This window comes from Syzygium oleosum, unplaced genomic scaffold (genome assembly GCF_021117445.2).
Source record: "Syzygium oleosum isolate NSW1041296 unplaced genomic scaffold, Sole_v2.1 Sole_v2.01, whole genome shotgun sequence".
NCBI classification, from domain to species: domain Eukaryota; kingdom Viridiplantae; phylum Streptophyta; class Magnoliopsida; order Myrtales; family Myrtaceae; genus Syzygium; species Syzygium oleosum.
In genome coordinates this window covers 1,562,571-1,634,659 of record NW_026607485.1, presented here as the reverse complement: position 1 = coordinate 1,634,659, position 72,089 = coordinate 1,562,571, and the positions used below count along the sequence as shown (strand labels likewise).

The 72,089-nt window shown below is 43.3% G+C and overlaps 2 protein-coding genes across 3 annotated transcripts; one reads left to right on the top strand and one right to left on the bottom strand.

Annotated features, from left to right (window-relative positions):
• Positions 1–45,338: 45,338 nt before the first annotated feature.
• LOC115665510 (protein SRG1-like) lies at positions 45,339–49,366 on the bottom strand. Of its 2 annotated transcripts, none has more exons than XM_056310963.1 (4): positions 48,962–49,366; positions 48,590–48,792; positions 46,099–46,423; positions 45,339–45,752 (listed from the first exon to the last, which is right to left on the bottom strand). In XM_056310963.1, exons 1-4 carry the CDS (start codon positions 49,220–49,222, stop codon positions 45,462–45,464), a joined length of 1,080 nt encoding a protein of 359 aa, XP_056166938.1. In that variant the 5' UTR covers positions 49,223–49,366; the 3' UTR covers positions 45,339–45,461. The 2 variants fall into 2 exon arrangements, with proteins under 2 accessions (XP_056166938.1, XP_056166933.1); XM_056310958.1 differs by having other exon boundaries at positions 48,590–48,837; positions 48,962–49,365.
• Positions 49,367–58,198: 8,832 nt separating this feature from the next.
• On the top strand, positions 58,199–58,702 carry LOC115665240 (uncharacterized). Its single transcript, XM_030587118.2, has one exon. The coding sequence runs from the start codon at positions 58,199–58,201 to the stop codon at positions 58,700–58,702; it is 504 nt and encodes a 167-aa protein (XP_030442978.2).
• The last annotated feature ends 13,387 nt before the right edge of the window (positions 58,703–72,089 follow it).

The window sequence follows — 72,089 nt, the reverse complement described above, 5'->3', positions numbered from 1 at the left end:
GTGCTCACCGTGATAGATGCCCGAGAAGGCCGAGCCTACCACTGGATCACGACGTATGTGATGGTTAATGAGGGCCTAATGAACTTGGTGCCTCACCCGTATGTAGCATGGCATGGCTATACTGATGGAGAATGGGTGGGACCCCTATGTGGGTTCAATGGATCTTTTGGCGGTGTAGGCGAGTTGGCTCCGGGGCATGTCACGGGTGGGGTATAGATCGGCCATGCGGACGGGAAGCGGGGAGGAGATGTAGATGGAGTTAGAAGTGAGAAGATGAAGTAGAGGGGATAGGATCACCCAAGCCGAGTTTTTCTATTCATAGTCGGCTACGAACGGATGAGCCTCTAGAATATGCATGTAAAATATGTGATGTTTGCCATGGTCCAAAGGGCTTGTTAAAATATATTTGCATGCACTGTAAATATAAGGTTTGCTCATGATGATGCTTGTCTAAATTCCGCTGTTATTTTGAATGTGATTGTCCCGAGTTTACGTTTCTGCTTATGCTTATTAAAAAGATAACAATGAATGGGACGTCATGTTAATGACCCCTAGGTGGGGGCTTACACCATGCCCCCTAGTCTACTCTCCCAATTAAGCACTCCCTGCACTTTTAAGGCAAAAACACATTAGTTGTTTGCAAAAACTTGGGCTAGGACAAGGAACGAGATACATCCTTTTAGTATTTCATCATGCTTCGTTCGAGATGTCCCAACATTTGTGCTCTATCTGGCTCGCTAGCACGTCAGAGTCTAGCATGCTCCTCAGTTCGTCCCTTGAAAAAGAAAAGGGATAGAATGTCATTTCCAAAATTTATTAAGGAATAAGAGATACCTTTTTCTTTTAAAAGGGGTAATCTCTTCTTAGTTTGCCCCCGACTTTCTTGTACAAAATGATGTTCCGCTCATCATGGAGTCAAGGAATGCTCAACACTCCCTCTGACTCTCTAGGAGTGATATCTCACACTAGTAGTAATGAGATTTGCGCCACATTTTATCTTGAAGGTTGGATGATTTTCACCTAGATTGCCCCTATCGAATTAGTCGGTCCGCTATCACCACCAGGGTCTGATGTGCTCTTTAGTTTATTATCATTATTGGGACTTGATGTGTCATTTCCAAATGTGCCTTCATAATAACAAATCAAAGGGGAGTATACTCTGAGACACGAAGTGAGCAAGTTAGAAAAACAAACAAGGCTATAAGCATGCACGTCTTTCTACCATCATTCTTTCTTCAGTCCTTTTGAAAAATGATAAAACGTTCGTTTCATTTTTCTTTTTAAGTTTAGAAACGAGGAAGCATGAGAAAGCCTGGGCCTCAGAATACTTTCTTTTACATAGCTATATATCATTAATGGGCCGGTTTGGGATACCACCTCATGCCTTCAAAATACAATCATTATTAACTTTTTACAAGAAGTGGATTTACAGCCTCATGGGAGGAGGGGATTTCAAAAAGTCTATTCCTCTAATGGGAATGACATCCAAAACAGGAACGACCAGTTCAAGAAACAAAAAGTGAAACACAAAAAACGGTTCCATCACGGGAGAGTTGGTGAGAAATGGAAGCTCATTTATCAGGGGCTTCATGCTCGAGCTTTGAGTGTGTTCAACATGGACATCCATATTACCCCCATGGTCGGGCGAATGATTTAGTTGTTCGCTGGGAGACAAGCTCTGAAGAGTAAGTGCTCCTCTATCTAATTGGTTTTGGATTTTGTGCTTGAGGGGGAGGCAATCATTAGTCGAATGGCCAACTTCACCTATACGATACTAGCAGCTTTTCAGGGGATTATACCATGGGCAGTAATCGAGATTTTAGCGTGGAGGGACCTTGGCCACCAAACCTCATTTCTACATAGTGATCTAAAGCCTTGACAATGGTACCAGTAATGGCATGAATTGACGACGTGGCCTTCACTCCTGAGGCCCAAGGTCGTGCTAGCAACTTAGCCAAGGATGTAAAATATAGACATTACCTGGCCCTGCTAAGTTCCTGATGCGTTCAGTGGTGGGCACCGGCCTAAATCGTTTATGTTTCCATTTTTTTTAGCATGGCACCAATCTTTCAAATAAAGACTTCCGTTTCGTCAACTTGAGGTCGTCAAGAGGACAAAGGGGCAATGAACCCTTACTTTCTGGATTGATGGGGGTTAGTTCTATTTGGGTCTCAATCTCTACGGTAGAATTGAGAGGCAGTATCACTAATCTTCTGTCTAGAATAGGCTGTGTAATATTGCCCTTGTCAGCATGTTCTTCGTCCCTCACAGTGGGAAACTTTTCAACAATAGAGTCATGCTCGGTGGTCTCTCCGTCACGTAAGGCTACCTCGATACTTTCGCCCATAAGGACGAGTTGATCAAAAGATTTAGCGGCTAAGCCCAACATTTGGCCCTGATACTCGCATGGAAAGGCTTTCATGAACAAATCCACCAATTCTTTCTCTGTTGGCTCTGGGCTAATCTGGGCAGCCAAACCCCTCCATCTCGTGGCATATGCCTCGAAGGACTCACCCTCCTTCATCACTGTATGGACCAGATTGTCACGGGATGGAGTGACATTGATGTCATTCTCATGTAGTTTGTGGAAAGCGTCCGCCAATTCTTTCCAAGTCCTAAAGAGATTAATCTTCTTCACAATGTACCACCGTAAGGTAGGCCCAGTTAGACTCGCTCGGTACAATTTAATCATCATTTGGGCCAGGTAGGCCTACAAACGGATCTTTAGACAAGAAACATCGGCATATTTTTTGCATTCGGGCATTTGGAGATCTTTTGGGATTTTGATAGTGGCACGGCTGGAAAGATCAATGGGGCCTTGATTTTATGAACCTTGCAACTAGCTAAGCTTCTCCATGATCTTTGCAAGGTGTTCATCTTGCTCACCTCGCTCAATTTTTGGCACACCTATGGATATCACAAGAGTGTCTTTTACAATAGTGATTTGAGGGGGAGCGCTGACCACATCAGTAGTCTCACCCTCAATAGCTATGTCCATGTTGGGTGGCAGCACTATTTTGTCTTGTGATAGAGTGGCTGCGGAGTTAGGCTTGGCTTGAAGAGACTCCATTTGCTTTGAGAGTTGTTGAAGGACAGTGAAGACTTGCTTCATGTCATTCTCAATGTTAGCAAGATGATTCGGCGCTTCACTTTAATCAATCACTTTTGCTTGAGGCCACGTACGGACGACTGGTGGTCGATGACTCATGATTGCCTGGTTTGAGTACATTCATAAGTACCTGTCGAGAAGTGGCAATAAATGAGTATAAGACCTCATAAGGGATTAGTCCATGACTTAGTCTAGTACTGTATTTTCATACTCTGTTTAGTCAAGTACTTTTCCCGTTCTTGCAAAAATAACAGATGCGATTTTTTTTTTATGTTATTTTTTTTACAACGGCAACAAGGTTGCCGTCTTCGGGGGTCAAACCTTGGTTGCTCCGGACCGATTCATTCCCCCATACCACCAAGCTGAGGCGTTGGTAGTGTTAACGAGGTATGTTCCTTTTTTATTTATTCACAATTTTTCTCTTTTCTTTTTTTTGAAAACAACGAGAAATTGCATGGTAAAATAATGATTTATAACATGTTTATAAAAATAAGGGCATGAATTGGAAGTAAATATTCAGAAAGAGTTTTAGCGACTATTTCTTCCAAAATGACCACGGTATTAAATCCACAACTAACCTAGACTAATTATGGACTGACTGGGACATACGAAAATAAGTAAATTGCAAAGTGCAGGAATAGAAAACTTACTTTACCATGAACTATGGCAATCACAGAAACATATACATGGAATGTGAAGTTCGATTTCTGTCTAGACGGCTTTAGCAAAGTGAAGTTAAAAGGATGTCTGACCATCGCAGTCTCGCATTAGTGTCAGGTCCTTCTAACATCGGCTCAGTCAAACGGAATACCTTATAGTCATGCAGATAGCGGCTAAAGATAGACACTTTACAACACCTAGAAAGAAATTTTAGAGAAAAGAAAGGCAACCTCTACATTGCGGTCTCGCGTTCAAGGTCGTATCTTTCTTAACACCGTCCTAAAATGCCCTATCGCAGCCCAGGTCTGACAACATAGTTATGTGTACAACAGTGTAGAGCTAAATTATTAAGGTACGTACCACAATTTATAAACAATCACCATTTCAAAGGTTTGAGAAATAAACATTCATTTCCAAACTCTGGACCTACAAAACAAGGGGTTAACAATCATTCCACCCCTTATTATTCCAAATGTGCAAGAACATTTAACACTTTAAAAGTTAGGAACATACTTGGAATCCTTGCTGCTGAATAAAAAATGTTTTTGAACAGGGTAAAATTTCTAGCCTAAGTCCACTTAGCCAAAAGCATGATAATAAGATCCCTAGCGGAGTCACCAGTCTGTCGCAACCCACCAAATTTTCTTCGGAGAGGAAAAATGGTGTAGCCTAGTACGCGCTAAGTCTAGGTCTAGGACTTAATTTGGACTCTCCCAAGCCCTTACCATATCGCGACTTATGGTTTAGGTTTTTAACCTGCAAGTGATTTTTATCTAGGAGACGCCACTAATCAATTTAGGTGGGTCGATTAAAAACCCAAGTAAGGTGACGGGAGAATCACCCTACTCCTACGAACCAAGGATTAAATGAGTTCGAGGACTTAGTTACACTAGTTGAGTAACTAGTGCCTTTTCAGTACCTTTCATTTTGTTCATTTCAGAAAATATTTATTAGGCAGTTTGGATTGATTTTATGACCTATCTCCTAACATGTGAGGTGACCAAGCGAGTACACAATCATTAAAGATTAGCAGTCGAACTAGATATGCAGTCTAGAGTTCTAACCCTAACTAGGATACAACATTAAACACTTGGTAATTTATGCAATTATATGCTAATTAGAAATAACAAGCATAATGATAATACAACAGTTGTAAATATAACATACAAAATCCTACCGTATAGCCCTATAGGCTTATCCAATTTAAACATGATTATTAATCAAATAATTCACATAATTTAGAGAAATATTAAAAAATACTAATTTCTCAACTATTTTCTAATTTTAAAAGAAATAAAAATATATGTTTTTATTTTTATATATATTTTTAAAAAATATTTTTTATAAAAAATAATATATTATTAATATAATATTCAATAGGTTGGTCGGGGGATCCGGATTAGGTCAGAACTGACTCGGGTCAACGGACCCGACCCATATGCGTTAACCTGGGTTGGATCTCCGGATCCGGACTGGGTTGAGGTCAACTTAGGTCTTGAACCAGATCGGGACCGGTCCAATGGAAAAAGACAAAATAGGACCAGTTCGACCCGGTTGAATCGGCCCTGTTTGGTTTGTAAAATCCGACCGGAGTCGCCTCCTGCGTGCAGAGGCAAACGAGGGCATCGGCCGAGCGAGATCCCGCGATTGACCGTCCATTTCGCCCAACCGTTGGCCTTGGCTACCTCGGCACCTAAGGCCGGGGCGGCCCCCTTTTGATCTACCAAGGTGACCAGCTACAGTGGGAGCTGGCTAAGCTCTAACTAGGGCTCCTCAAGCCCAAATGTTGGTTGGAGCTTGGCCGACAGACCCTGGCCAATTTTTGGTCACCCTCAGCCTCCCACGACCACCATAAGGCTATCCATGAGCACCACAGGTTGTCGGACACCTCGTGCGTCGCCGATTGAGGATCGGCGCAAATCGACTTCATTTGGGCATTACGTCAAACACGTGGAGCGTGTAACTAAAACAGGGGAACTTTGACCTCTCTCGAGATCAGGGCCTGCTCCGGCGACCACGACTTGTCTCCAATGGCGAGTATGGATCGGTAGCAGGATCGTATGGGCCGGGATTCACTCGAAACGACCAACGAGAGTCCCGACCAACCTGCACATAAAAATAGGGTAAAATAGGGCACAAAAGGGGCAGAGAAAGCTTACCGGTCAGGGGCATCGGCTCGATGGATTGCCGCCGGCTTTGGCTCGACGGAGAGGCTCCTATAGCTTCATCTTTCTACTTGCCAACGAAAGTCTCAATCTTTCTCGCTCAATCTCTCTATGTTTCTTCTTTCTCTCTCTGCTCTGTTTTTTCTTTTTACTATGGCCGGCCTGCTCTCTCTCCATCTCTGGTCTTTTTGTGGTCGATGACCACTTGCTCCTGCTCCATTAATCACCCTGTAGCAGCTTGCACCGGCCTACTCTGCGTCCTTGACTTTTGTGGGCGTTTTAGGCCGGTGCAGAGAGGGGTGCTATGCTCCTCTGCTTCTTGGTGCCCATGGAAATGAGGAGGGGAAGAGGAGAGAGAGAGAGGGGTTGGGCTAAGCACAGGTGAGAGAAGAAGATGGCTGGGCTTTGCGCGGGCAAAGGGAACGGCTGTGGCCGTTGGTCGCGCGGGGGGAGAGAGAGGAAGGGTTCGGCTTGCGCGAGGAAGGACGAGGAAGAAGGAGTGGCTTGGGCCGGCTTTTGCGCGAAAGGGAGGAAGGGCTGGGCCGGGCCCAGTCCCGCACAGAAGTGGGGAAGAAAGGAAGGTCGGGTCGGGCAGGCCTTGGCCAGGCCCGATCTGATTTTTTTGATATATTTTTTAAAAATATATATTCTAATAATGAAAAAATACACCTAAAGTCTACATGTCATGCAATTAATGAAAATAATTTTGTTTTAGGAATCAAAAATTTAATTCCTAATTTTGTGTAATTTAATTGGACAATTAAAAATAGGTGTCAACAATTACGAATAGTTAAGTTCAGCTTTACTTTGTTGCGAAAGAAACGATACACATTTCATGATGGAAAGAAGAACAGAGATTCATAGAAATCCGAGAATGTTGAACTGATACTTTCTATGTGGAAAAGTTACACTGGTTTATTTATTATGAATGTTCACTTGCCTTCCCAAGAAAAAGAAAATGTATGCCAATGCAAGGGGGGAGCAAAAGGAATATGGATAATCAACTTGCTCGAGGTACATGGAGAGTGTCAACATAAAGATATGATTTCAGCTAGCATAGTCTACGGTAAAAGAAAAAAGCTAGTTTGCTTTCTCAATGGGCAAATTTAATTTCCTTTTTCTCACCTTTAGTATTCCTCATAACATCAAGATATGACTTCCCTCGAAGCTCACGAGAGAAGCATCCCTTGAAGAAATCGGCAACGCCTATATTTTTTAATAATGCTGGTTTGTCTGGTGTGGTAAGGCTTGGTGCGCCCCCATTTCACCGTCCAATTTCGGGCCATAAAATGTGGCAAATGAGAGCCTTTCCTTCATCGAGTTAATTGTTGCTCGGTGCTGAATGCTACAATAAGTACTATTCATCATAATCTGTGTTCATCATCAAATACACAGACTATCAAGTCACGTTTCTGATGCATTTTGTTCATAAAATTCTATATCTGTACTCATTTTATGAAACTTATTAGCTTAGTGCATGTGAATAAACAGTGATGCCCACATAAGAATTTTCCTGAACTCCATAGTTGGTTTAGTTCACCATATTAATCAAGATTATATTGCACTCGCAAGTGCAAACAATTTCATTTCAATAGATTAATCCAAGGTTTTTCTTTGCATAATGCATAAATAAAAAGTTATACATATTGGGAATGAAATAACACTCTTGTCATCAATAGCACATGAATCTAGGAATACTGGCTCGCATATCAAACAAAATTAGGTGGAACTCCACATCAAAACAATAGATATAGGGTCAATCGAAATAACATTTTTGTTGTCAATAGCACATAAATCGTCATCAATAAATGATGTTTCTCATTACGGGGCTAGAATGTTATCGTTCACATGTACCAGACCATGAAGAAGAAGACAAGACAATTGCCTTATGGAGCCCTCATTACTCTTATTCTATGCGTTAAACGTATCAACATCACTGGTGATCTCAAGGTCGAGAAGATGATCAACCTTGACATAGGTAAGGGTAAGGGGACCCTCAAGAAAATGATGCTGCGTTTGACACCCGATGGCTGAGTAAATGTGTGCAATAAGATTGTCCGAATCGGACACGGTGATGACGAGGCACTAAAGGAAGTCTTGAAGGAAAGACTCAAAGAAGGCTTTGAGAAAGCCATGCAGCGAAAAGGGAAAGCACCAGTGATAATTCCAAGGCCATCCATTGCTTGCCCTCGTCCTAAAAGGTCAACGCCTCGAGGGGAACCTGTGCCGAGGAAAGCCAAGATAGATGCACCTGATAATACTTTGCTCTATGAGGAGATTGAGGAACTGGAGAGTAGTGTCAATTCAATTGGCAAATACCTCGTTCATTTGGAGTAGGCTATCATATCCTTTTAATGCTATAACCCTATGCGGTCGTTCCCTGAGCCATCCGCAACAACGAAATTCACTCCCTCCTCAGAGAAATGATCTCGTAGATCTTATGGACCTATGTTCTGACATCTTCGTAGCTATTTTTGTTTACTTGTTGATATTAGCTGGGTAAATTATGTATTTCCATGCCGATTAAATGAATGGATCATTTGTTCTCTTGTCATGTGCCTTACATCTTATTATCTCTAATGTTGACAGAAAAAGGGGAGATTTACGCGATGTGATGATTATGAATCTTGTGGAGAGTTACACTGTGTGAGTTACACAATGTGAAGATTATAAGTTTTGTCGAGAGTTGCACGATGTGATATTTTATGTGCATGATTGGAGATTATTGTGATTAACTGAGACGTTAGAGAACTACCTTTGAGCGACGCTGTGATAATGCTTAAGCTCATATGCAGTGCACAATCATATTTTTACTGCAGATTCTTATGTTGCCTTATTGAGTTGACTATTTGAGAATATGTTATTTCTCAATGCTTGCCTCATATTGATTTGAATCTTATAACATCTATCTCACTATGTCATTGAAGATATCAAGAGATGCATACAATTGCGTTTGGACCTTATGAAGGAAAATCTACTAAAAAGTAGCTTTTTAACTTTAACTGCAAATATCTTCATTCCCTATTTATTACACATGCGAAATAGTTTTGTTATCATCAAAAGGGGAAGATTGTTGGTGTTATAATGTGTCTCGAGTTTGAATCCGTGAACGAAACCCGACCAAATTGGATATTTTAATGGATGCCTGAAACCGAGCAATAAGTAAACCCTTCTTGGTTGTGAAATAAAAAAAAAAACAAGGAGGGGCACACAATTAATTTAGTTACTGGAGTCAGAGTCGGCCAAGGCAAACAAAAAGGGCAAGTTGACCTTGGACTCTTGAAATATACAGATCCCCTTATTCCTGTAGTAGTCACGGCCAAAGAAAATTGGAAAAGGAAAGAGAAATTTTGACTTGTTGACCGATTCTCACTGGAATTTGGTTTCCTTCTCTTGTGCGCATAGTGGCTATCTTTGATGATTTGTGGCACTCCTTCAAACGGTGAAAATAGGAGTATATATATATAGAATAATGTTATGCCCTTAATATAAAGAACTTTTTATGCAAAGAGTTTTCTAAAGAACGGATTGCAACCAACCTTTTTGGAAAGAAAATTTTCTTGCTGGATTACCAAAACTCATAGGAGAACAAGTTCGCAATAAGATAAGAGAAGAATGTGGAGATCAAATTCCTTATAACCACCTTTCTTATGGATTATTAACTTCCTATGTCTATAAAATAGGAACACAAATGTGCACCAATATCCGACTTCAAAAACAGATTAAAAAGGAACAAAAACTCTCTAAAAAAGGATTAGGAGAATTTTGTACTTAATATGACCCCTCTTTCGAATCTTTTGAAAGAATCAAAATCTAAGTGTACGGGAAATTGCTCACTTAAACAAAGTGACAAGAAGAAATTTCATAAAAAGAAATTTAAAAGGAAATCTTATGGGAAAAAGAATGAAAAGAAAGAATTCGAAAAACCAAAAAATCCTAAGAAAATTTTTCGTAATATTACATGCTATAATTGCGGAAAGTAAGGACACACTTCCAGATATTGCAAAATCAGCAAAAAATTAAATGAATTAGACTTAGACGAAGAAACTCTCAATCAACTTAGCCAAATTATGGTTGAGACTGATACCAATTCTTCTAATGAATCTAAAAACGGTCTTCAAGTTTATGATATTGAAACCTCTTCATCTTCTACATCAAAAAATGAAGATGAGAAAACTGCCAATTTTGAAATAAATGTTTTAATAAACGAAGAAGAAATTATTTTGCAAACCATTGATCAAATCACTGATCCTAAAACAAAAATTAAATATTTAAATAGTTTTCAACCATCAAAACCTATTTCTCATTCTGACACTCCTTATAATATTTCCACTTTCCTTAGTAAAGGAAAGAAAATAGATTCCAAACCCATTTCTATAAGCGATCTTAACCAAGAAATCAACCATCAAAAACAAGAAATTCAAAACCTCTAACTTACTCAAGCTAAAATGCAACAAGAAATTTTGGATATCAAAATTAAAGTTTTAAAAGAAAAGGATGAAGATATTGAAGAAACTGGTTCTTCTGATCCAAACTTTTTATTAATGTTTTCTGAAATAACATCTAGAAAATGGATAATTAATATTACTATAAAAATCAATAATGAATTTGTTCTAGAAACAACAGCTCTTTTTTATACAGGTGCAAATCTCAACTGTATTAAAGAAGGTCTCATACCTACAAAATATTTTTAGAAAATAACTCAGTCTTTCAAGTCAGCGTCTGGTAATAGGCTAAATATAAGTTATAAAATTCTAGAAGCCGAAATTGTCAAAGATCATTTTTCTTATAAAACTCATTTTCTTCTTGTTAGAGGTATCAAACAAAATGTTATTTTAGGAACACCATTTATAGAATTAATACAACCTTTTAAAGTCACTAATAAAGGAATTGAAACCAAAACCTTGAAAAAGAAAATATGTTTTGAGTTTATAACAAAACCCCAAACCATAAATTTAAACATTCTCCAAGAACATTCTATTTCTGAAATCAATTGTATTATTCAAGACAAGGAAGCCCATCTCTAATTTTTAAAGGAAGATCTTGAGTATAAAAAGATTGAGAAAAATCTTTCTAAAACAAGTCTCCAGAAGAAAATTTCCAATCTTGAAACTCAAATAAAAAATTCTAAATGTTCAACTATTCCTAATGCTATTTGGTCCAGAAAATGTCATATAGTGGATTTATCTTATGAATCAGAATTTTCGGAAAAAAATATTCCTATTAAAGCTGGACCTTTTGGGATGAACCATGAAATCCTAACTTTCTACCAAAAGGAAGTACAAGAACTTCTTGAGAAAAAAACTTATTAGGAAAAGTTAGCCACCCTAGAGTTGCTCAGCTTTTTATGTCAACAAAAATGCCGAACTAGAAAGAGGAGTCTCGGGATTAGTTATAAATTATAAACCATTAAATACTGCCTTAAAATGGATAAGATATCCAATTCCTAACAAAAAAGATCTGTCAAATAGATTACATAATGCAAAAATATTTTCCAAATTTGATATGAATTCAAGATTCTAGCAAATTCAGATTAATGAAAAAGATAGATATAAAACTACTTTCACAGTTCCTTTTGGTCAATATGAATGGAATGTTATGCCCATTGATTTAAAAAATGCCCCTTCTAAATTCCAAAGAATAATGAATGATATTTTTAATCCATATTCTGATTATATCATAGTCTATATAGATGATGTTTTGATATTTTCAACAAACATAGACCAACATTTCAAACATATAAATCATTTCATCAATATTGTAAAAAAGAATGGTTTAGTAGTTTCGACTACTAAAATATCTCTTTTTAAAACAAAAATAAGGTTTCTAGGACATTATATCCATCTAGGAACTATTATACCCATCGAAAAATCAATAGCATTTTCAGAAAAATTTCCTGATGAAATCAGAGATAAAACCCAATTGTAAAGATTTCTTTGAAGTTTAAATTATATTATTGACTTCTTTCCCCATATCAACATTATTTGCAAACTCCTTCACCAAAGACTTAAAAAAGATCCTCTACCTTGGATCCAAGTTCATACTGATATTTGTTGCGACCTCCCCGAACCGATCGGTTAGGCTAAGAGGTATTTTGTCGAAGGATGTAAATGTTAATTGATTCGTTTGAAGGACGAACTAAATAGTTCATTAATCTAAGACTGAGGCACTCCCGAGCCTCATGTCTCGCGCGACGAGAATTGTCTAATTTACTCATTCGATTGGAGTAGCCACTAGCCATAATCAAGGGTTAGCAAGAAACCCTAATCAAGACGTGGGAGTGTCGTCTCGATATGCGCAAAGACCAGAGATTCTAAAGTTTAAGGACTTGATTACACTAGTGATCTAACTAGTGCTCTTTCGCTACCTAAACTTCAATATTCGCAAACTAATGTACTGGGCAGCTTATCGAAAAAAACTAAGATTTGACCTAATCATGCTAGAAAGGGAAAATAACAACCAATGTATTAAAGATGCTGTGACATTCCGAATTTCGGCCCATTTTTTGGATTTATAAAACGTGTATTTCATCAGTGTGCTTATAATAAAATCTCGCCCGGAACTGATTACTCTTGGGTTATTATTTTAAATTAGAGATTTCGCTAGAATCGCACTCGATCGAATTTGGCCGTTATTTAGAGCTCAAACTTTGATGTTGAATTTCTCGAAGTTCCGAGACAAATTTAATTGGACAGTGTCGATATTATTGTGGCCAGCCTCGATATTGCCCGGGATATGTGGAAAGTGAAATTTTGACCAGGTGCGGATTTGGATTAGTAGACCTCCCTCGTAGTGTGTTTTGGGTTATTTTCTTTTGGTCCTTTTTCCTAATAATTAATTAGGATTTTCGTGGACCGTTGGATCGTTTTTGGGTTTGAACGTGGGCCGTTGGATCGCGATTATTACTTAAGATATTCTCTCTCTCTCTCTCTCTCTCTCTCTCTCTCTCTCTCTCTCTCTCTCTCTCTCTCTCTCTCTCCTCTCTGCCGTGCCCCTCCCCTACGCGCGACGTCCCCTCCCCCTGCCCGCGCGTCCTCTCCGTCTCTGCCCCATGCAACGTCCCCTCTCTCTCTCTCTCTCTCTCTCTCTCTCTCTCTCTCTCTCTCTCTCTCACTCTCTCTCTCTCCTCCTTTCTCTTCTTTCTTCTTCTTCCCTTCTTCTCTCTTTCCTTCGCCCACGACTGCTTCAGCTTCTGCATTTGCTTCATTCCGCTCACTCGACCGCCAACCACCTTGCCGTCCGCCTTGCGCCGCCGCATACTCTACCAGCCACCGCCTCTACAGTCACCGCCGCCCAGCCACCAGCTCGCCGTCGCCGTCGCCGTCGCTTGTCCGCGTGCCTGGTAGCTCGCTGGACCAAGCTCGTCGTCGCCTAGCAGCTCGTCTAGTCGAGCTCGTCGCCACCGTCCGCTTCAAGCTGCCGCAAGCCTCACCGGCCCTGCCGTTCCTGCCGTCGACCTTCCTTCCCGTGTATCTCCTTCCCCAAGATCCTCTTCCTCCCTACCTGGCTCCGCCTCGTCCAGTCACCGCGTGCCGCCATTCTGGCCGCCGCCGCTGCTCCTACCACCACCAGCCCAACTCCCCTTAGCCACCATCTTCGCCGCCCAGCTCGCCATCGCCGTCATCGTCGGCTCGCCTAGCAGCTCACCGGTCGCTCCCCGCCTCGCTTACTTGTTGGCCAGCTCGCTCGCCAGCCCGGCAGCACGCCGGCTGCTCTCCCGTCGTGTCACCGTCCGCACAGCCACCCAGCCGAGCCGCTGCCCCGGTCGTGGCCGAAGTCCTGCTCACCTGGCCACTCGCCCGGCCGTGGCCCGTCGCCGTGCCAGTTGTCGCCCGTCGTGCCTGTCGCTGTGCCCGTTGCCCGTCGTCGTGCCCTGCTCTCAGCCCGTGGCCGTGGGCCGCGCCGAGAATTTTGCCCATGGCCGACCATTGTGCCGACCGCCGTGCCGAGCCCGACGCCGATCCGACCGGTCATTTTGCCCATCCTTACTTAGTCCCCTTTAGCTTGGAACCGAAGTAAGTGACTTCCTAAACCCTACTTAGTATAATGGGTATTTTTAGACATGTTTAGGGTGTGATTAGTACCGGATTAGGGATTAAATTAGGCCTGGATTAGTTAAATTGAATGTGCTCAATTTATGGATTATTGTGGTGGTGATTGTGTGGCTAATTTAGTGATTAAATGAGATGGGTGACATGACCGAGTTGTCGTGGCATTTGTGGGTGAAATGGAATATTTGAATGTGCCAGCTTGAATGTTGGATCGGTAGGCCGATGTGGGGAGCATGACTTGATTTGGGTGTTATGGCGTGTCAGATTGACATTGGTGAAAGCTTGGTGATTTGAATGTGAACTGTACGACGTGTTAGATGCCAAATTGTGTTGTGGTGCATGTGCATGAGGAATGTCCTGAGGCGTGGTTACGCGGGACTGAGCCCGGATTGATCGAAGGGCTGCCAACCTGAGGCGTGGCTACGCGGGTGTAGCTAGAAAGGCAAGAAATGACCCGAGGCGTGGTTACGCGGGTCGAGAGAAATGTCCTGAGGCGTGGTTACGCGGGACTGAGCTCTGCTTGATCGGAGGGCTGACCTGAGGCGTGTTTACGCGGGTCGTGTGAATGTGTGAAATATCCAGTGAGGGACGGAGCCCGGCTTGATCTGAGGGCTGGCCTGAGGCGTGTTAATGCGGGCAGTGTGAAAGGACCTGGGAGGTGGTGAGAAAGTTGCTCGGCCACGAATGCGAATTGAGTGTGATTGAATTGATTGAATGTACGTGGTTATGGCGTTTGAATGGCGATGTTATGTTCTTGAATTACTATTGCTTTATGGTGGATATTCTAATATGCAAAGTTGGCACGTAGTTCGAGGCGAGGTAAGTATGTTATGTGAAATTGATTGTGTTGGCTGGTGGATTACGTGTTAGATTGGTCTGGGTACGCATTGGCCTAGGTGGGGTATAGGTAGTCTGCTTATTGAGATTTATTCTCATTGCTTTAGTGCAAACATTTTCAGATCCCTGACCTTGGGTATGTCGCCACCTAGGCGTTTTGGGGTTCCCATGAATACGGTGCATGAGGAGACTGGATATCCGGGACTTAGCCCGGATGAGACGTACATTAAGCATCTTACCACTGTTTGGGTAGACGTGGGACTAGAGGAACTGCAATGCCATACCTATTGGCTTGGCCCCATCAGGGTCGGGTTGGTGACTACTGGGCCTGAACCCGAGCCTGAGCCCGAGCTCGAGGAGGAGCCTATGGTGTCCGAGCATGAGGAGGAGTCGATTGAGATTGACTCGGACACGGAGTCAGAGCCTTCGGGGTCCGATTCAGATTGGGTGCCGTAGGGATGTTTAGGTGTTAGGCCTAGAAGCCTTTTTGGTAGAGTCCCTTTTTGTTCAGTTAGTAGTCTACCCGTCCACCCGTTCCTTTTTGATGACGAAGATGGATTTTAAACCTAGAGGCCTAATGTATGAATATTTGGGATTTCAAGCTAATGTTATGTGTTTATTGATTTGCGTTTGTTCTACCCTGTTGTCATTATTTATTGTCTGGTATGTTTAAATTTCGCTTCCGCCTACATACGACTTTGGGTGTTTCGTTTGGGGTCGGCGACGCGTCCTAGGACGTTGCGATCAATACGACCTTTGGAAGGGTGTCGCGAGGCCGTCGGGGTTCGGGGCGTGACACCCCAGTTGATTTGGTATCAGAGCAAGGTCAGCTCGATTCAAGTTGGTCGAAACCTGGAGTTATAAGGAGCGATGAATTTGGGGTAGCTAGTTAAGGAGACTCGTGTGCCATGCATACCCCAGACTGCGTGATTGTGATTGCTGAGTGGTTTTATGCAATATTATGTGAGGTACAGGTGCGTCAGGACTTGAGGTAAGTGTACGAACTCTGTTGGTTGTGATTGGGTGTTGTTTGTGTTTGGCTACCTGCTTAGTGAATTGTGTTGTGATTTACTGCCTAGGGCTTAGACTGGTATAGTTGGCCTAGGTTTCTAATTCCTGTGTGGAATTTAGCAGGTGAGCATTTATGAGAACTGGTAAGATGAGCAGTCAAGGTCGAGGTAGAGGTCGAGGTCGAGGTCGTGTAGCCCCGCAAGCTGGAGTTGTGGAGGATCCCAGGTTGGATGAAATGTGGAGGGCACTTGAGGAAGCGGGATTATTATCAGGTAGATAGACGGGGGAAAGAAGTGCTACTGTCGCCGCTGCAGCTGCCAGCGAGATTATCGGGAATAATGGAAATCATGGGAATAATGTGATTGGTGAAAATCCTGGTCCAGTGCGAGTAAATGCGAACTGGCCAATGTCCAAGCTAGTCGAACAATTTCTGAGGTTGAAACCCCCGAAGTTTGATGGGAGAGGCGATTTCGAGGCTGCTCCAAGATGGGTAGAAGAGCTAGATAAAGCTTTTGAGGTGCTGGGGTGTACTGAGGAAGAGAAGGTAATATTAGCAGTCTACCAGCTTCAGAATAATGCAAGTGATTGGTGAAGGGCCACCAGAGGTCAAGAATTCCCTGCTGGTACTGCTCCGAACTGGACCATCTTCACCGAGACCTTCAACGGTAAGTATTTCTCAGAAAGTGCCCGAGAATAGAAATTGGCTGAATTCATGAGACTTTGCCAGGGTCAGAGGTCGGTAGATCAGTATGAGGCCGAGTTCGCAAGGTTGTCCAAATTTGCCCCCAGGATGGTGGAGGACCCGGTGGACAAAGCTAGGAGGTTTCGGAATGGGCTGAAACCGAACCTTCGCAATCAGATGATTTCATTGAACTTGAGAGGCTATAATGAGATTTATGAAAGGGCTCAGGCAATTGAGCGAGATCAAACGAAATGGGCTGACGCTTCTGGATCGCGGTGTGCCCCGGCTAGGGACAACTGTCAATTTGGGAAAAGACCCATGGCGGGAAATAGTCGTTTCATCCCTCCCATTCGGAGGAATATCGGGAAGCCAAACCATTACCAGAACGGCCCGTGTAGGCTATGTGGAGGAAGACACGGGAATGGACCTTGCCCAAATAGGCGTGGAGCATGTTTTATATGTGGTGGAAAGGGCCATCAGATGAGGGACTCCCCCAACAACGGACAGGCTAGGGCGCCTGTGCTACCGCCGCCGCCGCCGCCTCGGAATGGAAATCAGTTTAGAGCTATCCAACCGGCCAATCAGAATAGGCCACCGGTCCAAGGACGGGTGTATATAATGGCAAGGAGGGAAGCTAAGGACGCGCCTGGCATGGTCACATGTACGGTCTCTCTCTGTGATCATGCTACATATGCTTTGTTTGATCCGGGGGCGTCGCATTCATTTATATCTGAGCAGTTTGTTAAATTATCTGGGATTGAGCCAAAACCGCTTGATGTTATGCTCTGTGTGACTACTCCGCTGAATGATAAAGTGTTGATTGCGTTTGGATGTCCTGATTGTAAGATAGTGATTGGCGATAGGGAAGGAAGAATAGATTTAGCGATTTTATCTATGCATGACTTTGATATGATTGTCGGTATGGACTAGCTAGTCAAACAGAGAGCTGTTATGGATTGTAGTAGCAGGGTGATCCAATTCAATCCGGTTGGACATCCTAGATTCGAGTTTGTGGGAAACCGAAGAGGAACCTCGATCCCTTGGATTTCGTCGCTTGAGGTAACAAAGTTGCTGGATGAAGGGTGCTAAGGATTTCTGGCAAATGTAGTTGATTCGACGGCTGGAGAGCCGAGGCTAGAAGACATAGCCGTGGTGTGCAATTTTCCCGATGTCTTTCCTCAGGAATTGCGGGGACTGCCACCTGATAGAGAAGTGGAGTTCGTGATTGAGTTAGCCCCAGGGACGGAACCGATCTCGAAAGCACCTTATAGGATGTCACTGTCGAAATTGAAGGAATTGAAAGTCCAAATGCAAGAGTTATTGGATAAAGGCTTCATTCGCCCGAGTGCGGCTCCATGGAGAGCGCCAGTGTTATTCGTGAGGAAAAAAGATGGATCATTGAGGTTGTGCATTGACTACAGACAACTGAACCAAGTAACCATTAAGAATAAGTACCCGTTGCCAAGGATTGATGACCTGTTTGATCAGTTACAAGGGGCGTCAGTGTTTTCTAAGATCGATTTGAGGACTGGCTATCACCAATTGAGGATCAAGAAGGAGGACGTGCCGAAGTCGGCATTTAGGATGAGGTATGGGCACTATGAGTTTACAGTGATGCCGTTTGGACTGACGAATGCCCCTGCAGTTTTTATGGATTTAATGAATCGGGTATTCAAGGAATTTCTGGATCAGTTTGTGATCGTGTTCATAGACGATATTTTGGTGTATTCGAAGAGTTCCGCCGAGCATGAGGTACATTTGGAAAAGGTTCTATGGACCTTGAGTGAACATGCACTCTACGCTAAGTTCAGTAAGTGCGTATTCTGGTTTCATCAAGTGACATTCTTAGGACATGTGATATCCGGATAAGGAATTGCGGTGGACCCGACAAAGATTGAAGCCGTCACGAATTGGCCGAGGCCGACAACAGTAACCGAGATTCGGAGCTTCTTGGGTCTAGCAGGTTATTATAGACGCTTCGTGGAAAGGTTTTCGGCATTAGCGACGCCGTTGATGCGGTAATTAAAGAAGAAGACGAGGTTTGAATGGACGAATAAGTGCGAAAGGAGCTTCCAAGAATTAAAACAGAGGTTGACGACCGCGCCAGTGTTGACGATCCCGTCAGATCCGGGAGGATATGATATTTATAGTGACGCATCGTTAAGAGGATTGGGATGCGTGCTAATGCAACACGAAAGAGTAGTGGCATACGCATCACGACAATTGAGACCGCACGAGTAGAATTATCCAACACACGACTTAAGATTTGAAGACACTACCTGTGTGGAGAGAAATTTCAGATTTATACGGAACATCAAAGTTTAAGGTACTTGTTCTCCCAAAAGGAACTGAACATAAGACAACGTCGTTGGATGGCACTCCTTAAGGACTATGCCTGCGATATTATGTATCACCCTGGAAAGGCTAATAAAGTAGCGGATGCACTGAGCCGGAAATCAAGCATCGCGAATATGATGGTCAAGGAGTGGACTCTGTTGGAGGGAGTTCGGGATTCAGAATTTAAGTTTGAAGTGAGTCATGTCTCGAGTCTGCTTGTAGCATTAAGGATTGAACCAGAAATCTAGACTAAGATTAAGGCTTTACAATCGACGGACCCGGAGATTCAGAAGATTTTGGGTATGGAGGTCACAAAAAGGAAATAGGATTTTCAGGTATCCGAGGATGGGATTCTGAAGTTCCATGGACGGTTATGTGTATCTAGTGATACAGAACTGAAAGAAGAGATTTTGTCTGAAGCACACCGTAGCAATTACAGTATTCACCCAGGTAGTACGAAAATGTATCAGAACTTGTGACAACATTATTGGTAGAATGGCATGAATGTGGATGTAGCCAAGCACGTGGCCAAGTGTTTAACATGTCAGCAAGTGAAGGTGTAATATTGCAAGCCGGGTGGAATGTTGCAGCCATTGAAAATTCCCTAGTGGAAATGGGAACACATCACGATGGACTTTGTAATGGGATTACCGAGAAGTCAAAAGGGTCATGATTCGATTTGGGTGGTAGTCGACCGATTGACAAAATCAGCACATTTTCTGCCAATGCGAAAGGACTTTGCCTTGGAAAGGTATGCCGAGATTTACGTGCGACAAATAGTCCATCTGTACGGAGTGCCAGTGACAATCACTTCAGACCGTGATCCTAAATTTACTGCCGCCTTTTGGAAAAGTCTTCATACAGCATTAGGAACAAAGTTACATTTTAGCACGGCCTATCATCCCCAAACTGATGGCCAGTCTGAAAGGACGATTCAGACTTTGGAAGACATGCTGTGAGCGTGTGTATTGGATTTTAGAGGTAGTTAGGAGGAACAGTTGCATTTGATTGAATTTGCCTACAATAATAGCTACCAGCAGAGTATCAGAATGGCACCATTTGAAGCACTATATGGCAGAGCTTGCAGAACACCGGTTTGTTGGGATGAAATGGGTGAGAGGAGCATCACGGGCCCCGAGTTGGTTCAGCAGTCAATCGAAACAGTCAAGGTGATTCGGGACAGGCTTAAGACTGCTCATAGCCGTCAAAAAAATTATGCGGACCGGAGATGTAGGCCTTTGGAATTTCAAGTGGAGGACCACGTTTTCCTCAAAGTATCACCTATGAGAGGATTGTCACGATTTGGTAAGAAAGGGAAGTTGAGCCCAAGGTACGTGGGCAGATTCGAGGTCTTAGAGAGAATTGGCACCTTGGCCTATCGTCTCGCGCTACCGCCAAATTTATCTCAAGTGCTTAATGTATTCCACTTGTCGATGTTAAGAAAGTATGAATCGGACCCAACCCACGTACTGAATTACGAGAAAATAGACGTGGACGACAGAGTGTCGTACGTGGAAAAGCCAGTACGGATCGAGGACAGAAAGGAGAGAGTGTTGCGGAACAAGACAATTCCGATGGTCAAAGTGATTTGGGAGCATCATGGAACCGAAGGTGCGACATGGGAAAGCGAAGAGTTGATGCGACACCAATACCCCCATTTGTTCGAATAGCTGGGTTGGATTGTAAATTTCGAGGACGAAATTTTTGCAAGGGGGAAAGAGTTGTGACATTCCGAATTTAGGCCCATTTTTGGGATTTATAAAACGTGTATTTCGTCAGTGCGCTTATAATAAAATCTCGCCCGGAACTGATCACTCTTGGGTTATTATTTTAAATTAGAGATTTCGCTAGAATCGCACTCGATCGAACTTTGCCGTTATTTAGAGCCCAAACTTTGATGTCGAATTTCTCAGAGTTCCTGGACAAATTTAATTGGACGGTGTCGATATTATTGTGGCCAGCCTCGAAATTGCCCGGGATATGTGGAAAGTGAAATTTCGACCGGGTGCCGATTTAGACTAGTAGACCTCCCTCGTAGTGTGTTTTGGGTTATTTTCTTTTGGCCCTTTTTCCTAATAATTAATTAGGATTTTCGTGGACCGTTGGATTGTTTTTGGGTTTGAACGTGGGCCGTTGGATCGCGATTATTACTTAAGATATTCTCTCTCTCTCTCTCTCTCTCTCTCTCTCTCTCTCTCTCTCTCTCTCTCTCTCTCTCTCTCTCCTCTCTGCCGCGCCCCTCCCCTACGCGCGACGTCCCCTCCCCCTGCCCCCGCCCGCGTCCTCTCTGTCTCTGCCCCATGCAACGTCCCCCCTCTCTCTCTCTCTCTCTCTCTCTCTCTCTCTCTCTCTCTCTCTCTCTCCTCCTTTCTCTTCTTTCTTCTTTCTTTCCTTCGCCCGCGACTGCTTCAGCTTCTACATCTGCTTCATTCAACTCACTCGACCGCCGACCACCTCGCCGTCCGCCTTGCGTCGCCGCACACTTGACCAGCCACCGCCTCCGCAGTCGCCGCCGTCCAGCCACCAGCTTGCCGTTGCCATTGCCGTCGCCACTCGCTTGTCCGCGCGCCTGGTAGCTCGCCGGACCAAGCTCATCGTCGCCCAGTAGCTCGCCTAGCCGAGCCCATCGCCGCCGTCCGCTACACGCCATCACGAGCCTCGCCGGCCCTGCCATTCCCGCCGCCGACCTTCCTTCCCGTGTTTCTCCTTCCCCAAGCTCCTCTTTCTCCCTGCCCGGCTCCGCCTCGTCCAGTCGCCGCGCGCTGCCGTTCCGGCCGCAGTCGCTGCTCCCACCACCACCAACCCAACTCCCCTCAGCCGCCGTCTTTGCCGCCCAGCTCGCCATCGCCGTCGTCGTCGGCTCGCCTAGCAGCTCGCCGGCTGCTCCTTGCCCTGCTCGCTTACCGACCAGCTCGCTCGCCAGCCCGGCCACGCGTCAGCTGCTCTCCTGCCACGTTCCCATCCGCCCAGCTGAGCTACTGCCCCGGTCGTGGCCGAAAGCCTGCTCACCTGGCCGCTCGCCCGGCCGTGGCTCGTCGCCGTGCCAGCCGTCGGCCGTCGTGCCCGTCGCCCGTCGCCGTGCCCTGCCGAGCCGAGAATTTTGCCCGTGGCCGAGGATCGTGCCAAGCACCGAGCCCGTGGCCGTGGGCCGCGTCGAGAATTTTGCCTGTGGCCGACCGTTGTGTCGACAGCCGCGTCGAGCCCGACTCCGATCCGACCATTCATTTTGCCCATCCTTACTTGGTCCCCTTTGGCTTGGAACCTAGGTAAGTAACTTCCTAAACCTTACTTAGTATAATGGGTATTTTTAGACATGTTTAGGGTGTGATTAGTACCGGATTAGGATTAAATTAGGCTCGGATTAGTTAAATTGAATGGGCTCAATTTATGGATTATTGTGGTGGTGATTGTGTGGCTAATTTAGTGATTGAATGAGATGGGTGACATGACCGAGTTGTCGTGGCGTTTGTGGGTGAAATAGAGTATTTGAATGTGCCGGCTTGAATGTCGGATCGGTAGGCCGATGTGGGGAGCATGACTTGATTTGGGTGTTCTGGCGTGTCAGATTGATATTGGTGAAAGCTTGGTGATTTGAATGTGAACTGTACGACGTGTTAGATGGCAAATTGTGTTGTGGTGCATGTGCACGAGGAATGTCCTGAGGCGTGGTTACGCGGGCCTTAGCCCGGATTGATTGGAGGGCTGTCAACCTGAGGCGTGGTTACGCGGGTGTGGCTAGAAAGCCAAGAAATGGCCTGAGGCGTGGTTACGCGGGTCGAGAGAAATTTCCTAAGGCGTGTTTACGTGGGACTGAGCACGGCTTGATCGGAGGGCTGACCTGAGGCGTGTTTATGCGGGTCGTGTGAATGTGTGAAATGTCCAGTGAGGGACGGAGCCCGGCTTGATCTGAGGGCTGGCCTGAGGCGTGTTAACGCGGGCAGTGTGAAAGGACCTGGGAGGTGGTGAGAAAGTTGCTCGGCCACGAATGCGAATTGAGTGTGATTGAATTGATTGAATGTACGTGGTTATGGCGTTTGAGTGGCGATGTTATGTTCTTGAATTACTATTGCTTTATGGTGGATATTCTAATATGCAGAGTTGGCACGTAGTTCGAGGCAAGGTAAGTATGTTATGTGGAATTGATTGTGTTGGCTGGTGGATTGCGTGTTAGACTTGTCTGGGTACGCATTGGCCTGGGTGGGGTATAGGTAGTTTGCTTATTGAGATTTATTCTCATTGCTGTAGTGCAAACATTTTCAGATCCCTGACCTTGAGTATGTCGCCACCTAGGCATTTTGGGGTTCCCATGCATACAGTGCATGAGGAGACTGGATATCCAGGACTAAGCCCGGATGGGACGTACATTAGGCATCTTACCACCGTTTGGGTAGACGTGGGACTAGAGGAACTGCAACGCCATACCTATTTGGCTTGATCCCATCGGGTCGGGTTGGTGACTACTGGGCCAATCCGGGGTTTCAAGGGGTTGCAGCATGCTAACGAGGGTGCAGTGAATTGGGAGCCCTGGGACAAGTTTACTCCCGATGGTGAGGTGACGGATCCCGACAGTCCACCGGAGAACCCTGGTCCAGAACATGAGCCCGTTCCAGAGCCTGAACCCGAGCCCGAGCCCGAGGAGGAGCCTATGGTGTCCGAGCATGAGGAGGAGCCGATCGAGATCGACTCGGACACGGAGTCAGAGCCTTTGGGGTTCGATTCGGATTGGGCGCCGTAGGGATGTTTAGGTGTTAGGCCTGGAAGCCTTTTTGGTAGAGTCCCTTTTTGTGCAGTTAGTAGTCTACCTAGCCACCCGTTCCTTTTTTATGACGAAGGTGGATTTTAAACCTAGAGGCCTAATGTATGAATATTTGGGATTTCAAGCTAATGTTATGTGTTTATTGATTTGCGTTTGTTCTACCCCGTTGTCATTATTTATTGTCTGAGATGTTTAAATTTCGCTTCCACTTGCATACGATTTTGGGTGTTTCGTTTGGGGTCGGCGACGTGTCCTGGGACGTCGCGATCAATACGACCTTCGAAGGGGTGTCGCAAGCCCATCGGGGTTCGGGGCGTGACAGATGCGCAATCAAATAATCATAGAGAAAATAAAGAACCAGCGACCTAACATCGTCTCTAAAAAGAAAACACAATCAAAAGCCCTAAAGTAAAGCCCTAATGGCTTGTTCGAATTTTTTGGGAAATTTTTTAGTGGTTTTCTCAATTTTTACAAATTTTCAACAAGTCTAGAATGAAATAGTTACTAATATCTAGCGAAATTAAGCCCAAAAGTGATTTTTGAACATTTCCTAATTTTTTGGATTTTTTTTGGATTTTTTCTGAAATTTTCTAATTTTTTTAATTTTCTGAATTTTTTAAATATTTTTTTAATGTTTTTTTAGACTTTTAATATTTTTTGGATTTTTAAACATTTTCGAATTTTTTTCGAATTTTTTATATTTCATAATATTTTAATATTTTTTTAATGTTTTAATATTTTTAATAATATAATAATTCCGGACCGGGTCCCCTGACCCGATTTGCCCGACACCTGACCCGAGTATTCTCTGACCCGCCCGGATCCCTTTCTCTTATTTCATTTTCGATTTTTTTATCCCTCTTTTCTTTTTTCTTTTTCTTTTTTTGTTTCTTTTTCCTTTTTCTCTTTATTTTTTTATTACTTTTCTTCATCCCCTGCATGCCTTCTGCCATGCACGTCCCTTTTGCTTCTTCACCGAGAGTTCTTCATGCCGTGACTGGGATTTCGCCGAACACTTCTCAACCCCAACCGTCGTCGCATGCCGTCAACGCCAATGGCCGACACCGGGCTCACGTTCCCACTGCCGTACAACACAGCCTCCGGACTGTCAACTAACTTCGACCAAAAAATGACGCCGGCAACTAAAACTCGATTTCCGGCCCCCAAACTTCCGGCCCCAAGGAAATGCACTAAGTCTAAACAGCCAAACATACGCGCCAAGAAGCATAGATAGTGATCTAACGGGGGCGGCTTCAAACCGCGGGCATCACCCGGCAAGGGGAATGGAGCATTCGGCGAGGAAATGCGTACACGCGGCCGACTCGAACAATGCGCGAACAATGGCATAAGAGCAAAAGAAAATCATCGAGGCAGTCATATAATGTCGAGCCAAGTGCAAACGAAGTATGAAACTAAGCTAACAAGAACAGATTTTGTTGATAAAAGTCTCGGCGTTCATTCGGGCATTTTATCAAACAGGTGGAGGACTAGTTCAAACTGGAGCCCAAAATTGACATTCAACGTGATTTTTTGCTCAAAGATGTAGCGTAAGGACCTAAATGACCGTATTTAGTAACAACTTCATCTCGGTTCACAATAAAACACTGAAAATTATCACAACGAGATTCGACGTTTTAGACCTACGCTGCTTCATTGGGATATTCTATCAAATAGGTTGTAGGCAACTAGGAAATGGACCTACAGGTTCGTTTTTGATGAAACTCGTGGCTTATTTTTAATATACAAGGCTCGAAGCAGCTTCTTTGAGTATAAAACGAGAGCTATCCTCTGTTGGTGGAGTCGGGCGATCACCGAATAGACTCGATGTGCCCGACACCCAAGAGGTAGGGGAGGGGGACCCGAAACAGAGCAAAACGATGAAGACCCACCTGGTTCGGGGTTGATTGGGATGAAGCATGGTGGTTGGAGGCTCGATAGGAGCCGACGCCAACTCAGATGGATGACCGGCGAAGGATGAAGGCTCTCCTCCTTTTTTCTATTCACTCTCAAATTCTCCTCTCCAAAACTCTCTCCGATGCTCTATGTTCCTGTTTTTTTTCTTGTTTCTCGGTCACTTCCCTCTTCCTCAAAACTCTTCTCTCTGCTCCTTTTGAATCTTCACCCTATTCCCTCTCTCTCGTCCCCTTCCAAACAACTTTTGATGGTCAACAGTACCAGCTATCTTACTTTTCCATTCCCAGCTCCAAAAATCCCGTTGATCAGTGCGCTTTCCCTATTTTTGTCTATGTCAGCAGCCGTTCCTCTTCTTGGGGACTGAATCAGGTTCATTTCCTTGCTAAAACGGTTGCAGCACTGTGCCATCGCTTCCTCTCTTCTGGAAACGCGGCTATCAATCTCCTCGTGCAGAGTGACCTTCTGCTTTGTCGTCTCTGTTTGTCCTCGTCCTGGCCGAGCGTGAGCGTGAGGGGAAGGAGAGGCTGAGGGGCTGAAAAGAGAAAGGCGAGGTTGGGCTGGGGCTAACGGGCCAAAAATAGGCCAAAAGCGGGCCGACGGGGTAAAAGAGAAAGCAAAGAACAAACCCAAGAAGAATAAAAATAAATAAATAAATAAAAAGGGCTAAGCTCAAACAACTAAAATAATTGAAAAAGGGGCCGGCCCGACCGATTTTTTTTTTAATGTCTCTCTTTTACATTAGTTTGGCCCACTTAAAATTTAAGCATCGATTTAACGAGACGGGCAAAATTAGGTGTCAACAATATTGTAAAACAAATCAAACGTACGATTAAAGAAATTCCTTGTTTACATCTTGCTGATCCTACTACTTTCAAAATAGTAGAACTGATGCTTCTGAAATTGGATATGGAGGAATTCTTATGTGACATTCTGAAATTAGACCCACTTGAGATTTATGAAATGAATGATTTTATGAACGTGCTTGTAGTTAGATCTCGCCCGGAACTAATCACTCCTGGGATACTAATCGTTAGGGAATGGCTAATTAGGGATTTAAATTCGCACTACCAAAGAAACTCGATCGTGAACCGACTTTCGACCATAAAAATCGTCGAGGTGACATTTTGAGCCAATGTAGGCCGATCCAAGGATAGTTAGGGATCAATTCGCCGTTGTAATACGAGTGGATCGCGGGTGATTCCGCTTGACCACAAGATGAGTTGACGAATGACCCTAAACTTATACCAAACGATCGCGCCCGTCAGAACTAGCGATCGATCCTCGCGATTACGTGACACCGAGGTCGTCACGGCCCGAGTGAACTTAAACGTGGCTTGATTCAGTATCGGTCACGGGTCGAGTATGCGAATTTCCTGAAAGCCACCCATTAGTTTGAGATACGCTCAAGTTACGTTATTTAAATTTAGTCATTAATTAGATACTAAGTTTGGGCATTGAAAATTTTGAAGGTCACGACAGGATAATTGGACGACATTGTTATTAGCGCGGTCAGCCTCAGATTTGTCCGGATTCTTTAGAAAATTCGAATTTTGGCAAGAAATGGAAAATGACCGTTTTACCCCTGGGACTTTGTTAAGGCCAAGTATAACGTGAGAGGGCCATTTTGGTCATTTCACACCAACTTTAGAGATAAAAAATTTTGGACAATTTTGCCCTTGGAAATTTTGCGAAATTTCAATTTTGCCCTTGGATATTTTTGGTAAGGATTGATCTTGGCCGTCGATCTCAAGATAAGATTGAATCGTGGCCGTTGATTGGAAAGTAGAGAGGAGGGTAGGATGGTCATTTGGCAAGGGGGTTAGACACCAATTATTGGCCATTTAGCCTTTTTCTTTCATTTTCTCTCTCTCACCCTCTCATTCTCACTCTCTCGACAATCTCTCTCTCACTCTCCCTTTCGGCCGATCCCTCCCCCTCCCACCGTGACCGTGGCCAGCCGGCCAAGCCAGCCGTCGCCATTGCTCACCCGCCTTGCAAGATCGCCGTCACTCGGTCGTCCACGGTGCCGCGGCCTCACCATCACCACCATTGCCTCACCGTCTCACTCTCCCTCTCTCAACCGGCCCTCTCCCTTTTCTTTTGGCCTTGCACGTATGGCCGAGCAAGGGTGATCGCCGCTCGTCCGACCACCATCGCCGCCGTTCAGCCGCAGCCGTCGCCGCCTGTTCACCGTGAGACCGCCGGCTTGCCGTTCCCCCCTTCTACCCGAGCTAGCCTAGGACTTCAAGTAAGTGGCATCCTAAACTCTACTTAGGTTATCGGGTACTAACGGACATGATTAGGGGCTGATTCGGGTTGATTAGTGGCTATTTAGGGCTAATTAGTGGCTGTTTAAGGGCTGTTTTGGTAGGCTGAATTGGGGATTGATCTTGGCTAATTTGTGGGTGAAATTGTGATGGTTTCGGGGCTGATTTGTTGTTGAATTGAGTGCTGGAAATCGCGGTTCGAAATGATGAGTGTATGGATCAATTTGAGGACTAAACGTGTCGGTTTGATGTGTGGTACCGTGGCTGATTTGTGGTGATTGTTGTGGCTTGAAATAGACATGAATATGTTGATTTTATGCTTATGTTAGTGGCTGTGATGGCGGGTCTAGTGGAGACCTTGCATACTCGTCGGATTGTGGAATAATTAGTTGAAATGTGGACCCGTTTATGCGTGCATAGGCTAAATTGGATTGGCTGGAAATTGGGCATGTTTGTGTGCCAAATGAGCATGTTCGTATGATGTTTGAGCATGTGAAATGCGTGAGGTTTGATGCGTGCGAGATGTGCGTGTGATCACTAAAAAGTCCTGATGCGTTTTACGCGGGGTACGGATAAACTCTAGTGTGCAAGTGTACTCGTGTGATCACTAGTCCCTGAGGCGTGTAATGTAACGTGGGAAGTTGAGCCGTCCTGAGGCATGTACTTTAATGCGGGACGATGCTCGGTATTACCGGAAGACCGCCAACCTGAGGCGTGATCGTTTACGCGGGTTGTGCCGTAGGTGGAGGATGTTGAGCCTGAGGCGTGTACTGTAACGTGGGCAAGAGACATAGCCTGAGGCGTGTACTGTAACGCGAGCTAAGGAGTGTTGTGAATTTGAGACAGTTGTATGTGAATCGTGGATTGAAAGTGGACCTGAGGCGTAATTACGCGGGTCGTTGGCAAATTTAACGAAAATAGAGTGGTGTTGCATGAACGAGTGTGTGAAATGCGGAGTTTGGAAATGACATATGTTCGACTTTGTTTTTGGGCATTAAGTTAATTTGGAAAGTGCATGTGGTTGGAAATTGTGGAATTTAGACTAATCTGCAGATTGCGTGTATTAAGAGCCCAGTTAAGTGCAATTGTGTGTATGTTGTGTGTTTATTGAGTGATATTATGTTTGGACTTGTCTGGAAGTACGTGTTAGCCTAAGTGGAGTTTAGGGTGTTTACTTGCTGAGACGTGTCTCATGGTTGTTTAACCAAATTATTTCAGAACCCCGGTCTAGACCATGAATCTTCCACCGCCACCGCCTTAACGTTTTGGCATACCGATGCACACCGGTCATGCCGTGGTAGAGTACCCGATAGATGATAATATGGCTTGGATCAAGCATACCACTATAGTCTGGGTAGATATAGGACAACCCCTTTGGCAAGCCCACACCTATACCGCCTAGTGTTTCCGGGATGATATGGATGAGTTCGATCCCATTCGAGGTTTTGATGTCCCTTTTGACGTAGTGGGAGATTGGGATCCGTCGGCTATACCCCCTTATAATGGTGAGATGACTAGCCTGGACACTAGCCTCGCACAGTCAGGACATCAGCATATACCTGCAGCACCCGAACCCATAGTGGCTGAGCCTGATCCGGAGCCGGAGGAGTCACAGGCAGGGTATGACCCGATGGATGTGGACTTAGGTGCATTGCCAGAGGAGGAACTCGAAGAAGAAGAGCCCGAAGAAGAGCTTGAGGAGGAACCAGAGGAGGATCCAGAAGAAGAGCCAGAGGAAGAACCAGAGGAGGAACCAGAAGAAGAACCAGAGGAAGAACCAGAGGAGGAATCTGAAGAAGAACCAGAGGAAGAACCAGAGGAGGAATTTGAAGAAGAGGAGCGAATTGAGGTTCCATTAGAGTCGGGGAATGAAGACAACCCGATTGAGATCGAGGCGGATTCGGAATCTTCAGAGGAACAGGTGGCTCAAGGGGAATCAGATTCGGGTTATGAGGAGTCTGATTCGGAGTGGGCGCCGTCTAGAGGGCGTAGGGGTTAGTTTAGGGATAGGGTAAACCTTTTGAAGTGTCCCATTTTTGGAATTAGAGTATACCCAGACTACTGATCCTTTTTGATATTGGTGGTGTAACTTTAGAAGCCGGTGTGTGCGTATCTTATGTGTATTGTAAATAGGTGGGTATTGTATGAGTTTGACTGGGTAATGAATGTATATTCTCCCTGTTATCCCTTTCTAAACATTGTCTGGGTGTGTATTGCTTTCGCTAGTACTTTATCTCTGTATGTGTGGGGTCTGCGACATCCTGGGACGTCGCGATAATCGACCAAAGAGGTATGTCGCGAGCTCGATGGGGTTCGGGGCGTGACATCTTAAACAATCAAAAGATAGTAAAGAACAAATAGTTCAATTTGTCTCCAAGCATTGGAATGATTGCCAAAAGAATTACTCTACTATTAAAAAAGAAATTCTTGCTATTGTCTTATCTATTTCTAAATTTGAAGGAGATCTTTTAAATGAAAAGTTTTTATTAAGAATTGATTGTAAATCTGCTAAAGATGTGTTACAAAAGGATGTTTAAAATATTGCTTCTAAATAGATTTTTGCCAGATGGCAAGCCATTCTATTTGTCTTCGATTTCGATATTGAATTCATAAATGGCTCTTCAAATTCTCTACCATATTTTCTTACAAGAGAATTTTTACAGGAAAAAATTAACCAATATCAGGACATGGCTTCAAGCAGTTCAACCTTCTAAACTATCTCTGAATATTACTACTATTTCTAACCAGGTTAAAAAGGAACCTGCTTCTCCATCCACAAATACTCCTTTTGATATCTCTAAAATATCCCATGAAGAAGTATTTGCAACTTCTTCAGAAGGCATTCAATAACCAACCACAACCTTCAATAACCATGGTAAGTACCAATCCTTCTCCCTCTCCTACGGCTAGTCAAAAGGCAATAGGAAAAATAATTTCTAGCGATGTGGTTATTCAGCCAACTCAGGCAACCCCCCCAAAATCAAAATTCTTTGCCAAAACAATATTCCAAAATATACGCAGTGTTGAAAATGAATTTTATCATGAAAATTCAAATATATTTGTAAAAAACATGTTTTCTGATAAGTTTAATTACACTCCTTATGATCCCTACAAAATAATGGAATTTTATGAGAAAATTTTGACAGAAACTAAATCTGTCACTTTTAGACACTTTTCTGATAAGGGTTATATAAATTACTCCACTACAAGGATCCACAGGGTCATCCACCCTTCCCAATGGAAACCAAACCCCATAACCTTGAAGAAATTTAATATCAATATGACTGAACCCGTACTGTATAGATCCTCTTACTCTTATTTTGATTACCAACAAGCTTGGAATAATACATTTTGGAGAAAAAATGCCAACAACTCCTATACTTGGCTATTCCTCTTCGAAAACTTTGATATTCAACAAGTCCCATGCTGGTTTATCAGATGGTGGGATCATCTTGGACCCATTGAAGAAATCCTTCATCCTAAAATCCAAACCAGTTATGAAATATTTATCAACCAATTCACACCCCTTCCATATGAGAAAAAATTTCCTAAGTTGATGTGCTTTTTCTATTACTTCGAAGTATCATGGGTACTTGATTGGAATTTTGATTATAAAAAAGCAACAAATACAGGCATCCCCATTTTAATCAGAAAATTCAAAGTTAAATGGTGGTATGGCTTTAAATTCTGGGATAGAGTTACTGAACAGGCCGTCTCAAAATGGCTAATTTCTAGAGGATCCAACCCAATCAGTTTTGATAATATCACCCCATTTCTCCATAATAAAGGGTTTGTTTTGTCAAAATTGGCATCTGTTAAGTCTTACCAACAACTAACGGGAATGCTGAAACAAACCCTTTCTCAACTAGAAGACTCAAGCTCTTCACACTCCCACCATAGCGGAAATTCAAATGAAGATGACTGTTATGGTATTCCGGGCAAACCAGACATCCCATGGGGAAAAGTAAAAGATGAGGAAGAAGAAGAAGAAAACCCTCCGAAATCTTTGTCCAGATTTTGAAGAAACAAGACAAAGGCACCAAAAGACTTCTGTCCATTTTTTATATACTTTTTGACTTTTGCCATATGCTTTCATAATTATGTTCGCCTCAGGTCAATATTCACCTTTTACTGTACACCACGGTATTACCCGTGAATCTTTTTCTACAGCAACCCATTAGCCTATATAATCCCACTCCATCCATCGGAGGAGGACACTGGTTTTCCTTTAGAACCTTTGAATTTCATCTGATCTCTCCACCTCTCACCCAAATTTCTTTTTGAAGAAATAAGAGATCATACATCTCAAGCACTTTCCATACCTCTTTAATATCTAGTAAGTTTCATAGCATCCCTGTATCACCTTATATTCCAGATCTTACTCATGATCTGAGAATACAAAGGGTTTTTCTTACTTTTGCACTTGTACTTTTAATATTCGCATTTGTAATCTTTTGATACTGTTTATATATCAGTAAACTTTACTTAATTGTAATTTACTTTAAAACAATTTAGTTTACATACCCCACAATTGGCAGGTTGAACCGCCTGTGGTTGGTCTGTCTTCTTACCATTTTGCCCTTGTCATTTCTACTTATCCTTACTACCTATATGGTCGGTTTAGTAATTATACTTCTAATTCTATTTGTTGCTTATGGTCTTTATTTAAGCTATGATGCTCATCTTTTTATTTAGTCTAATTTTTATTTATATATCGTTTCTTTATTTAGTAAGATTTTTATATATAATCACCCTTACTTTAGAACTATTTTATGATATTATACAAACCTTTGTAGAACTTTTTGAGTTTTTTGATTATTACAGAGACATAGAACCTTTGGATTTCTTTCATATAATTAACAAATCGAGTACTAATAAACGTAAACGTAAAGACTAACTTCTCTCCTATACACTTTCTCTTCTATTTATAATCCCTAGATCCTAGGCCATTAATGGTATATATATATATCCCATTGTGGGAGCATGGAGCGAGTCTGTTATTGAAGTGAAGAGATTATCGAAGGGCTGTTTTATCGAGTGCTTGGGGTTTCTTTTCGTGGTTTCGTTCGTGCAATTACATCAATAATTAAGTGTTCAAGCCGAGTAAATCTTATGGTAAGATTTGTGTACAATCTCTTAGTAAGATTGAGAGATTATTTCGTGAAGAATTATGGGGCTAAACACTGCGTGAATTATTGGGTGTAATTGGGGCTTGGAAAACACTTAGAGTGGTTGAGTGACTCGAGTGTGGTTGTAATCTCTATTGTATCGCTTGATCTATAGTGGAATTCGTTGCTGCTCTTCCCGTGGACGTAGGTCACTACAACTGAACCACGTAAATCTTGTATCCGATTTATTTTCTTATTCTGTCAATTTTATTGTCCGATCGCTTGGCTTCCACAATAGTTGGGAAACATCCTTAAGAAATTTTGATAGTTCCAAAACTGTCTTGGTACTAATTTCTGCCACGATAAGGGGCATATGGTGAACTAGTTTTGCAAACGTCAATGATTCCTTTGTATCAGCAAATAAGAGAAACTAGGATGTGACGTTTAGGTGAACAAGCACCAATGTGAGTGATATCTCATGGTGACTTGGAATAACTAGAGTCAAACTAGTGTTCTTGGAGGTCTTTGGGTACTAATAAAGGTGGGAGGATCATTGATCCTGTCATCGCGTATCATTTCATTGATATCATCACTAAAGATCGTTAACCAACTCACTTATAATCTACATGTGCAAATGATGATAGTGAGATATGCATTTGAAGATGATCGTTGATGGTACAAAAAAGACTTGTTACAAGATCGGGCAAGATATCAGACTAGCAATATCACGCCATGAACCCCAACGTGCTCGTAACACCCCTTCCATGGTCGTATTGAACGCGACGTCCCAGGATGCGTCGCCGACCCAAACGATACACGTGAAGACATACGCAAGCGGAAGCGGAAATCGAACAACCCAGACAATTTACAATGACAAAAGGGTAGTACTTGCACAAATCAATAAACCCATATCATTAGCAAGAGGCCAAAATTCATACATTAGGCTCCTAGGGTTAGCATCCACCTTCATCATCAAAAAGGGACAGGTGGTAGGGTAGACTACGGAATACACAAAAAGGGTTCTATCAAAAAGCTTCTAAGCTTAGCACCTAAACACTCCTACGGTGCCCAGTTCGGATCAGGCCCTAAAAACTCAGACTCCGTGTCAGAGTTGATCTCGATCGGCTCATCCTCATGCTCGGACTCCATAGGCTCCTCCTTAGGCTGGGGCTGGGGCTGGGGCTGGGGCTCTGGTACGGGCTCGGGTTCTGGACCAGGGTTCTCTGGTGGATCGTCGGGGTCCGTCACCTTGCCATCGGGAGCATACTTGTCCCAAGGCTCCCAATTCACCACATTCTCACTACCATGCTGTAGCCCCTCAAAACCACGGATTGACCCAATAGTCTCCAAGCCAACACGATGAAACCAGGCCAAATAAGTGTGGCGTTGCAGGTCCTCTAAGCCCATATCTACCCAAACTGTAGTAAGGTGCCTAATGTTAGTCTGGATGGGACCTACCGAGTACTCGGTCTCCTCATGCACCGTATGCATAGGGACCCCAAAACGCCGAGGAAGCGGCATGATCAAGGTCGGGGTTGGGGATGTGAAATGGTTTGCACTACAGCAATGAGAATAAATCTCAATAAATAGACAACCTATACCCCACCTAGGCCAATGCGTACCCAGACGAGTCTAGCATGCAATCTAGCAGCCAACACATTCGAGCCTACACAAACATACTTACCTCGCCTTAAACCAAGTGCCAACTTTGCATATTAGTTAATTCACATTAATACAATAACATCTCATGTACATATCACAATCACTCGAGCACCATACACACTTACGTTCATCTAATTCAATCAAGTACATTACACATGTGCATCCATCCAACTTTCACACGACCCGGGTCAACACCCCACAGGTTCTTTCTCGCCACCCGCGTCAACACGCTCCAGGCTGGCAGCCCTCCGATCAATTCGGGCTTTGTCCCGCGTCAACACGCCTCAGGACCTTTCTCACGACCCCGGTCAACACCCCACAGGTCCTTTCTCACATTCTCACGACCCGCGTAAACACGCCTCAGGTTAGCCCTCCGATCAATTCGGGCTTTGTCCTACGTCAACACGCCTCAGGACTTTTCTCACGACCCGGGTCAACACCTCACAGGTCCTTTCTCACAACCCGGCTTAACACCCTACAGGTTAGCAGCCCTCAGATCGATCCGGGCTTGGTCAAGCAAACACACACGCCACCTAATTCAATCAATTTCCACGTCTTTCACATAATCAATTATCACACAACCATTTCCAAATGACCATAACCCAATTAGCCATTCTAACACGTCATAATTCCCAAACTCAAATCATGCTCTCCACATTAGCCTACCAACTCGACATTCAAGTCGGCACATTCAAACATCAATTTCACCCGTAAACGCCATGACAACCCGATCATTGAACCCATCTCAATCAATCACTAATTTAGGCACAAAATCATCACAATTTAATCCACCAACTAGCCATATTCACACATCAATCCTATTCCAAGCTTAGCCACTAAATCGATACTAATTAACCCCTAAACAAGTCTAATGATACCCATTATACTAAGTAAGGTTTAGGGAGTCACTTACCTAAGTCCAAAGCTAAGGGGGCCAAGCAAAAGCTAGTAAAGGCCTATCGGAGCAACGTCGGGCTCGGCACAGCACGGGCACAGTGGCTGACAAGGCGCTCGGCCACGACCGGGGCAATCGGCACAGCGCTCGGCACGACCCTCGGCCTGGGGCGAAGTACTCGACCAAGGCAAGGCACTCGGCTAAGCGACGGGCTAGTGGCCGGGTGAGCGAGCGGGCAAGCGGCTGGGACGACTCGGGCACGGCTGGGCGAGCTCGACCACGGGCAAGGGTAGCCGCTGGGCTGCTCTGCCACGGCCGGGGCAGCGCGCTAGGCGAGCAGGGCAGGTGGCCAGTGATGGCCAAGCGAGCGGCGACGGCGAACTGGTGATGACGACGTCGGTGACTACGGTAGCGACGGGCGAGTAGGCGACAGCGAGCTGGGCAGCGAGACTCGCGGGTGGCGGCAGTGAGACGAGCGGTTGCTGGCGAGACCCATGGCAGCGAGCTGGCGAGCGGCCGGGGGCAGGAGCGGCGGCGTCGCAGGCGGGGGGGGGCCGAGGCCGGACGGGCTGCTGGGCACGATGCGAGCTCAGCGCTGGGCGCGCGGAGGAGAGGGGGAGGACAGCTGAGTCGGGGGAGTCGGACGGCGCGGCAGCTGGGCGAGCGGCGACGCCAGGCGAACGGTGGGCGGTGGTTGGGCTGGGGCGACGGTGGAGGTGGTGGCTGGTCGAGCGAGCAAAAGAAAGGCCACAGCCAAGGAAGAGAAGGAAGAGAAGAATAAGAAGAAGAAGAAAGAAAGAAAAGAAGAAAGAAGAAGAAGGAAAAAGGAGGAGAGAGAGAGAGGAAGGGATGTCTGCACGGGGAGGGAGGGAAGGGACGTGCGACAGGGGGAGGGGACGCAAGAGAGAGAGAGAGAGAGAGAAGTCAAACATTGCACTTGAGTGCAATCCAACAGCCCGCGTTCCAACCCGAAATTGATCCGATGGTCCACGAAAAATCCTAATTTATAAATTAGGAAAAAAGTCAAAACACTAACTCAAACACACTACGAGGGAGGTCTACTAGTCCAAATTCGCACCCGGTCAAAATTTCACTTTTCTATAATTCCAAGCAATATCGATGCTGGCCACAATAATATTGACACCATCCAATTAAATTCATTACGAAACTCCGAGAAATTCAACACCAAAGTTCGAGCTCTAAATAACGGACAAATTCGATCGAGTGCGATTCTAGCGAAATCTCTAATTTAAAAATAACCCAAGAGTGATTAGTTCTGGGCGAGATTTAACTATACGTGCATTGACGAAATACACGTTTTATAAATCCCAAAAATGGGTCGCAATTCGGAATGTCACAACTCTTCCCCCTTACAAAAATTTCGTCCTCGAAATTTACAACCCAACCCAATTATTCGAACAAATGGGGGTATTGATGTCGCATCAACTCTTCGCTTTCCCATGTCGCACCTTCGGTTCCATGATGCTCCCAAATTACTTTGACCATCGGAATTGTCTTGTTCCGCAATACTCGTTCCATTCTGTCCTCGATCCTTATTGGTTTTTCCACATACGACACTCTGTCGTCCACGTTTATTTCTTCGTAATTCAGCACGTGGGTTGGATCCGGTTCGTATTTCCTTAACATAGACACGTGGAACACATTGTGAACTTGGGACAAATTCGGCGGTAGTGCGAGACGATAGGCCAAGGTGCCAATTCTCTCTAAGACCTCGAATGGACCCATGCACCTCGGGCTCAACATTCCTTTCTTACCAAACCGTGATAATCCTCTCATTGGCGACACCTTGAGGAAAATGTGGTCCCCCACTTGAAATTCCAAAGGCCTACGTCTCCGTCCGGTCTGCATAATTCTTTTGGCGGCTCTAAGCGGTCTTAAGCCTGTCCCGAATCACATTGACTGTTTCGACTGACTGCTGAACTAACTCTGGACCCGTGATGCTCCTCTCACAAACTTCATCCCAACAAATCGGTGTTCTGCAAGCTCTGCCATATAACGCTTCAAACGGTGCCATTCTGATACTCTGCTGGTAGCTATTGTTGTAGGCAAACTCAACCAGATGCTACTGTTCCTCCCAACTGCCCTTAAAATCCAATACACATGCCCGCAGCATATCTTCCAAAGTCTGAATCGTTCTTTCAGACTGGTCATCCATTTGGGGATGGTAGGCTGTGCTAAACTGTAACTTCGTTCATAATGCCGTATAAAGACTTTTCCAAAAAGCGGAAGTAAACTTAAGATCACGGTCTGAAGTAATCGTCACTGGTACTTCGTGAAGACGGACTATTTGTCGCACGTATATCTCGGTATACCTTTCCAAGGCGAAGTCCTTTCGCACCGGCAGAAAATGTGTTGACTTTGTCAATCGGTCAACTACCACCCAAATTGAATCGTGACCCCTCTGGCTCCTCGGTAATCTCATTACAAAGTCCATAGTGATGTGGTCCCACTTCCACTCAGGGATTTCCAACGGCTGTAACATTCCACCCGGCTTACAATATTGCGCCTTCACTTGTTGGCATGTTAAACACTCCCACGTGCTTGGCTACATCCACTTTCATGCCGTTCCACCAATAATGTTGTCATAAGTTCTGATATATCTTCGTACTACCCGGGTGAATACTGTAATTGCTACGGTGAGCTTCTGAAAAAATCTCCTCCTTCAATTCTGCATCACCGGGTACACACAACCATCCACGGAACTTCAGAATCCCATCCTCGGATACCTGAAAGTCTAGTTTCCTTTTTGTGACATCCATTTTTAGAATTTTCTAAATCTCTGGGTTCGTCGATTGTAATGCCTTAATCTTAGTCTGGATTTTCGGTTCAATCCTCAATGCTGCAAGCAAACTTGAGATATGACTCACTTCAAACTTAAACTCCGAATCCCGAACTCCCTCTAATAGAGTCCATTCCTTGACCATCATATGCGCGACGCTCGATTTCCAGCTCAGTGCATCCGCTACTTTATTAGCTCTTCCGGAATGATACATAATCTCGCAGTCATAGTCCTTAAGGAGTTCCATCCAACGGCGCTATCTCATGTTCAATTCCTTTTGGGAGAACAAGTACCTTAAACTTTGATGATCCGTCTAAATCTGAAATTTCTCCCCACATAAGTAGTGTCTCCAAATCTTAAGAGTGAAGATAATCGCGGCCAATTCCAAGTCGTGCGTCGGGTAGTTCAGCTCATGTGGTCTTAATTGTCGCGATGCGTATGCCACTACTCTTCCATGTTGCATTAGCATGCATCTTAATCCCCTTAGCGACGCGTCACTGTAGATCTCATATCCTCCCGGACCTGACAGGATTATCAACACTGGCGTGATCGTCAATCTCTACTTTAACTCTTGGAAACTCCTTTCACACTTATCCGTCCATTCAAACATCGTCTCCTTCTTTAGTAACCGCGTCAACGGCATCGCTAATGCCGAAAACCTTTCCACGAAGCGTCTGTAATAACTTGCGAGACCCAAGAAGCTCCGAACCTCGGTTACTGTTGTCGGCCTCAGCCAATTCGTGATGGCTTCAAACTTCGTCGGATCCACTGCAATTCCTTCTCCGGATACCATATGTCCTAAGAACGCTACTCGATGAAGCCAGAATTCGCACTTACTAAACTTAGCGTAGAGTGCATGTTCCCTTAAAGTTCGTAAAACCTTTTCCAAATGTAACTCGTGTTCGGCTGAACTCTTTGAGTATACCAAGATATCGTCTATGAACACGATTACAAACTGATCCAGAAATTCTTTGCATACCTTATTCATTAAATCCATAAAGGCTGCAGGGGCGTTAGTCAATCCAAACGGCATCACCGTAAACTCGTAATGCCTATACCTCGCCCTAAATGCCGTTTTTGGTATATCCTCATTCTTAATCCTCAATTGGTGATAACCCGTCATCAAGTCGATCTTAGAAAATATCAATACTCCTTGCAACTGATCAAACAGGTCGTCTATCATTGGTAGTGGGTACTTATTCTTAATGGTCACCTGATTTAACTGTCTGTAGTCAATGCATAACCCCAAAGACCCATCTTTCTTTCTCACGAATAATAATGGCGCTCCCCATGGAGACGCACTCGGGCGGATAAAGCCTTTATCCAACAACTCCTGTATTTGGACCTTTAATTCCTTTAATTCTGACAACAACATCCTATAGGGCGCTTTCGAGATCGGTTCTGTTCCTAGGGCCAACTCAATCACGAACTCCACTTCTCTATCAGGTGGCAATCCCGGCAATTCCTAAGGAAAGACATCGGGGAAATTGTGCACCATGGCTATGTCTCCTAGCATCGGCTCTCCAGCTGTCGAATCAACTACAGTCGCCAGAAATCCTTGGCATCCTTCGTCTAACAGCTTAGTTACCTCAAGTGACAAGATCCAAGGGATCGAGGTTCTTCCTCGGTTTCCCACAAACTCGAATCTAGGATATCCAACTGGATTAAATTGGATCACTATGTTACTACAGTCCATTACAGCTTTTTATTTAACTAACCAGTCCATACCAACAATCAAGTCATACGTAGCTAAGATCGCCAAATCTATCATTTCTTCCTTATCACCAATCACTATCTTACAATCAAGGCATCCAAACGCAATTAGCACTTTATCATTCAACGGAGTAGTCATACACAGCATAACTTCAAGCGATTTCGTCTCAATTCCAGACAATTTAACGAACTGCTCAGATATAAATGAATACGATGCCCCCGGATCAAATAAAGCATATGCAGCGTGATCACAGAGAGAGACTATACCTGTGACCATGCCAGGCGCGTCCTCAGCTTCCCTTCTTGCCATTACATATACTCGTCCTTAGGCCAGCGGCCTATTCTGATTGGCCGTTCGAGTAGGTCCGAACTAATTTCCATTCCGGGGTGGCGGTGGCAGCAGCGTGGGCGATCCAGCCTGCCTATTATTGAGGCATTTCCTAAACTGATGGCCCATTCTGCCACATATGAAACACGCTCCGCCCCTATTTGGGCAAGGCCCATTCCTAAGTCTCTCTTTACATAGCCGACACGGGGCGTTCTGAAAGCGATTCGACTTCTCGATATTTCTCTAAACGGGAGGGACAAAACGATTATTTCCCGTCATAGGTCTCTTCCCAAAATGACGGTTGTCCTTAGCCGGGGCCTGCCGCGATCCAAAGGTGGCAGCCCTATCCATCATATTACGCTCAATTGCCTGAGTTCGGTCATATATCTCATGATAACCCCTCAGGTTCAGCGATATCATTTGACTGCGAAGGTCCAGCTTCAACCAGTCTCGGAACCTCCTGGCTTTGTCCACTGGGTCCTCTACCATTCTTGGGGCAAATTTGGACAGCCTTGCAAACTCGGCTTCGTATTGATCCACCGACATCTGACCCTGGCGAAGTCTCATGAATTCAGCCAACTTCTGCTCTCGGGCACTTTCCGAGAAATACTTGCCATTAAAGGTCTCGGTAAAAACAGTCCAAGTCGGGGCAGTACCAGCGAGGAACACTTGACCTCTGGTGGCTCTCCACTAGTCGCTTGCATTTTCTTGAAGCTGTTAGACTGCCAGGGTTACTTTGTCCTCTTCAGTTCATCCCAGCACTTCGAAGGCTTTCTCTAGTTCTTTCACCCATCGAGGTGCAGCCTCAGTATCACCTCTCCCATCGAACTTCGGAGGCTTCAATTTCAAAAATTGCTCAACCAGCTTGGACATCGGTCTGTTTGCATTTACCTGTCCTTGACCAGGGTTCCCATCATTCACATTGTTCCCATGATTTCCATTATTTCTATTGGCCCCATTAGCGGCGGCTACAGCGGCCTCCGCAGCAGCAGCGACCGTAGCATTCCGCTCTTCAGTCTGTCTACACATTGAAATCCCGACTTCTTATAATACCCTAAGAATTCCATCCACCCAGGGATCCTCTGCAACTCTAGCTTGTGGGGCCACACGACCTTGACCTCGACCTCTACCTCGACTGCTCATTCTCACTGGGTTCTTACACTCGCCTACCTACTATAATTCCACTCAGAAATTAGAGACCTAGGCCAACTATACCAGTCTAAAGCCCTAGGCAGTGAATCACAACAATAATTCACTAAGTAGGCAGCCAATCACATACATCACTCAATCACAGCCAACATGATTCGTGCACTTACCTCAAGTCCTGACGCACCTGCACTTCACACATTAATGCATAAGATCACTCATCAACCACAATCACACAGTCTGGGGTACGCATGGCACACGAGTCTCCCTAACTGGCTACCCCAAAGTCATCGCTCCTTATCACTCTAGGCTTCGACCAACTTGGATTGAGCTGACCTTTTTTTTATACCAAATCAACCGGAATGTCATGCCCCGAACCCCAACGGGCTCGTGATACCCCTTCGATGGTCGTATTGAACACGATGTCCCAAGGTGCGTCGCCGACCCAAACAACACACGCGAAGACATAAGCAAACGGAAGCAGAAATCGAACAACCCAGACAATTTACAATGACATAAGGGTAGTACTTGCACAAATCAATAAACCCATATCATTAGCAAGAGGCCAAAATTCATACATTAGGCACCTAGGGTTAGCATCCACCTTCATCATAAAAAAGGGACAGGTGGTAGGGTAGACTACGGAATACACAAAAAGGGCTCTATCAAAAAGCTTCTAAGCTCAGTACCTAAACACTCCTAAGGTGCCTAGTCTGGATCAGACCCTGAAGACTCGGACTCCGTGCCAGAGTTGATCTCGATCAGCTCATCCTCGTGCTCGGACTCCATAGGCTCCTCCTCGGGCTCTAGTACGGCCTCGGGTTCTAGACCAGGGTTCTCCGGTGGATCGTCGGGGTCCGTCACCTCGCCATCGGGAGCATACTTGTCCCAGGGCTCCCAATTCACCGCATCCTCACTACCATGCTGTAGCCCCTCAAAACCACGGATTGGCCCAGTAGTCTCCAACCCAACACGATGAAACCAGGCCAAGTAGGTGTGGCACTGTAGGTCCTCTAAGCCCATGTCTACCCAAATTTTAGTAAGATGCCTAATGTAAGTCTGGCTGGGACCTACCAGGTACTCGGTCTCCTCATGCACTGTATGCATAGGGACCCCAAAACGTCGAGGCAGCGGCATGATCAAGGTCGGGGTAAGGGATCTGAAATGGTTTGCACTACAACAATAAGAATAAATCTCAATAAGCAGACAACCTATATCCCACCTAGGCCAATGCTTATCCAGACGAGTCTAACATGCAATCTAGCAGCCAACACATTCGAGCCCACACAAACATACTTACCTCGCCTTAAACCAAGTGCCAACTCTGCATATTAGTCAATTCACATTAATGCAATAACATCTCATGTACATATCACAATCACTTGAGCACCATACACACTTACGTTCACCCAATTCAATCAAGTACATTACACATGCGCATCCATCCAACTTTCACATGACCCGGGTTAACACCCCACAGATCCTTTCTCACATTCTCACGACCCACGTAAACACGTCTCAGGTCAACCCTCCGATCAATTCGGGCTTTGTCTCGCGTCAACATGCCTTACGACCTTTCTTACAACCCGGGTCAGCACCCCACAGGTCCTTTCTCACAACTCGGGTCAACACTCTACAGGTTGGCAGCCCTCCGATCGATCCGGGCTTGGTCAAGCAAACACACACGCCACTTAATTCAATCAATTTCCACGTCTTTCACATAATCAATTATCACACAACCATTTCCAAATGACCACAACCCAATTCGCCATTCTAACACGTCATAATTCCCAAACTCAAATCATGCTCCCCACATTAGCCCACCAACCCGACATTCAAGTCGGTGCATTCAAACATCAATTTCACCCACAAACGCCATGACAACCCGGTCATTGAACCCATCTCAATCAATCACTAATTTAGGCACAAAATCACCACAATTTAATCCACCAACTAGCCACATTCACACATCAATCCTATTCCAAGCTTAGCCATTAAACCGATACTAATTAACCCCTAAACAAGTCTAATGATACCCATTATACTAAGTAAGGTTTAGAGAGTCACTTACCTAAGTCCAAAGCCAAAGGGGCCAAGCAAAAGCCAGCAAAGGCCTGTCGGAGCGGCGTCGGGCTCGGCGCGGCATGAGCATAGTGGCTAGCAAGGCGCTTGGCCACGGCCGGGGCGCTTGGCACAGCGCTCGGCATAGCGCTCGGCACGGCCCTCGGCCACGGGCGAAGCTCTCGGCCACGGCAGGGCACTCGGCCAAGCAACGGCGAGCGGCCGAGCGGGCGAGTGGCTTCGGACGGCTCGGCACGGGCCGGGCGAGCCCTGGCACGAGCAAGGCACCGCTACTGCGCTTGGCCAGCACACTCGGGCAGCAAGCTAGGCGAGCAGGGCAGGTGGTCGGCGATGGCCAGGCGAAAGGCGACGGCGAGCTGGCGACTGGCGAGCAGGCGACAGTGAGCTGGGCGGCGAGACGAGCGGGCGACGGCGAAAACGAGCGGCAGCCGGGCGAGACCATGCGGCGGCGAGCTAGCGAGCGGCCGGGCGTAGAGGCGGCGGGGCGAGGTCGAACGGGTTGCTGGGCTCTACGTGAGCTCAGCGTTGCGCGCGCGGAGGAGAGGGGGAGGACGACCAAGTCGGGTTGAGTCAGACGGCGCGGCTGGTCCGGATGGCGTGGCGGCTGGGCGAGCTGCGGCGCCAGGCGGACGGCGGGCGATGGTTGGCCTGGGGCGATGGCGGAGGCGGTGGCTGGTCGTTTGCAGAAGCCACGACCAAGGAAGAGAAGGAAGAGAAGAAGAAGAAGAAGAAGAAGAAGAAAGAAAGAAAAGAAGAAAGAAGAAGAAGAAGGAAAAAGGAGGAGAGAGAGAGAGAAAGGGACGTCTGCATGGGGAAGGGGGGGGGGAATGGACGTGCAGCAGGGGGAGGGGAGAGAGAGAGAGAGAGAGAGAGAAGTCAAACATTGCACTTGAGTGCAATCCAACGGCCCACGTTCAAATCTGAAATCGATCTGATGGTCCACGAAAAATCCTAATTTATAAATTTGGAAAAAGGCCAAAACGCTAACTAAAACACATTACGAGAGAGGTCTACTAGTACAAATCCGGACTCGGTTAAAATTTCACATTTCGATAATTCCGGGCAATATCGATGCTGGCCATAATAATATCGACACCTTCTAATTAAATTCGTCACGAAACTCCGAGAAATTCGATACCAAAGTTGGGGTTCTAAATAACGACCAAATTCGATTGAGTGCGATTCTAGCGAAATCTCTAATTTAAAAATAACCCAAGAGTGATCAGTTCCAGGCGAGATCTAATTATAAGCGCACTGACGAAATACACGTTTTATAAATCCCAAAAATAGGTCGAAATTCGGAATGTCACAGGCAACTAATAGGTTTTGGCTTCAGTGAAGTGATAGCTATAGCAGACCCCCTTTTGGGAAACCTACAGAAGTTAGAAGAAGCGATTGTATGGACAATCTTGATTCTAGAATGGGTTACCGCCTACTCTCAAATGGCTAGCTAGATCTCTTTTAAGGTCTCCAATGTTAGATTGCAGACTTCTATATAAGGATTAGTGAAGCTTGGAGGACTAGGGACAAGCGATATATCACAGTTGGGCTTTGAGCTTGAAATCGTCTCTGTTCTTTATTTAATATCTCTCTCTAAAGGTTTAGCATTATAATCCAATGTACAAAAGTAAGTGTAGTCGTTGTGTCCTAATACTATAATCTATCTTGTGAAAGGAATGACACTTGCCAATTATAATTTGCAATGTTGATTACTAGCGAAATCAAGCCATTGTTAGGCTATTAGCTAGAGAGTAGATGTAGATTTGGTTATAAAGTTTTTTTTATGTCATTAATCCAGCAAATCATGTGATGAAATTGATCAACAAAAGCAAGGAGGGAGCGAAAGGAATACGGATAATCAACTTGTTTGAGGTACATGGAGAGTGCCAACATAAAGATATGATTTCAGCTAGTATAGTCTACGGTAAATAAAAAAGGCTAGTTTGCTTTCTCAATGGCCAAATTCAACTCCCTTTTCTCACCTTGAATATTCCTCATAACGTCAAGATATGACTTCCCTCGAAGCTCACGAGAGAAGCGTCCCTTGAAGAAATCGGCAACGCCTATATTTCTAAATAATGCTGGCTTGTCCGGTGTGATCAGGCTCGGTGCAGGACCCATTTTGCCGTCCAATTTCGGGCCGTAGAATGTGGCAAATGAGAGCCTTTCCTTCATCGAGTTAACTGTTGCTCGGTGCTCAATGCTACAATAAGTGCCATTCGTCACAATCTGTGTCCATCATCAAATACACAAACTATCATGTCTTGTCTCTCATGGATTTTGTTAATAAAATTCTATTATCCATACTCATTTTATGGAACTAACTAGCTCAATGCACTCCATAGTAGGTTCAGTTTACCATATTATTTAAGATGCATAAATTTTCATTTGGATAGACTCATAAAAGGTTTTTTATTCATAATGCATAAATAAAATGTTATTCATATTGTGAATGAAATAACAGTCTAGTCATCAGTAGCACATGGATCTAGCAATACTGGGCTCGCATATCAAACAAAATTAGGTGGAACTCCACATCAAAACAACAGATATATGGCCAATCGAAAAGCTTTACCTGTAAAATATCTCCGACATTGACAACGAAAGCATCAGGAAGGGGCTTGACGGGGACCCACTTGCCCTCTTTCTTTATTTGCAGACCTTCCATGTCATTGACATGGAGAAGAATGGTGAGGGCTGAGGCGTCGGAGTGAGGAGTGAGGCCAATGACGAGCTCGGGTCGCGGACATGGAGGGTAATAGTTCATCCTCAGGGCTTGCCTGCCTCCATCAAACAGTTCTATCATGTCCTTGGTGTCCATCTTCAGAGGTTTCGCCATGAGAAGGAGTATCTTCATTGCAAGATCTCGTAGCTCTGAGGAGTATTTATCCAAGACATCCCTGCATAAGAATAAGATGATGCATATAAAAATAGGTTGAGAGAGAGAGAGAGAGTAAATTTTTTTTAGTAAGTAATTAATTGTTCACCTCGATGGTGAGAGATGGGAGATGTGAAGAACAGTTAAATAGACGGTACATACAATGTTCCTGTTTTGACAAAGTTAAGGTATTATTGATGATGTGGGCTAATCTTGAAGCCAGTCTTCCATGTAGCCGGATCATGTCAGCCCAACTCACATGCATCAAGTGCATTCAACAATTTTTCCTAATATAGACTCTTAATTCCATTGCTGATGTGTCAATCATTTACTTTTAAGTTACTATCCTCCTAATTTTAGATCCAATTTTGAAATAATCCATATTGAGCTAGAAATGATGGGAGATGCGCTTTATAACTTGCGAGATGTTTATTCATCCATTCCATACCCCATCTTCCTTATGTCTCTTCAAGGTTAACTTATATCTATTTTCTTAATAAAATTGTCAATTTAATAGTTTTAATTGGGTATCTTAAATATTGTTGTATCGCAAGATCTACATTGACAAGGTATTTTCGGTGCTTGCTTATCTTATCATGCATACTCCAAAGTGAGCCTACTAAGCTATATGATCACATTCTTTAGGCATAATTCGTTAATATAGTATCATTAATCTTATGATGCATGCAAAATAAGTGATGTATGGTTCTCAAAACTTGTATACACCATATATAGAAGTTCTCTATGGACAACGGACCCATTAATATTTTTAAGGAGAAAGGTTATGTGACACATTTACTCTAAACTTTTTTCTATAGTACAAAAAATTTCAAATTTATACATATGTGATACATTAACCTCCATCAAAGTTTTGTCAATAGCAACCATTAAAAATCCGTCAATATGGATGAAGGGAAAGCAAACATTATTGACATGGCTTCAACGTGATTTAAGTGAAATGAAAATGACGTTCTTTTTACTGAAAAATCATTTAACAGAACCTTGACGGAGAGTAAATCTATCACATAGGTATACGTTTGGGGTTTTTTATATCACAAGAAAAAGTTTAAGATAAATATATCTCAGTAGACATAATTTAAGATTTTTTATGTTACAAAAAAAGTTCACGGTAAATGTATCATAATAAGTATAGTTTAGAATTTTTTGTGATTTTTTTCTACTCCTAATTAACTCAAATTCTTTAAAATAACAGCAAAGCACTTAAAAAGATTTCAACAAATATTTAAGATCTACTTATTTATAATTAAACGGGCACCAATCCCTCTTGCGATCGTTACTCAATAGACACTAGAAAGCCGATGAGGTATTGGATCACCTCTTAGTGTATCTCACTTTGATTGGATTGTTCTTTATGAACAAGGAATGGGCAAATCATTTTAATTGTGAGTAGACATCACGAAAAGCCGAAAGCGACCGCATCATTTGGCCTTTACTTGTTTGGCCATAGAGAATCTTTTTCGTATTCAAGAGTAACGCATGAAATCATTTGGCTTTGGTTTGCTGACGCCGAAAGCGACAATACTTTGTCCTCACTCCGGAGTCACAATCATCACGTCAGCATGAAGGGGACACTGCGTAAATTATTGTTTCGTGTCAGGCTAGATGAACTAATTTGTGAACTAATTTTGTTAAACAATGGGTTTTTTTTTTTATATTCAATGTTATTCTTTGCTCCCTCCTTTTTCACCATGTGCCATTGTCCTTACTCCTCTCTCTCGTGGGCACGTTTGACATCTATCTACCCCTTACAACCCACACTCTGATGCCATTGCCGCTCACCAGTCACCCCTCCATCTCGTTTGCTGTTGCTGCCGCCATCACCACCGTCGCGCATCACTTTCGTCGCCATGCTGCCATTGCCGCTCGCCTGTCACCCATCTGCCTTATGCTCTCTATTTCAGTGACAAATAGGGGCGGGATTCGCGCATGCGGTTGCCCGGTAACAGGAAGATGGGGAATGGGAAAGGGCAGAAATAGAAGAAAAGATGGGGAAATTGGGCAAATAAAAATCTAGCCAATTCAAACTCCTTAATCCTGGTGTGTTAGCCTCGAAAAGACAAATTTACTATATAAAATTGCTCACCTAAATATAGATTATCCTGATCTTTTTTTTAACTAAATGTGTCATGGTATATAATATACTCAATGCATGAGTGAGAGAGAGAACCTGAAAGGAGAAGGAAGCATGGGAAAAAGGCGAGGTTTTCTCAAATGTCTTGGGAGGGAAACCATGAAAAAGATGTCGCTCCAATCAAGCTTCTGCTCCTCCGACACAACAAACGACTGCCCAAAACCCTCCAAGTCTCCTTCTTCTTGCCAAAACTTCCTCTTCTCCTCCATTGGAAGCTTGAAGAACTCTTGTATTCCCAACTTCAGCTCTTCCACCAATGAACAACTCACTCCATGGTTAATCAACTGCATCCATAAAAGGGATCGATGAACTTCAAAAGTCGATTCTTGAAAGAGAAATTCCGGATCTTTTGTCTCAATTAATCCTCACCAAAAAGAAGAGGTACATGTTGCTTTTGTAACATTTTACCTGGAAAAATCCCCAATCTCTGCAAGCAAAGTGCAACTTTTCAAGCTCAAACTCCATCAAATCGTCATTGCTTGATGCGAGCTTGTCCAGGTCAATTACTGGCAATTGAAGCAACGAAGTTCCATGATCATCATGCATGAACGGGTGATCTTGGTCAGTACGGACATAGCGAGGCGGGACTTCAGTTATGGGCTCTTTTGCCATCTCCTGAACACATGGGACGGGAAGAGAACCACCAAGCTTAGTGAGATTCGCATCCATTTGAGTAGGCTATAAGTTACCAAGCTCATTTGAGAGTTTAATGGCTGTAGGATGTCACGTAACTTGGTTTCTCATTTATAATAGTTGGCTCAAGAGACTTCGCAATTGGAGCCACAAGAAGGACATGTTCAGGTGCGACGTGTAATTTGGCATAATTTTTCTAGGACATCACATGTTGCAAAGGTTGCATTTGCCTGCTCACGTGGGACACACAACACTTCAAATTGCAATATCTTATGTTAATGTCCTCTCTCTCTCGTAAGACAATAAAGAGACTTAATACAGCCATATCCCATTGTGAATCATTAACAAAAATAAGGTTTTGAAGGATGAGATAATAAAGTCCCTTGCAATATGAAGTGTTATCACACCCGCAAGTCAAATGGCCATTTGCTTCATCTACAGCTTCTGGAACTCCAGCTCCATCACTCCACCATATAAAGAATGGAAGCCAAAATCAGCAAAAGACTGACAACTTTCCTTTTACAATTATCATTCCACAGAAGAAGCTACTCCTTACCTAAAAATCAAAATGGTCTCACAAAAAAAGAAAAGAGAGAGAGATATCTAGAGATTCTTGCAAAACCTGATAAAATTCAATAGCAATGAAGTTTGGCAAAGTATACATATTTTATCATTAAGTAGAATAATAATTACAGGGGAAAAGTATACCACAAGTGCTATAATTTTCGTACGGCGCTCACTTAAGTAATATAACTTTCGTATAAATGGGACAATGAATGAATTTGTTTTTGCCATTAAATAATACAACTGAAATCCCTAACATGTTCCGACCAAAAAAAATCCCCAACATGTAGCTATTATATGGTTGCTTTAGGGCATATAGTCAACACATAAATCCAAGTTTGATGCATGATTAGAGGATGATGATAAGGAGTAGATTGATTGAGTTTTTGTGATGTTTGCTTAAGGTTTTCAAGAGTAAATGGATGATATACATTTTCTTTGATGTGGAATGCTTGAATGTATGTTGAATGTTCATTACAATGAGCTTGAAGATGTTAAAAAAATGGAAAAACACTTAGAACATAGGTTGAAGATGCTTGAATGTTGTTGAAAATGTAAATATAATATGGAAAAACACGAAATATAACTGACCTTTGCATGTTTATCGATTTTTACAAAAAATAATAAAATGACTATGAAAAAGTTGTATCAAGTTAATCAAACTAGACATCATAAGATTTCCAATGCTATAATATCATCAAAATTGGAGTTCATTTGGTTCTTACGAGTCGGTTAAGAAAGATTAAGAAAAACTGTTATATCTGGAATTTTTGTTCCCGCGTTAGTCAAACTTGTTATGCAATTTTATTGGAGGTCTTTTTGGAAAAATCTTAAAGACCAAAAGTTGTAGAGGAGGTCTTAAACTGTAAATCCGGAAAATTTCAAAAATTTAAGTAAGATTTGGGCTGCAAATTTGATTAATTTTGGAATAGGTCAGAATTGGCCTTCAAAACTATTCCGACTTGAGTCTGGGGTGTTTACTACATGTTTGCTAGTATCTGGAGGGCTCTTTTGCAAAAATTTAAAACAATGAAATTTGAAAAGCATATCCTGGTTCACCTGTCCGTAAAATTTAGCGCAAATTGGACCTCATTTGCTATTTTCTTGTATTTTTTAAAAACCAGGTCAGATCCTGAGTGGGCGAATAAAATTGGTTAAACTGATTTAGTTGGCTCACAATTGGGGAAAATGATTTGGATAAGAATTAAAATAGACTTCCTAAGCTTTCATTAGTTGCTGGTATTACTCAATTTGGACTTAATTAGGTTAGTCAATTGAATTAAAACATAATTGGGCAGAAACAAGGAAAAGACAGATAAGTGACCTTCATGGGTCACTAATTGTTTTTGTAGTTTCTGAGGCTAGTTAGCCTAATTGCATGCTGAATTGACTTGGTTCTTGTATCGACAACTAAATTTGGGCTACTATATTTAATTTTTTATCTCATAAAAGAATTAGGGGTTGGTTCGACCCCTAAACAAAAATATCATTAGCATAATTCATATTTGCATCATGTGTGAATCATATGGCTCGAGCGTGGTGTTACCACATGCCATCCTACGTGTAAAAGGGATTCCTTAAAGACGGGGTCGGCAGTGACGAATTTAAACTCTGCACTCAACTCACTGTTAATGAAGTTCAGTGTCTAGTGGTTATTTGGCTCAACAGTTATCCGTAGCTAATAATTCTATTTGCTTTTGAATCGTTTCAAAACTCATGTTTGATTTTTAAAGGGAAGTTGGGATTATAGAAAAATTGAACTCTTGTTGCTGGATGAAGTTCACGGCCAGGAGAAGATTTTCTCGTGAGAAGAACAAGGTCTATGTCAAACAAGATTATGGGAATGTGCGGGAGATGTTAATTTCTGAGGAATTCTCGCTTATCACCCTCCATTCCGAGAACTCTTTATCATTAGCATCTTATCCATTATTTAAGTAGATCTCTTGAACACCACATCGTGTGATTTCCATTAATTTCTATTATCACAAATTCAAATCTTGGATGTTGTTGAGCGTACCCGATATCCTATACACTGAGAGCTCTCCTAGGTAATTGGGAGTCACGCTTTTTGTCAGTTCTTCACGGACGCTTCGCTGCACATCAACAATCGTTACAGCTATGGTGTTACTCCATCCGTGACCGTAAGCTCCAAGCACCCTCAGGCGAACTTCCAGCCACCAACATCAATCCAGTGAGTTACCGCCCCTCCTGTTGTCCCTGCACATCCAGACCAGGGGACGAGTACCAAGCGAGCCCATCAAGCTATCCAACAAGCAGTCAGCCACGCAACCATCTACTCCAGCGAGGTCTTCAAGTTCCAGCGAATCACGACCGCGACCAGTTCCTGTACTGACTTCCAGTGGATTCCACCATGGTTTGTGCACTGACGACCTTCGACGATCAGCTGCGATTCCTCCCCGATCCAGCCCTCTCTGCAAGCAACACCAGCCAAACGATGGCCTCAATGTGAGCCAACACCGAGCCACTGCCTCGGCCGAGCTCCATGTTACCTCTAATCAGCTCAAGGCTGCGACTTGTTGATTCACCGCGAGCCGTGCTGCGTCCTCACCGGATTAGACCAGCAAAGTTTCTCTTTTTGCAGGTTGTTGATCGTCGAGCCCAGCTTCCACGACCTGTTGCCTTCTCTGATCACCACCGCGACTCCCAGCTGTGTCCCGTGAAGTCCTTCAGCCACCAGCCGGCTAAGTACGCGTCAGCCACGAGTCACATCAAGAAGCACCACCATAAAGTCGTGCCGCATCACCATCATCTGCCGATCCGATTAGGATGTTGCCTATTCAAATTTGGTATTTTATTTCCTAATTTGAATTAATGTGATATTGAATGTTTTAGGCATTATCCGTTAGGATTTTATTGAAAAAAATTAAATATAATCATTAATTTGAGCCGTGAGACGACAAATCATTTTTCCAGATTATTTTTTATTTAATCTCCAAGCCATGTAAGTGGCTTATCAAGATTGCAATATCTGTTAATTTAAGACGCGAGACAACGGATTATTTTTTTTGGATATTGTAAATATTTATTTGAATCTTGATAGATATCCTGGATGGTTATTGCTATGTTTGAAATTTTGATTAGATAGAATTGCCAACTTTAATGAATGAAAATTATAAAAAGATTGCATGTTAGAAAGGATAGGGTTTTTAGATAATATTGCGTAGTTTAAATTAGATTGCATGTTAGGATTGATTCTAAAAAATGTATTGTAATATATTCTAGATATGAAGTTTCTATAATAGATAGGATTTTAGATAATACTTGCATGTTTAGATAATATTGCATGTTTAAAATAATTTTCTAAAAAAGGATAGGGTTCAGGTCAAATCAATCTCTAAACTAGATTAGATAACTATTCATTTTGTGTAGTTTAATTAGGGTATTTATTAATTTTGAATTTTAATAAAAATAACAAAATATCATATGCGTGTCATGTAGCTTGCATGTTAGGAAATCACATGTCATGTAGATTAAACTTCATTTCAAGATAAAAGAAAACCCCAAAATATTTGATTGTTTTGTTGTGTCCAATTTCTTTACTTTCTTACAATTTGCTTGCGTTGTTATTTGAGTGTTAATTTCATTGATTGCACACCTGCATGAGCACCTTTGCATGTTAGTGGATAAGTTAAAATCAATTCAAGCTACCTGCAAAATATTTTTCTAAAAATAAAAGAGAAAAGGTACTAAAAGGATAGAGTAATCTAGCATAATCAAGTCCCCAAATCCATGTAATCTCTGGTTCATAAAAGTAAAGTACACTCTCACACTTTACTTCGGTTTCTAATCGACTTACCAAAAATTGATTAGTGGCGACTCCTAAATAAAATTGATTTGCATGTTAAATAACTTGACCAATGAGTTGTGATTGATATGGGCTTAGGAGAGCCCGAGCTAAGGTAAACTTAGTAATCCATTAGCCAATACCTAGGTAGTGCACTTTTCGTGTAGGTAATGATAATGTCGTTGATTAGATATACGTTAGGTTCAATTGGAATTAGTAATGCACGATCCTTTGGCGGGTAGATTGGATAAAGGGGATTAGACTCTAATTAGGTGCTAGTGACTTAGCCTACCGCTTTGTGAAATGCAAGTGGGGGTTAATTATCACTTAGCATTAATTAATCAATCCCTTATTCCTATGAGGTGTTTGGGTAATTGACTCGCATAGTTGATATCAAACCTTCGAACCCGGATTTGATTGGCTTGATGAATGGATGGTTGTGTGAGCTTGCTAATGTTTTGTTAAGTGGTTGCATGAGTAATTGAATGTGATTGGTGATAGACGGCTGGGGGCCAGAGGCCACCATGTGGCGGCCGGGAGTTCTGTATGGAGGTCCATGGTGGCAGTCCAAGGACGTGTTTAGACTTAGGACCATTAGTATAGTATAGTGTTGATTAGGCTAGTTTAGTTAATAGACTTACGTTTCAATAATCAAATTAGCTTAGACTTTAGTTGACATAGTCTAGCTGAGCAAATTAAACCAATTAGACTGAGGATCACTATCCTAATAAATGGTCAAGTTTAGCTTAGATTAGTCTCATCACCTAATAAAATGAGTATAATTAGGCTTGTGCTAACTTAGCTCAATTTTAGACTTAGGTTTAGTCTCTAATATCAAGCTTGTGGGGTTCATGTCCCAAGGCTCACAATGAGGCGATGTATATTCTTTGCCCAACTTAGTATCGGGTCAAGCTTTCATGCCCCAATGCTTATTTGCCCAACGAGTATCATGTTTTCATTCCCACACTTTACTTTGAATTTTAAGATAATTGGCTTCTTAATAAGAGCACTTTCAATAAAGTGTTTGTTTCTTTTCTTTTTAGAATAGTTAGTACACGCTTAGGAACATAATAAAACCAAAAGAGAACAAATTGATGAACACGTTGCGACATCAAATGGCCTTTAGGATCAGAATTTGATAACTTAGATGAACAATCATACCAAATTATAGGTACCAAAAGGGCACTAATTAGATGGTGTAATCAAGTCCCTGAACTTAGTAAATCTCTTAGTTGCATAGAAAATACGGCAAAACTCCTGTGACATTCTAAATTTCGACCCATTTTTGAGATTTATAAAATGTTTATTTCGTCAACGCGCTTGTAGTATAATCTCGCCCAGAACTGATCACTCTCAGGTTATTGACCGTTAGGGAAAGGCTAATTGAAAATTGATTACGTTGACCTAAGAACTTGACCATGGTTCGACCGAGGTCGCCCTGGCTCGAGTAAAACTTAGATGTGGTTCGATTTCAAATCGGCCACGAGTCGATACGCGTAACTCCTAAAAGCCACCTGTTGATTTTGAGATTCGCTGAAGTCGCGTTTGATCAAATTTGGCCATTATTTAGAGCCCGAACTTGGGTGTCGAATTTCTCGAAGTTTCGTGATGAAATCAATTGGACGATGTCAAAATAAGTGTGGCCAATCTCGAGATTGCCCAGATTTGTCGGAAAGTGAAATTTGGACCGGGTGTGGATTTAGGCCAGTATACCTTCCTCTTTATTTAAATCCTTTTTATGCATTTTATCCTTTTATTTAAATTTAGAATTGGGATTAATTGGGGCCTTTGGATCTTGGCTTGACCCACAAGATGGAATTGTGGCCCTTAGATCACACTTGAGAGGGCTACAACCTAGTTTGTACCCCTTCTCTCTCTCTTTTCATAATGTCTTTCTCTCTCTCTTTCTCTTTCTCCCTCCCTCACGTGGCCGACTCCTCCTCCTCTCTTCTTCTTCTTCTTTTCTTCTGTTTTCTATTCCTTCTTGCTGGTTCGTTGCTGCTTGGCTGCTTCTTGTTCTGCTTCTTGGCTTCTTCTGGCTATACGCCTAACCTGTAGCTGCCGTCCAGGTCACCAAAAACCATCGCTCACCGCCGGAGACTGCCACTGCCCACCGCACCACCATTTCTTTCATTTCTTGCTCGGTTTGCTTGGGTTTTTCCAAGTAAGTGGCTTCCTAACCCTTGACTAGGCTAAGGGGTGACTAATGGACATGTTAGGGATGGTTTAAAGGCTGTGGATAGTTGGTTTAGTGGCTGGTTGTGCTTGGTTTGCTTGGTGGTGCTTATTGGTTGATTTCCGGTAAGGTTGCTACTACGTCGCTGGATTTTGCTATTTTTACTGTAACTTGTGTGGGCCAAATTTGAGGAAGTGTTCTTCATGAAAGTTGTTCATAACATCTTGAAGTATGACATATATTAAATCTGGAATTTTTGTAGATCATTTAGGGACATTCGTAAGTCCATTTTTGGACAGAATTCAGTCAGCCGGATTTACTGTTCACCCGACCTTCTAGTCTTTCCGATTTTCTATAAATTTTTTCAGACCTCTTTTCAACAAACTTTCTTCACAAAAATTTCTAAAGTGATTTGAGTACTAAATGGGTTGTATTTTTGATGGTCTGAGGGGCTGTCTGAGTGAACCGGGTTCTGTCCGGCTTTGAGTGCCAAAAACGAGGCATTTACAATCAGAAATGGATTTTGTGTCCTTCATGAAAAATATTTATCAAGATGTTTTGTACAATATATCCAAATTTCATAATTTTTGGAGTTGATTTACTATTTTTTTAAAGGAAATTCGGCGACTGTGTTACTGCCCAGAATTGCCGGGAATCACCCATTTATGTGTATACTCGGTTTTCTCATTTTCGGGCAATTATTCAAAGGTGGGGTTATCAATGAAAAGTGTGGCATTTTATTGGCCGAGTAAGTATTCGGTTGGCATGTGACTGATTCTCATAGATAAAAATTGACATTGAGTGGATAATGTGTGTGCATGATCACGTCACGTTCCGTCTAGGCGAGAGCTCTAGACGATGCCCGGCGGGAGTTCGGAAGCCGTCTGGTATCCGGGGTTGCCGGGGGGGTGTTCGATCCCAAACAATGCCGATCGCGGTGGAGGCTAGATCGATGCTCCTAAGTGGAATGCCGTTGGGTACCCGGCTTGCCGAGGGGTGTTCGATCCCTAATGTTGCCGTCGCCGACGTAGTGGGGCGATGCCTGGTTACGCCAGAAGACCGGTGGGAGTTCGGTGGCCCGAGGGGTCGTTAATAACCTGGATACATGTGAACGTATGCTATGCATTGGTGGATGCTCGAAATCCGGAATATTGAGTATGTTTCTTATAATTATGCCATGATTTGAAGTGTGCTTGTTTGATGAGCAATTGGCCATGTTATGGCGATATTCTAACGTGCAGGGCTTGTGTATGTGCCAAGGCAAGGTAAGGACGCCTGCGATTGTTTATGGCATGTCGATTGTTCAAATTGCATGTTTAGAATTGTTCGGAGGTACGCTTTGGCCTAAGCGAGGCTTAGGTAGTTGCTTATGGAGATTTATTCTCATTGTTGTAATATAACCATTTGAGACCCGCGATCATAATTGATCAGGAGATGCTGCCAAGGTACTACGGGGATTGAGAATAGGTCAAGTTACCCCGTCTTTTGAGTGCCCCTTTTTGTAGAGGAGTTAAGCTTACTAACCACCCGATCCTTTTTGTTGTGCGTGGTTTGTCGATAGTGGCCTCTAGTAAGGCTTGTACCTTGTGCCGTTTGCAAGTAACATTATGTTCTTAAGACAAAATCAGTTTGTTGATGTGTATCATTCGTCTCTCTCTACTACCCTATTTTATTGTATGTTGTATGGTGAGTTCGAATTTGCTTCCACTCGCATTCCTCGTTTGAGTTAAGTTGGGATGGCGACAAGTCCTGGGATATTGCATGCTTGACAACCTCGGAGGGATGTTGCGTGCTCATTCGGGTTCGGGGCGTGACATCCCCGTTGATTTGATATTAGAGCAAGGTTAGCTCGATTCAAGTTGGTCGAGACCTGGAGTGATAAGGACGATGACTTTGGGGTAGTTAAATAGGGAGACCTATTTGATCACAAGTTTAGAATGCTTAATACATGCCCTGTGAATATGTGCTTGTGATTGCTGAAAACTTGCTTGGTGATATTCGTAATTGCTGGCGCTGCAAGGAGTAAGGTAAGATCGAGAATCCTACTCGTTATATGCTCTTGATGCTTATTTTGGTAACTACTTGTCCTATGCTCATTATTGTGATTTACTGCCTAGAACTGCTAGACTTGAGTAGATGACTTAGGTCTCTAATTCCTGGACGGAATTATAGTAGGTTTAGGTGTTTGGTGAGAGAAATCTATGAGAATGAGCAGCCGAGGAAGGGGGACAAGGGGCAATGGGTGCAAGCTAGAGCTATGGAGGATCCCAGAGTGGACGGAATTTTAAGGGCACTTGCAGAGGTTGGAACTTTAATGGGTAGATAGACTCAAGGTCAAGCTGCTACTATCGCTGCTGCTGCTCAGGCCACTGTTGCCGCTACTGAGGCCGCTATTGCTGCTGCCAATGGGGCTAATGGAAACAATGGGAATAATGGTCATAATGGGAATGGAAATGGAAATCGTTAGATGCATCAACTAGTAGAACAGTTTTTGAAGCTTAAGCCGTCCAAGTTCGACGGAAAAGGTGATCTCGAAGCTGCTATCCTCTGGGTTAAGGAACTAGAAAAGGCCTTTGCACTGCTGGGGTGCACGGAAGAGGAAAAGGTGACCCTAGCTGTGTATCAGCTTCAGGGGGTGGCAAATGACTGGTGGGAGGCCACCCGAGGTAGGGTTTTCCCTATAGGCATGGTTCCGAATTGGACTGCCTTTGCTGAAACCTTCAATGGGAAGTACTTTTCTGAGATAGCGCGGGAGCAGAAGATGGTAGAGTTTCTACGGCTTCGCCAAAATCAGATGACTGTAGATCAGTATGAAGCTGAGTTCTCGAGGTTGTCTAAATTTGCACCAAGGATGGTGGAGGACCCTGTGGATAGGGCGAGAAGGTTTCGGGATAGTCTGAAGCCGGAACTCTGCAGCCAGCTTATACTCTTGAACCTAAGGGATTATAATGAGTTGTATGAGAGGGCTTAGATGGTTGAGCGGGATATGAATGAAAGAGCTGCCGCATCTAGATCGAGGTACGCATCGGCCAGGGACAACCACATCTTTGGAAAGAGGCCTATGACTGGAAATAGGCGGTTTGTCCCTCCCGTTAGGAAAAATATTGGGAAGCAGAACTACTATTCTAACGCTGCCTGTCGATTGTGTGGAAGGAGGCATGGGAATGGCCCTTGCCCGGGCCAGACTGGGGCGTGTTTCGGATGTGGCCACCAAGTGAAGAATTGCCCGAACCGACAAGCTAGGTTGCCGATGCATCAACAACAACCAAGGTTGGGACATCAAGCGGGAGCTGCCCCCGCAAAACAATCAGGATAGACCCCCAGCCCAAGGAAGGATTTATGCAATGGCTTGCAAAGAGGTGGAGGATGCACCTGGCGTGATCACAGGTATGGTCTCTTTATTTGATCATGCTGCTTATGCCTTATTTGATCCCGGAGCGTTGCATTCATTTGTGTCTGAGCAGTTTGTTGAATTGACTAGTATTGAGCCAAAACCGTTAGGAGTAAATTTGTGTGTTACCACCCCTCTTATGGATAAGGTGCTAATCTCATTAGGATGTTCAAACTGTAAGATTGTTATTGGTGGTAGGAAGGAATTAATTGATTTGGCTGTCTTGGCTATGTTTGATTTTGATGTCATTATTGGTATGGATTGGCTGGTTAGACAGAGGGCTGTTATGGACTGTAGTAGTAGGGTGATCTAATTTAATCCGATTGGTCACTCTAGGTATGAATTTGTGGGAAGCCGAGGAGGAATCTCGATCCTTTGGATTTCGTCACTTGAGGTGACTAAGTTGTTAGATGAAGGATGTCAAGGTTACCTAGCGACTGTGGTTGATTCGTCGATTGAGGAACCGAGGCTAGAGGATATAGCCATGGTGTGTGATTTTCCCGATGTCTTTCCTCGGGAATTGCCGGGATTGCCTCCCGAAAGATAAGTGGAGTTTGTGGTTGAGTTGGCCCCCGATATGAAACCGATCTCGAAAGCGCCCTATAGAATGTCGTTGTCGGAATTGAAAGACTTGAAAGTTCAGATGCAGGAATTATTGGATAAAGGCTTTATTCGCCTGAGTGCGTCTCCATGGGGAGCGCCAGTCTTATTCGTGAGGAAGAAGGATGGGACATTGAGACTGTGCATTGACTACAGACAGTTGAATCAGGTAATCGTTAAGAATAAGTACCCGTTACCAAGGATAGACGACCTGTTTGATCAGTTGCAAGGAGCATCGATGTTTTCTAAGATCGACTTGAGGACGGGTTGCCACCAACTGAGGATTAAGAAGGAGGATATACCAAAAACGGCATTTAGAATTAGGTATGGGCACTACGAGTTTACAGTGATGCCATTCGGATTGACTAATGCCCTTGCCGCCTTTATGGATTTAATGAATCGAGTATTCAAGAAATTTCTGGATCAGTTTGTAATCGTATTCGTAGACGATATCTTGGTATACAGTCAGAAATGGATCGTGTCCTTCATGAAAAATGTTTATCAAGATGTTTTGTACAATATATCCAAATTTCATAATTTTTGGAGTTGATTTACTATTTTTTTAAAGGAAATTCGGCGACTGTGTTTGTGACATCCTGAAAAAAAAAATTAGTCCATTTGGGATTTATGAGATACTGGATTTTATGAATGTACTCGGAGTAAATTCTCGCCCGGAACTGATCATTCCTAGGAATGCTAACCATTAGGGAAAGGCTAATAGGGGAATTAAATTCGCACGACTAAAAAAAATTCGATCGTGAATGGATTTCGACCATTAAATCGCGTAAAGTGATATTTTGAGCCACTGTTAGCCGATCCAAGGATAGTTAGGGGTAAGTTCGCCACTGTCCTAGTAGTGGATCGCGGGTGATTCCGTTGGACCACGAAACGACTTGACGAATGATTCTGAAATTATACCGAACGATCGTACCCCTCGGATCAAGTGATTGATCTTCGCGATTTTAATGCAACCGAGGTCGTCACGTACTGAACGTACTTGCACGTGACTCGATTCAGTATCAGTCATGAGTCGATTCTGCGAATTTTCCAGCAAGCCGCCCGTTAGCTCGAGAAACGCTCGAGTTGCGTTTAATAGAATTTAATTATGGAATTTTTTGCCCAAATTGGACACCGGAAAATTAGGAAGTCACGCTGGAATGTTAGGACGACGTTGCACGTGACACGTGTCAATTTTTGGTGCGCTTAATTCCTTCGGAAAAATTCGATTTGGACAAGAAACGGAGGAAGTGACCATTTTACCCTTGGGAATTAATAAAGGGTTAGTTGTGTGAGAGAAGGGCATTTTGGTAAATTGCCAAAAAGTTGGTCAAAATTGATTTTTAAGCCCTTGACCCCCCTTTCTCTCTCTCCTCTCTCTTCTTTCTTCCCCTCTCTCCCCCGTGTAATCCCCCAAATTGCCGTGAGATTTCCCCTCCTCCACTGTGGGCTTTCCTTGGCCGTTCTTCCTCCACCGCCGGCACCGCCGCTCGCCGCCGCACGCCGGACCGCCCTCAAGCCGTCGTCCACGCCGCCCTCAAGCCACCACCATCCTCAAACCTCACCATCTCACTCTCTTTCCCTCTTTCTTTCTTGGCCGTGAGCCCCCAATCACCGCCCAAGCCGCGTCGTCGCCGCCCAAGCCGATTGCCGCCACCCGGGAGCCGTACGTCGTCGCCGCCGTTCCCGATTAAGGGCCACCGCTTTCCGTTCTAGCCGCGATAGTCTAGAACGCGGGTAAGTCGCGCTCTAAACCCAATTTAGGACTTCGGGTATCGACGGGCGATTTTGGGCGAAATCTGTATAAAGTTAGGTGCGGAATTGTATGAATTGGTAGTGGAAATTTTATGGCGGGCCTTGGGATTTAGTTCGGGCATTAATTATTGGAAATTCAGAAAAATAGGGGCTGCGAATTACTGTTCACGGGGCTGTGATGGTCCGATCGAGACGCAAGTTGGATTTCTAGAACCGAGATTTAATGGTGAGAAAGTCTCGTGAAGGACCGGAATCAATTTGGCGTCGTTTGGCGGGAGAAAAATAGAAATTTATGTGTTTTACGTGTGTTTTAATTATAATTGAGTTGGGATGGTGAAATTTACAATATGCGGGTGCGAAAAATTGGGGTTTATGATTGGAATTGTTTGGCGGGCCTTGAGGATTATTTTTGGAATTTTTGGAGAACAATTTGAGGTGAATTATAAGCTGCGAATTACTGTTCACAAGCTGTGATTTACTGTTCACGGGGCTGTGATGATTTTTTCGGGACACAAGTTGGATTTTTAGAACCAGCATTTAATGGCGAGAAAGTGTCGTGAAGGATCAGAATTAATCCGATGCCATTTGGTTGGAGAAAATTGGCAATTTACATATTTTGGGCATGTTTGCATTATTCTGGATGGGGTTGATTTAATTGATTATTTGTTTGTGTGTTATATGAGGTAACTCGAGGATGAAATGAGGATGTTTCGAGGCTGGAGTGAGACTGAATAGAGTGTCGGATGTTGTGGGATGGAATTGGCAAACTTAGAGCTCAATTGAAGGCCAGGTAGTGTCGGTTTGGTGTGTGGTAGTATGGTTAGATTGTGATGTTTAATAGGCTTGGAAATGTCGAAATTATGCCTATGAACGTGGCTATGATTGTGGGCCCGTGAGCGGCCTTGTGTGTTTATTGAACCGTGATTTGATGGATTGAAATGTGCTTGATTATGTGCACGCGTGGGCCAGATTGAATTAATTGTTGAAATTGACCATGTCGAATGCTGACTGAGCATGTTTTACGTGTTAATTGATGCGTGCATGGGCCACATGTGATGGGCCAGTTGGGTGTGGTATATGCGTGTCGAGCATGCGCATGAGTAAGAAAGAAATGTGGTGTGGCATGTGATTGTGGAATTTATGTGAAGGTGTGGAATTGCGAGTATTGGGATCGGGCCGAGTATCATAAACTCGGGCCGCGATCATGTAGGTCTGTTGCATTTGGCACAAGCTGAGGCTTGAAAAAGCAAGAATGAGAATCGGTCCAAGGCACGATCAGCTCGGCTGAGACCGGGATTGGACCGAGGCATTATAAGCTCGGGTTTCGATCATGTAGGCCTGTCGCATTTGGCGCGGGTTGAGTTGGGATCAGGCCTGGGGCGTGTGATGCTCAGGTCGAGATTGGGGCCTGAGGAGTGAACGGGTACGCGGGCCGGATGTGGTGACTTGTCGCAGTGTACCTGAGGCGTGTACTTCAACGCGGGTCACTGCGAGTGTTGTGGAAAATGAATTGTCGCAGTGTGCAGGCGTGTACTTCAACGCAGTCACCGGGAGAGTGTTGTGGAAAATGAATTGTCGCAGTGTGCCAGGCGTGTACTTCAACGCGGTCACCGCGAGTGTTATGGAAAATGAATTGTCGCAGGTGCACAGGCGTGTACTTCAACGCGAGTCACTTGGTGAGTGTTGTGGAAAATGAATTGTCGCAGGTGTGCTTGAGGCGTGTACTTCAACGCGGTCACCGGCGAGGAATATGAAAGAGGAATGAGAATGGAAGGACCGGTGGGATGAGAATGATACATGTGTGTGTGTACATCGACATGATTGAGTTTGAATACTGTTGTGCGCATGATTGAGCCTGGCAATATTATTTGATGTGCCTGCGGTGTGATGTTTCAGCTTGTGTGAATATATGTGTGTGATTGCGTAATTGTCGGAGATACGTGATAACCTAGGTGGGGTTTAGGGGTGTACTTGCTGAGATATAATCTCATGGTTGTGTAAACCAACAATTTTCGAACCCCGACTGAGCAAAGTGAACCCTCCACCACCGCCACCGGTACGTTTTGGAGTACTAGTGCATACGGAGTATGAGGCGGGAGTTTCCGATGGGCGATGGGATGACCTGGATAAGACACACGACGGCGTATTTGTAGAAGTAGGATTGCTATTGTGGGAAGCGAACGTGTATACGGCTGGTATTTTAGGGATGCCGACGGTTCAAGAAAGTTCGAGAATCGGACATCGAAGAATCGACTCGAGTGGATGCCAAGTAAGGGACGTAGGGGTTAGAAGGTTTGTTGGATAGCCGGCTTGGGATTAAGAACCATTTTTGCGGGTGAACACCGGTCATCGACTCCTTTTGATGTTGATAGTTTTAGTAATGTATGCCTTTGGTAGACTAAGGTTTGTTCTATTGTAAATATGGTGGAATAAGTTTGATCGAGTATCGAAATGTATATTCTCCCAATTCTCCCGAGTTTAAATTTGTCCGGGTATTTATTGTTTCCGTGTGCGCAATTAAATCTCCGACGTTAGGATGAGGTCGGCGATAATTCCTGGGTTGTCGCACAAATCGACTCGAGAGGAGGATGTCGCGAGCTCGATAGGGTTCGGGGCATGACAAGTGTTACTGCCTAGAATTACCCGGAATCACCCATTTATGTATATACTCGGTTTTCTCATTTTCGGGCAATTATTCAAAGGTGGGGTTATCAATGAAAAGTGTGGCATTTTATTGGCCGAGTAAGTATTCGGTTGGCATGTGACCGATTCTCATAGATGAAAGTTGGCATTAAGTGGATAATGTGTGTCAATGATCACGTCACGTTCTGTCTAGACGATGTATGGCGGGAGTTCGGATGCCGTCTGGTATCCGGGGTTGCCAGGGGGTGTTCGATCCCAGACGATGCCGATTGCGGTGGAGGTCGGATCGATACTCCTAAGTGGAATGCCGTTGGGTACCCGGCTTGCCGGGGGGTGTTCGATCCCCAACGTTGTCGTCGCCGACGTAGCGGGACAAAGCCTAGTTACGCCAGAAGACCAGCGGGAGTTCGGTGGCCCGGGAGGTCGTTAATAACCTGGATACATATGAACGTATGCTATGCATTGATGGATGCTCGAAATCCGGAATATTGAGTATGTTTCTTATGATTATGCTATGATTTGAAGTGTGCTTGTTTGATGAGCAATTGGCCATGTTATGGCGATATTCTAACGTGCAGGGCTTGTGTATGTGCCGAGGCGAGGTAAGAACGCCTGTGATTGTTTATGGCACGTCGATTGTTTGAATTGCATGTTTAGAATTGTTCGGAGGTACGCTTTGGCCTAAGCGAGGCTTAGGTAGTTGCTTATTGAGATTTATTCTCATTGTTGTAATATAACCATTTCAGACCCGCGACCATGATTGATCCGGAGACGCTACCAAGGTACTACGGGGATTGAGAATAGGTCGAGTTACCCTGTCTTTTGAGTGCCTGTTTTTGTAGAGGAGTTAAGCTTACCAACCACCCAATCCTTTTTGTTGTATGTGGTTCATCGATAGTGGCCTCTAGTAAGGCTTATACCTTATGCCGTTTGTAAGTAACATTATGTTCTTAAAAAAAAGCAGTTTGTTGATGTCTATCATTCGTCTCTCTCTACTACCCTGTTTCTTTGTATATTGTATGGTGAGTTCGAATTTGCTTCCGCTCGCGTTCCTCGTTTGAGTTAAGTTGGGTTGGCGATAAGTCCTGGGATGTCGCATGCTTGACAACCCTGGAGGGATATTGCGTGCTCATTTGGGTTCGGGGCGTGACAACTCCCGTGTCTCGTTTGGTTTCCAACCGATCCTGAAATGCTAGTGGCGACTCCTAGAATCTCTTAAAATTAATCAAGCTCAAAATAACATTGCACGGGGTATGAGCTTGGGAGAGCCCACTCCTAATCAAGGGCCATTGATCTGCCTATAATACCCCTAAACGCTTCTTATCCCGTCTCCCCTGAATGGAAACCCGAAAAAGAGGGTCGAAACAAGAACCACTCCTTGAACCCCATCTTGCGAAGCAGCAACTATAGACAAGCACATTCAGGGAAGCTGCAACACCTACAAGCAACTTGCACAAGCATGTTTATACAAGCATAAGCACTACCATCTTCGTCCTTTTACCTAAGAAATTGAAGCAGCTATTTCCCATGTCCAGGACAATCAGAGAAGCTGGAAGTTCAGCTGGAAGTAGATAAACAAGAACAAAGAAAAAAAGAAAAAAAGAAAAGAAAAGAAAATCTAAAAACATAGTAGTACTGTTTATCCGAAGAAGATGAAGATGAATGGTAATAGGAAAGAAGAGAAACATGCAAAGGGAAAAAAAAAACTTTTAGAAAATTAAGAAAATCAGCATCATTTTAAGTAAAATTTTCAACGTTAGGTTGCTAGCTGTGCCACGTAAAATAATCAATAATGACAGGATGCCATGTCAGCATTATTAGGCCATAATTGGTGAGAATGACTACTTTGGAATTTCATAAACACATTTAGGAGTAAATTGAAAAAACTGGAAAGTTTAGATTGAATTGGCATATCTACCACATGTTGAGTTGATTTGGTAATTTTTTTATTGTGAAAGAAGTGGTCAAAATTGTGGCAGCTTTTTTATTTAGGAACAAGTCCAAGATCCATAACTCATCATAAAGGCCTTCCATTTCCACTAGCAAGCCATAAACGTATAGCAACAATTGACCAAAAATATGATAGCGGAAATTCCAATTCAAAAGTAACAACTCTTCTTCACAAAATACTTCAGACTTTCGCGTTTCTTGCAATAACCGTACAACATCATAAATCATGGATATTCATATGGGATAAATGATTTCCAAAAGCTAATGTAATCTCGGGTATTGTCTTCCAATCCATGTCATTATATGTGGAAGTTGAAAGAAAAAATTAAGTACTCAAGTCTCTTTATTTCTTGATATATATAGGGAAATTGACACAAATAGTCCCTAAGCTTTGGTCCAATGTTCAATCTCGTTCCTGAACTTTCAATTTGTCCAAAATGATCCTTGAACTATGGATAAATGTTCAATCTAGTCCTTCCATTTGCTCAAACCGTTAACTGATGACGTGGACCGTTAATTGATGATATGGAGCCGAGTTGGATTTTCTAAATACTAAATAATGATCCAGCAAGTATTTTACCAAAGAAAAACAAATTAGGGCTTCACATAACCCTCTTCTTCCTCCTCCACGATTCTTCAACGATTCTTCTTCCTCTCAACATTAGACTTCTCAAAATGCTTGGGGATCGATACTGAAACAAGGAGGGTTGGGTTGAGGTCAATCCCGGTGATGATTTGAATCTTGGGATTTTGGAGGACGTGCCACTGCCTGTGCGTGATCCGCTCAATCAGAAATCAAAATGGGGGAAGGAAGTGAGAACCGTGTGAGCATCGAGGAATTGAAATCTCGGAAGAGCTCGTGTTCTTTATAGCTTGAACGCGAGTTTGTGTTTGGTAGGCTTTTTTGGTTCTGGAATTTTGCTTCTTCTTTTTTGTGGGTTGAAGGACTTGCTTCTTTTTTTTTGGGTCGATGGACTTGCCTCTTCTTCTTTTTTGTGGGTTGAAGGACTTGCTTCTTAGAAGCAAAAAAATTGACTGACCAAAATTGCAGAAACAAAAACGCAAGAAGGCGTACAACAGTCGAAGAAAGAAAAAGAACAAAAAGTGGAGATGAAGACTCAATTTGACATCTGAAGCTGAAACCCTCTGTGGTGATTTGGCACCAAGCAGTAGTATCACTAGAGGAGAAGGAAAAAAAGGGGGCTTTGACCATATCAGCGCAAAGGAGCAAAAGGAGATGATTTCTGAATTTAATTCACAATTCTTTCCTCCATCAACTTCTCCTCTGTGATATGGTCTATCACAATCTCTTTCCAATCCGACATTGATTGAGCTCACACAGTCAGATATATTAACAACAAACATATAGCGAGGAGGAGACATTAGCATTTCGTGGTCTTGATTTGTTGCAATAGAAAAATGTTTTTTAGGAATGAAAATGTTAAACTCATTCACTGTTTGTGTTTGCAATGAAAATTGGTGTTCTTAGAACGAAAATTTGTCGATGTTGTGAGGAAAGAAAATTCATATCTACCTCTGAACAAGCTTGGCTTGTTATTGTTGACAAAGCCTTATCAATATGATCTTACATCTGTAAAAGTTGAAAGACAGAATTGCTTATATGCAAATGACATGCATATGGTTATCAAACCATTTGAGAGATAAAGACCGAAATTGCTTTCATTTAGACCTCTTTTTGGTAATTGAGACCTATTTTACTGAAGTGGCAGCGATCAAATGTAACAAAATTTTTACAAACAAACGAGCCCCACAAGCCAACTATTCAAGAGTATTGAATGTACTCTTTAACATCAACAAAGTAGACGAAAATAAGGCCAACTGCACTTTTCAAATATTGAATATACTACTTAAAGCAAAAATTTCTTGCCTAGAATGCTTGTGCTCTATACAGCATCATTGCCACATCTTAAACACTTCCAAAACTACAAAAAAAAAAAAAACAATCTCTTTCTCTTGATCTTAAATTCAAGAGTATCATATCAACAAAAAGTACAAGTGCTAATCCTACTTCCAACTCTTCAAACATGTACTTCTGGTAAATTTTCCTCTTTCTTGGAGATATTGTTGATCCAACACTTCCAATATCATTCAAATGCTCCACGGCTTGTTTCCGTTCTTCTTGTTTCTTTTTCATAATGTCCGCCTTTTGCCGCTAGAAAAAAGAAAAGCATCAATCAATCAAATGTCAAATGTTTACATAACAACAACTTTACTACCATAAAGCTACACCTGTAATCCCATTGTAGTGATAACTTTGCGAGATGCGCTCTCCACCTTCTTAGCATTGTCCACATCATGGTTGGTATTTCTTAATAATGAAATGGCTCGACTACCTTCCAGTCCATGCTATTAAGAACAATAATACTCTAGTTAAAATGGCACTTATAATTATTCAAGAACATGATCACTTACTCAAAAGTAAGGTTAAGAGTACCTTTTGAGTGTCGGTACTATTATGATGCATCTCCACAACAAGTGGGTTAGCTTCTCTCTGTTCGACTATCTCTTCATCCTGTTCATTAAGAAAATGAAGTTAAAAATATTGACACAAACAAAGACTAGAGACATAGAATGAATAAACCTTACCTTCTCTTTTTGTTTCAATGGACAACTTCTTGAGTTGTGGCCTCGATTGAAGCACAAATGTCATGTGATTTTTATACCTTGTCTTGACATTTTGAATCCATTTTTAAATTCTCCTTCCTCTCTTATCCTTTTTTGTTTAGGCCTACCGAGCATAACCCGAGGCATTGGTGCCACCAAAGGCTCTCTATCACTAGAAGGCCACAGGTTATCGTCATTCATTGCTTCCAAGTGGTGACTGTATGTCTTTAGATATATATCCTTCTTATACCGGTGGGTGACAAAAGTTTCTAACTCCTCCCCTTTGAATAGTATGACACAGATTGCATGAGGGCATGGAATCCCACTCAAGTCCCATGCCCTGCAAGAACAAGAGTTGTTTCTTATGTCCACCACAAATTTATCGTTCCTACGGTGCACTTCAAATCCATCTTCTCCATTCCAAAGCACGTGACAAAAGCCACTTTCTTGTTTATTACCTTCTATCTTCTCTAATATCCTTGGCGCAATTTCCCTTTTCCATCTTTGACATGCATCTCTTTTTTCACGCATTCTTGTCACTATCTTCTCTCTAATTGCCTCAAGCATAGATATGATAGACATGTGTCTAGCTTCCAGTATCGATCCATTAAATGCTTCTGACAAGTTATTGTCCACAATATCTGACTTGCATATAGTTTTAAAGTAAGCCTTGCACCAATATTTTGGAGCAATCCTCATCAAATTAGCCTTTCCTGTCTTGCTCATCTTATCCAATTCCTCGAGGTGTTTTTCAAATTGCGGGATTGTAGTTGACTTTGCACACATCCAAAATTGCTTGCGACAATCATTTCCCCCATTCTTCTTGCGCCAATTTGCATAGATATGTCTTGCACATCGTCGGTGCTCAGCCGATGACATCTTCTCCTCCAGTACCTGCACAAGCCCCTACAACAGAATACATGATATCATTATATATATAATGAGGTAACAATATGGCACACATGGAAAATACAAAATGAAGGAAGATTAATCACATTACCTTATGTTGATCTGCGATCACTGTGTATCCTACACCATCCTTTGTGCCAAGATCGCTCTTCAAGGCCTCTACAAACCAGCCCCATGAATCCTTATTCTCAGCCTCAACAATGGCCCATACGATAGGGTACATTTGATTATTTGCATCCCTCCCCACAGCAGTCAATAACTCACCCTTCAACATTCCTTTTAAGAAACATCCATCCAACCCTATCAAAGGTCGGCAACCTTCAAGGAATCCCTTTCTCACGGTATCAAAGCAAACATAAAATCGTTGGAAGATGGGTCTTGAATTTGGTGATTCTCTTATAAACTTTACCTTCACAGTATTTCGAGGATTTCTATGAATAATTTCTTCACAATAATTCGACAACCTATTGAACTCATAGGAGTACATCCCGTTTAGTTTTTCGATTACCCTTCGCTTAGTCCTTCTACACTGGCTTATAGTGACATCTAAACTCATTTGCTCTTGCACAATTTTCTTGAACTCCTGCAACTTCATTGAAGGAGCTGCTCTCCATAAGGTTAGATAATGCTTCGCCATGTACGTAGATGTAAACCTCCTCACTTGAAAAGACCAAGAGCACGTGTGCTCATCCTTGAAAGTTTTCACTGTAAACAAGCCTGTCTTATTATCTCTAGCTGCATAAATTAACCAGTTACAATTTTTAGCTTTACATTTGGCCCTAACTCTCACCTTGTCATTCTTGATAAAATCAATATTAACTCTTCTCGTAGCTGCATATTTGTTGATAGCTTCCTTAAACTGCTTAGGGCCATCAAATACCATATTTAGTGCAAAGTGAGGTATCTCTGTGGTTTCATCATACTGCGCATGTGTGCTTTTCCTTCTAATAGCCTCCTCTATCTCTAGTTCTTCTTCATCACTCGTGACAAAGCTCCAATTAGAATCACTTGAGTCAAAGCATTCAGTCTCAAGCTCAACATTATCTTCACAATGGGTTGTTATAGCCTCTTTCCTCGCCCATCTTCGTCCTACTTCAACATCTATTTCATTAGGTATCTCCAACAACCTAGCAACTCTATATGCATTTTCTCCCTTAAAAGTCCTAATTTTTCCCCTAGCCACTTGAAGTTCTTCTTCTTCATTGTCAGATAACCATGGGACCTCAACAAGCTCATCAACCTCTTCGATTTCATGATTTTGCCCATCAGTAGGCATTAAAACTCCTTCATCTTCTTCTACGTTCATCAATCCCCCCACTAACCCATCACCAATGCCAACACTCACGTCTTCACCATGTTCAATAAATATCTCACATGTACCGTCAATATTTGCCCAAAGTCCCATCATTTCCTGTATTGAAGTGTCATCTTCAATTAATCTTAGACCATTCTCAAAATTCTTACCCGGCATTAAATAATGGAATTTCTCAATATTAGAGTAACCCATATCTTGTACCAAGTGTAAAATCTCAAAGTAGCTCAGCTTGTCTGGATCATAGAGCCACTCACTACTATGACCATCAACATACTCTACTATTCTATCACGAACAAACCTACCTCCAACCCATAGAGCAAGTCGGAATGTTTCATCAGCCATGTAAATCTGCAAAAAGATAAACATACAAATCGGTTAGACTAAAAAGATAAAGGACACCAGTCAATCTATTTCTATTGTTTATACAATATAAACAAATAAAGACCAAAAGTATAATCTAAAGACAAGAAAACAAACACAAATGAGGGCCACGTCTGAAAAGCCATGAAAAAGCTACAACCTAAAACTACGGCAAGTTGGGACCACATTATAACAAAACTTACTGTGCACTCGATATTGTTTTAATACTCTCATAGGGCATTGCAAAGCACAACATGCACAAATAAACTATTCCCACTTTACGTCATGACAATGCTTCGATCGAGTCGGATAAACCGTGCATTATCATCTTCGAGAAAGCCTTTGTTAACCCATTTTCAAGAAAACCCTAATTAACCCTAAATAAAAGCCATGGAGGAGCCTGTAGGACACGTCGTCCTTGTAAAACTCCCACGTGTACAGACCCGAGTCATCATTGGAAGCATTACGCACGAGACAACATACCGGGCACAGAGTAACGTCTTCCGTGTGACAAGATATGGGTTTTAGCTTCAGGTGTCAAATTGAGTCTTCATCTCCACTTTTTGTTCTTTTTCTTTCTTCGACCGTTGTATGCCTTCTTGCGTTTTTGTTTCTAAAATTTTGGTCAGTCAATTTTTTTGCTTCTAAGTAGCAAGTCCTTCAACCGACAAAAAAGAAGAAGAAGCAAGTCCATCGACCCAAAAAAAGAAGAAGCAAGTCCTTCAACCCACAAAAAAGACAAAGCAAAATTCCAGAACCAAAAAAGCATACCAAACACAAACTCGTGTTCAAGCTATAAAGAACACGAGCTCT

What these genes read in the sequence shown, in the direction of transcription:
- LOC115665240 (XM_030587118.2), top strand. Translation starts at nt 58,199, where the DNA reads ATGCATCAACTAGTAGAACAGTTTTTGAAGCTTAAGCCGTCCAAGTTC.
- LOC115665510 (XM_056310958.1), bottom strand. Translation starts at nt 49,222, where the DNA reads ATGGATGCGAATCTCACTAAGCTTGGTGGTTCTCTTCCCGTCCCATGT. An exon ending in GAGATTGGGGATTTTTCCAG is followed by an intron (nt 48,838 to 48,961) that starts GTAAAATGTTAC and finishes TTATGGATGCAG; the next exon opens with TTGATTAACCATGGAGTGAG. An exon ending in ATGCTTCCTTCTCCTTTCAG is followed by an intron (nt 46,424 to 48,589) that starts GTTCTCTCTCTC and finishes ATTCTTATGCAG; the next exon opens with GGATGTCTTGGATAAATACT.